This window comes from Sciurus carolinensis, chromosome 5 (assembly GCF_902686445.1).
Source record: "Sciurus carolinensis chromosome 5, mSciCar1.2, whole genome shotgun sequence".
In the NCBI taxonomy this organism is placed as follows: Eukaryota; Metazoa; Chordata; class Mammalia; order Rodentia; family Sciuridae; genus Sciurus; species Sciurus carolinensis.
In genome coordinates this window covers 90992557-91050249 of record NC_062217.1, presented here as the reverse complement: position 1 = coordinate 91050249, position 57693 = coordinate 90992557, and the positions used below count along the sequence as shown (strand labels likewise).

General features: G+C 39.4%; 1 protein-coding gene, 2 long non-coding RNA genes, 2 other non-coding genes and 1 pseudogene across 6 annotated transcripts in view; 4 read left to right on the top strand and 2 right to left on the bottom strand.

Annotated features, from left to right (window-relative positions):
* LOC124985418 (uncharacterized) overlaps nt 1–2606 on the bottom strand; it is a 2981-nt gene extending 375 nt beyond the window's left edge. The window contains exons 1-3 of one of the 2 annotated variants that reach the window (XR_007108857.1): nt 2555–2606; nt 804–919; nt 344–723 (exon numbers count right to left, since the gene is read on the bottom strand). This is a non-coding gene — a long non-coding RNA (uncharacterized LOC124985418). Of the gene's footprint in view, nt 1–343; nt 920–2554 lie in introns of both variants that reach the window. The other variant, XR_007108856.1, reaches the window with a different exon arrangement.
* Nucleotides 2607–11002: 8396 nt separating this feature from the next.
* On the top strand, nt 11003–12016 carry LOC124985649 (nuclear receptor subfamily 5 group A member 2-like; the record flags this gene model as incomplete). The annotated part of the gene is made up of 1 exon (XM_047554335.1): nt 11003–12016. A coding segment is annotated over one exon (1014 nt), but the record flags the coding sequence as incomplete, so codon positions are not given.
* Nucleotides 12017–15014: 2998 nt separating this feature from the next.
* Trnae-cuc (transfer RNA glutamic acid (anticodon CUC)) lies at nt 15015–15088 on the top strand. Its single transcript has one exon. It is a non-coding gene; the product is annotated as a tRNA-Glu (tRNA).
* A 17282-nt stretch (nt 15089–32370) lies between these two features.
* On the top strand, nt 32371–33662 carry LOC124985648 (serine/threonine-protein kinase 25-like; annotated as a pseudogene).
* Nucleotides 33663–35152: 1490 nt separating this feature from the next.
* LOC124985417 (uncharacterized) lies at nt 35153–46040 on the bottom strand. The gene is made up of 3 exons (XR_007108855.1): nt 45845–46040; nt 38146–38272; nt 35153–37678 (listed from the first exon to the last, which is right to left on the bottom strand). It is a non-coding gene; the product is annotated as an uncharacterized LOC124985417 (long non-coding RNA).
* On the top strand, nt 39876–39982 carry LOC124986069 (U6 spliceosomal RNA). The gene has a single exon (XR_007108970.1). It is a non-coding gene; the product is annotated as a U6 spliceosomal RNA (small nuclear RNA).
* Nucleotides 46041–57693: the final 11653 nt, after the last annotated feature.

The window sequence follows — 57693 nt, the reverse complement described above, 5'->3', positions numbered from 1 at the left end:
ACCAAAAGGGATAAGACCTACGGCACAGGGGTTAGCACTGAATTCTGTATTTCAACCTAAAAATCATTAATCTAGTTGGGTGTGGTGGCTCATGCCTGTAATCCCAGTGATGTGGGAGGCTGAGGCAGGAGGATTCCAAGTTCAAAGCCACCCTCAGCAACTAAGCAAGACCCTGACTCAAAATAAAAATAAAAAGGGCTGAGGATGTAACTCAGTGGTAAAGAACCCCTTGGCTTAAACCCTGGTACCCACCCCCCATCAATAATCGCTATAAAGGATGACATAGACCAGCAGCTTTAAGAAGAGAAATTTTATTTGAAATTACACAAAACACAATCCTTACCGACCAAGATGAGGTGGTTGTAGTTCTTCAGAATCATCTCCCTGTACAAGGTCCTCCGAGCAGGGTTCAGGTGCTGCCACTCTTCTTTGAAGAAGCCTATAGCCACAACCCTGAATAACACTGGTCCCTTAAAATTATATTTGTATTCATTCTACAACAAGCAGAACTGAACAGCATGCAATGCTTGAAACCTAAAACCTTGTTGTATTCACTATTAACACATGAAGAGAACATGTCACACACAGCACACGTTACTCAGAAATTTATTTGGCATTTTATGTTGTGGTAAAAATAACAGAAATACCCTATCCATATGCTAATCTTTGATTCATGAAAAAAAAAAATGAGGCTCCTCAATGTGCCTGGAATTGTCTCACTTTCTGAAATTGTAAAAATGAATTTTTAAAAATCCTGCTCACAAAGAGCTCATCATAAAATTGAGACAGTTAAAAACACATACCTGATGGACACAGTGGCATGCCTCTGCAGTTTCAGCCTCTCAAAAGCTGAAGTAGGAGGTCTGTGTGAGGCCAGGAATTCAAGACCAGCCCAGGCAACATAGCAAGATCCTGTCTCCTTGAAAAAAAGAAATAAGGGAAAATACACACACCTACAATAAGCTTTTACAACAGTAGAAATGCTGAAAGGATCTAAAATGTAATGGATGCACAGGGAGACAAGTGTTAAATTCTATTTTGTACTGTATGAGGCTACTTTAAGGAAATAAAGCTCTGAGTCCTTACATATCAACCACATGTTCTTATGGTTATTCTGGGTCAACAAAGGACAGTCTTGGAGGCACTGAAAACACAAGGCAACCTAAAGTAACAACAAATAGCACTGTTTTGGGGTTAAAGAATTAGCTATATTAAGATAAAGATTCATAAGCAAAATCAGGAGCAAGATTTTAAGTAATTTGAGACTGATTTCTATTGTGGGGGAGTATCTAAGATATTTTTTTCATGAAGCACATACATGTACTATGAAATTTATTTTAGGTGCAAATACACGTAAATAGATATGGAAGTATTTCCTTCCAAAATACCCAGAGACTTTAAGTACTAACATATATTGCCACTTCAAGATCACAGCTGTGAGTAATGAGGAGCACTGGAATTCAATATCCAGATTTGCATTTTAGAAGCGAGGATTTTACGACTAGTATAGAGGGTTGGGGATGTGGTTCAGAGATGAAGAACTTGCCCAACACGTGTAAAAGCCCTGGGTTCTATCCCCAGCACTGCAAAAAAAAAAAAAGACTTGTCGAGAATGGATTAAAGAGGAAAACTAGGGGCAAAGAACAAAGAGCAAGATGACCATCTATAGTAAAAAAAGATAGCAGTCAACACAGTATAAGCCAAGCATAGCTTAACCTTTTATAGCTGCAAACTAAGAATGGTTTTTACCTTTTAAAAAACATTATATGTGAAATTATAAAAGGTTCAAACCCAGTGTCCATAAATACTTTATTAGAACAGAAACATGCTTACTTGACTATATATTGTTTACAGCTGCCTTCACACCACAACAGTGGAGTTGAGTAACTGCCATAGAGATTGTATGTGGCAGCTTCATTGCTTTGCACTGCTGTTTGGCACACTACAAATCACAGACAGATATGTAGTTATAAACTGCATTTTGAGTGCCAGACTTACAGCCATATTGGAACATTTTATTTTGATTATTATTATTATTTATTTTTGGTACCAGGGAGTGAACCCAGGGGCTCTTAACCACTGAACCACATCCCTAGCCCTTTTTAAACATTTTATTTAGAGACAGGGTCTCCCTAAGTTGCTTAGGGCCTCCCTAAATTGCTGAGGCTGGGTTTGAACTCACAATCCTTCTGCCTCAGTCTCCAGAGCTGCTGGGGTTACAGGCATGCACCACTGCACTTAGCTGGCCACCATATTTTGAAGGCACAGTGGAGTATGAATAATTTTCTTATGTAATCAGGTGGCAAAGCATTTTGTTTATATTTTAATGACAACATAGCTATGCTAAAAAGAATACTATATAGACTGACATTACCAGGCTAAGCATTCAACACTGTATTTACAACTCACAGGAAAGTGCCAGTTAGAAAAATTAGAAAGTCTATAATCTCATTACAGCAGAATTTCTGAGTGGTTTATCTGTTAGCCAATGAAGAAAGCAATTTACCAATGGTGAATTAAATCAAAGTAGGTAAAAACAGCTGAAGAAACGTACCTTGCTTGGTGCAATGGCAGGAGGATTGCAAGTTCAAGGTCAGCCTCAGCAACTTAGCGAGGTCCTAGGCAACTTAGTGAGATCCTGTCTCAAAATAAAAAATTTAAAAACGGGACTGGGGATGTGGTTCAGTTGTTAAGTGCCCCTGGGTTCAATCCTCAGTACCAAAAAAGGAAAAAAAAAAAATGTACCCCACCTCCAAAAACAGACCTCTCTAGGACTATTAGCCTTTTGGTGAGAGGAGTTGCTCAGAGTTCAGAACACCTGAAACAATTAGTTAATTGAAAAAACAAGGTAAAATTATCAGGTGGTTTTCCTTGACCTTTGAGTCCGAAGAAGTTACATTACTCTTCAGTTGTTATTGTTTATTCAAAGTGTCAGTGTGAATTTGAAGCAATTAAAATTAGTTCCGATAAATAGCCTAAATGGAATTACAGGAAAGAATATTTTCAAACAGGTTGAGCAAATACTAATGAAGTAAAATCTGAAACAGAATCTGTTAACATGTCACAGCTAATGGTAATATAAATCTATGGGGAAGAAAAATCTTAAAGGGGATAAATTTACAAAGTCTATGAAAATATAAGGTGCCTGACTCCTATGGCTATTCAGTGTATTATTTATCAGTAGGCACTGTAAGCAAAAATAACCAACACGATTTCGGCACCATTATGAAAACACAAGTAACTGGGACAGAAGCAGAACTCAAACGGATCAGCAAGTTTTCCTTTATTCCACAGTGGAGTCAATCAATCAGGCATTGTAAGGGCTCATTTTCTGGGTAGAAAAATAGCCTTTGGTTACAGAAGGGCTTTGAGTTTTATAGTTTACAGTGAGGGTGGTTTAATCATTGGAGACTGCAGACCTGCTGATCAGACAGTCAGGGAACTAGTTTTGCAGGATAAAATTTTAACTCAGGAAGGCAGTTGTAAAAAGTTTGAAACTGGTTACTAGGAGGAGACAGGAGCTCAGATCCCAAGGGATGAAAACTCAAATCCCACCATTGGTTTTCTTCTTCTGGGATTCATTGTTTCCCAGAGTTCTGCTATCTACTCTGCCACCATTCAGTACTAATTGGCAATGGGGGAAGGTCAAAGTTTAGGGCCTAGCACTCAGAAACCACCTCTTTCCTTCAGGGCTCCTTATTTCTGGAAAAGAAGAAAGGTTTAATGCTTGGCTAATTTCCCTCCCTCCTCCCCAGTCACACTGTCTTTCAGTTTTTCTCAGGGGTTGTCTTATAGGAATATTATTTTCCATAATCCTTCAGACACTCTGTTGAACAAATTTTCCAACTATCATATGTAATTGAACCAGCAGTGGTAATCCTGAGTTTCTTTCATTTCCATAAATTACAGTCAGAAAAAGAATCTCAATATCTTTAATTTTTTAATTTTTTTGGTACCAGTGATTGAATCCAAGGGTGCTTAACTGAGCCACATCCCCAGCCCTTTTTATATTTTATTTAGAGACAGAGTCTCGCTGAGTTGCTTTAGGCCTCACTACGTTGCTGAGGCTGCTTGGTGATCCTCTTGACTCAGCCTCCTGAGCCGCTGGGATTAAAGAAGTGTGCCACCATGCCCAGCCAGAATTTGTATATCTTAACTTGACTTTCCATACAATAACCCAATGGCTTACCAGTAGTAAACATTTGTTGTTATATTCTTTTTAATTCAGTACTAAAATTGAAGTTTTCCTGAAGGAGAATGTCTCTTGACACCTATTAAACACTGAAGGCCCTATAAATTCACACTTTATAAAGGTTTGATAATGTCTCTTAATGAATTCAACCTAAAATTACAAAGCAAAAAGCACTTAAGCAAAATTTATACTTTCATTCAACAACTAATTAACTTAATCCTTACCATTTCAACAACTAACATTATCAGAGTCACAAGTAAGGGGACAGGGAGGACGAATGGTGGGGGGCAGGAAGAGTTGTTGTTTTGTTGTTGTTGTTGAAGACTAAAGTGCCATCTCATTTCCAAATGTGTAACAGACATATTTCCCAAGCTCAAACTATATAATTCTAGTGTTGCTGGAAAGCTCAGTCCTTGTCCTCGATGCCAATCCAATAATGAGGACATTGTTTTGAGAAAAAGAAAAAAGATGGTTTATTGCTTTGCTAACAAAGGAAAACACAGGGAACTCCTGTCTCAAAGGGTGTGATTCGGCCCATCATGGGGAACAGGGGACTTTTAAGAGGTGCTTCAGAGAAAATGAGATTAGGGAAAAGAAATCAGGAAGGAGAGGATCAGGGAAAAGACTATCCGGGAGAAGAAGTCTAGGGAAAAGAAGATCAGGGAGGTCAGGGAAAAGGTTGGAAAAAAAGAAAGAAAAAAAATTTAAGTTTCAAAGCGACAAGGGATATAGTCAAAACATCAAGTGAACCCCTGTTACACTAGCAGCATTTTCTGAACTTCAATGCAAGTCAAATCTCCATGTTTCAAAATCTAAGTATACAATTAAGAAGACTTCACCAAATCTTTGTTTGAATTACTTCCAAAGTCTTTGGAAGTAATTCAAACAGATTTGTTAGTAACGACACACTAAAAAGTAAGAATCAGACAGAACTCTATAAATGGCTTACAAAGGAAAAAACAAAATTAACTGAAATCATATGCCAGCCAGGCACAACAGCACATGCCTGTAATCCCAGCTATTTGGGAGATTGAGGCATGAAGATTACAAGTTTGAAGCCAGCCTGGACAATTCGGCAAGACCCTGTCTCAAAATAAAATTTATAAAAAGAGCTAGTGATGTAGCTCAGTGGTATGTGTGCAGTCCTGGATTCAATCCTCAATACCACCAATCAAATAAAAACATGCTTATGAACTGATAATAGTGCCTATCTATATGAAAGGCATTTTCAAGACAAAATATGTAAATGGTCATGATACTTTAGCTTAACAGATGACAATTTGTAATACAGTTTGGTGACAGAAAATACTAATAAAGAAACTCAACTAAGCAAAATATTATCCACCTCAAAAGAATTCTATTTTTCTTGTTAGTAAAACTGTGTTACAAAACACTGGCTGCATAGGGTGGTGCATGCCTATAATTCCAACAACTGAGGCAGGAGGATTGTGAATTCAAAGCCAACCCCAGCAAATCAGTGAGGCTCCAAGCAACTCAGCAAGACCCTGTCTCTAAATAAGGGCTAGGGATGTGGCTCAGTGCTTAAAGCATCCCTGGGTTCAATCCCTGGTACCAAAAAAAAAACAAACAAAAAAACACTACATGAAACCATTATTATATATTCTTAAATTTCTTTCTTTTCCAGGGGGGTGGCACTGGGGATTGAACTCAGGGAGGGTTGCTTTACCACTGAGCCACATCCCCAGTTCTTTTTATTTTTTGAGACAAGGTCTCACTAAGTTGCTTAGAGCCTTGTTAAGTTGCACAGGTTTGCCTTTAACTTATAATCCTCCTACCTTGGACTCCAGAATCAAATATTATAGGCGTGGGTCACCATGCCAGGCAATCTTGAATTTCATCAATAAAAAATTGGTGGATTTTGGGTTGGGGAGATAGCTCAGCTGGTAGAGTGCTTGCCTCGCAAGCACAAGGCCCTGAGTTCGATCCCCAGTACCGCAAAAAAAAAAAAAAAAAAAAAAAAAATTGGTGGATTTTTTCTGTCTCTTGCTTAGTATGCTTACATAACATCCTTGATTTTATTTATTCACAAATCCTAAAATATCTGGTGTCTGGATGGCTTTTTACAAAAAATGTTTGCTGGGCTGGGAATATAGCTCAATGGTAAGAGCATTTGCCTACAATATGTGAGGCCCTGGGTTTGATCCCCAACACTGTAAAAACAAAACAAACAAACAAAACGTACATGTTTGTCAACTCCTAAAAAGAAGAACTGATCCTACAAAATAAAAATTTATTTGTCCCATAAATGTGGGACAAATATCCAGGTTTATACAGGTACCAATTTGCAAAGACAGGAAGTAGAAAGAGTCTCCGAAGAAGGGAAGAATTAGAAAGGTCTTAACATGTTTTGCTTGGATGTCTCTGAAACAGGCAGAGATCTCCAAGAACTGCAGCTAGATATGTGGTTCTGGAGCTTGGGAAGGAAGCCCAGGATCTGAGGGACCCACAGGGTAGCCTGGAGAAGAACAGGTAATAAAGAATGAGAATAGAATTCTCTGAAAGATAAAAGCAATTTAGCAACCTATGCTAAACGGAGAGTTTTTCTCATAGAAAATGAATAAAAAATGAAGAAGCAAAGATATAATAGTAAAAACTAAGATAATCAAAGCAACTGAACATTGAAAAAATAAAATCACAAGAAATGGAAAAAAAATGCTTGTAATTCCAAATTGTACTTACATATTTGAGTGGAAATTTGCTTAAAGTGAGAACTGACTTCAATTACAAGGAGCCTGCAAAAATAGGAAAGAATTCTCAAGTATTAAAAACCTTGGGCTGGAGTTATAGCTCAGTAGTAGAGTGCTTGCTTGCCTAGCATGTTCAACACAATGGGTTCGAGTCTCAGCACTACATATACATAAGTAAAATAAAGGTCCATTGACAACTAAAAAATAAAAAAATAAAAACACAACAACAACAACAACAAAAAAAAACCCTGAGGACTGAATTTAAAAACCCAAAATGAAACATGAAACACTCAACTGTGGGAGTGAAAGAGACTGGATATGTGAAAAAGAGGTGCAAATCTCCTAAAAAAAAAGAATAACAGAGCACTAAGTGTACATGAGAGAGAGGTCCAAACCTTCTTTCCTAAGTATCTAAAATAACAAGTTTTCTAGCTTATTAGAAGAAGAAATTCATTTGCCCTCTACTATCTGCAAAGTCACACCTGCTCAAGAGATCTTTTAACAAGTATATGGCCACACTTTGAACAAAAAACTACAAGGCATGCCAACAGGTCAAAAAAGATAAAAACACCACCACTCTGAAGAAAAAGCAATCAGAACCAGACTCGAATACCACCCAGATGTTGGAATTGTAGAAAGAGAATTTAAAATAACTATGATTAATACGGTAAGGTATTTTGGTCAACTTTTCTTCACTGTGACCAAAAGATCTGACAACAACTTAGAGGAGGAAAAATTTATTTTGGCTTATGGTTTCAGAAGTTTCAGTCTATGGTCAGCTAACTTTACAGATGTAGGCCCAAGGTGAGGCAGAACATCATGGAGAAAGAGTGTGGTGAAGGAAAGTGGATCAGTTCATGATATCCAGGAACAGAGAGAAAGTTCTGCTCACCGGAGACAAAATATAAACCCAAAAGACATGCCCCAGTGACCTATATCCTCCAGTCATTACCACCCAGTTATTCTATTTAAATGAATTAATCCACTAGGTTATAGGTCTCATCATCTAATCATTCCACCTCTGAACATTTTTGCACTTTCCAACATGAGCTTTTGGGGGACACCACACATTCAAACCATAGCATAAGGGCTCTAACAGAAAAGTAGACAATATGCAAATAAACAAGTGGATAATGTAAGCAGAGAAATAGAAATTCTAAGGGATAAAAACAAAAGTTAATGTTAGAAATAAAAACACAGTAACAGAAATGAAAGAATATCCTTCAACAGGCTCATCAGTAGATTTTAAACTACTGAGGAAAGAATCAGAAAATCTGAAAACAGGTCAACAGAAACCTAACAAAATGAAATGCAAAGAGAAATAGCATGAAAAAACAAAATATCAAAGAAGCATAGAACATTAAAAGGCATAACACACATAACTGGAATTCCAAAAGGAGAGGAAATTTATATTAATAATGGACAAACCATTTCAAAATTAATAACAGATCCAGAAAACAAGCAAAATGAATCTCACATATACATACCTGTCACCCCCATTGGACATCATGTTCAAATTGCAGAAAGCCAAAAACAAAGAGAAAAATCTTAAACAATCCCATAGGATACACACCTATAATTGCAGTGACTTAAGGGGCTGAGGCAGAAGGATTGCAAGTTCAGTCCAGACTCAGTGACTTAGCAAGGCCACAGGCAACTTAGCGAGACCATGTCTCAAAATAAAAAATGAAAAGGGCTAGGGATGTAGATGGGTGGGTAAGTACTGCTGGGTTCAATCCCCAGTACCAAAAAAAAAAAAAAAAAAAAAAAGAAAGAACTACTGCAAATTTCTCAGAATCCAAGCAGGAGAAGGAGTGAAACAGAGTTAAAACAAAAGTGGGGGAAAAATAAACAAATTATCCTAGACCTAATGAATAAAGGACATGTAGCTTAGTAATAGAGCAATTCCCAGTATTTTTGATCCCCCACCCCGTACCATACCAAAAAAAAAAAAAGGCATACATTTATATAATTGTGAATGACAAGGATAAAATGAAAGAAGAGCTAACATACAAAGGAAAGAAATAGATCCTTGCTTCAGATTTCTCCTCTGCAGTGGAGGAAACAAAAAGACAATGATATTATTTGAGGAAAGAATTTCAGGAATCCTGTACATACACACACACACACAAAATTGTCTTTCATTTGATAGATTCAAAGCCAGATGTGTTCAAACAGGCAGGGTCTCAAGGTATAAAACACCCACAAATCTCTGCAGGGAAAATGCTGAGGAGGTGCTAACAAACTGCCAAACAAGTCTTAGGCCAAAGCAAGGTGAAGAGGGGAGGAATAGGAAACAAGGTCTTGCTAATTGATGTACAGTTACAAAAACATGAAGAATGCCCACATGATCTGCAATGTACCACGAAATGTCAAGAACTTTTGAAACAAAAGAGACTCACCAGAAAGGAAGGAGCCAGTAATATCCTGATAAATTAGCAAAATGAAAGCAACTGGGTATGGGTTGGGTTGAGGTCTGGGGTAGGGTGGGCAAATTAAAGTTTTCTAAAAAGTCATCCAGGACAAGCTAGAGAAATGGCCATCACTACACCATGGAATGTATGGCTGAATTTCTTCTCTGAGATATATTATCATAATGGTTTAAAAGAACAAAATCCAGCCATATGATGTTTAAGAAATAAATTCAAATCAAAAGATGAAAGAAAGCAAAGAAATGCAAAATACTTCAGGTAAAAGCAATTAAAAGGAAAGCAATAGTGGTCTTATTTATATTAAAGTGAAATTTACAGCTTAATCTTGCCCTTAACAGTATGAAAAAGTTATCACCCAATGATAAATAGAAAAAGTAGTCAAGGATAAGTCATGTTTTTGCATATCCAAAGACAAAGTCAACTGCTACCTTAGTTATGGAAAACAAACTCTTGAGAGATGAAAGATACTTCTTTCAATTTACAACAGATCAAGGAGATAAATTAGCAAATATAGCTATCCAGTATCATAAAGGGAGTATTTCACCTTTTTTTTCCCCTCAGTACCAGGGATTGAACCCAGGGGTGCTTTAACCACTGAGCCACATCCCCAGCTCTGTTTTCATATTTTATTAGAGACAGGGTCTTGCTGAGTTGCTAAATGCCTCACTAAATTGCTGAGACTGGCCTTGAAATGGCAATCCTCCTACCTCAGCCTCCCAAGCCACTGGGATTATAGGCATACACCACAGCATCTGGCCGCTAAGATAATTATTTTTTATGTTGTTTGTTTGTTTGTTTTGTGGTGCTGGGGATTGAACTCAGGGCCTTGTGCTTGCAAGGCAAACACCTTACCAACTGAACTATATTTCCAGCTCTGATAATTTTTAATATATTCTAGAGAGCAGAAATGTATTAAAAGTAGCATTTTGAGATACTACATTCTCAATTTTGAGCTTTAATACTGAAAGAAATAGATTATTTTACCTAGGATAGAAACTCATTAAAAAAAGAAATAGTTCCATAAGTAAAACTTTGGACCAAAGATAAATATCAAAATCTAAATTACTAATTATCTGAGATTAAATGTAAGGAGGATATTTTACATGACAATTTTAGGGCCACAAGTAAAGTTATTACAAAATACTTGCCTTTTAACTTTTTTTTAAAACTAAAATACTAAAAATAAATTAGAATTATGTAACTCTAAGAGAAATTGAAAAAAAAACAGGATAAGTTAAGGATAAAATCATAAATGATTATAATTAAAATAAAAAGAAATATGGAGCAAGGCTATATATAAAATTAAAAGCAATTTGTCAGAACTAGCACAAGAAAGAGATTAAATCTAAAACTGAAAGCTAGGAGTAGTGGCCCAAGCCTGTAATTCCAGCTACTCAGGAGGCTGAGGCAGAAAGGTCACAAGTTCAAGGCCTCAACAATTTTGCAAAACTCAGTCTCAAAATAAAAAGGGCTGTAGCTCAGTGGCAAAGCACATGTAAGGCACTGGGCTCAATCGTCAGCACCACATAAAAATAAATTTAAAAAAGTATAAAAAACAAGGGCTAGGGATGTGGCTCAGTGGTAGAACATGCCTGAGTTCAATCTCTAGAACTGAAAAAAAAAACAAAACGAAACAAAAAAAAACTAAAGTTCATGTTAAAAAACTTTAAAACAACATCCATTCTGCCTCCAAAGGCCTACCTCTGAACCATGCTGCCTTGCCTCCTACAGACTATGACAGAAGTCCCTTTGTAACATCCCCCATTAGCATGACAATGCCACCTCATGGCAGCCTGCAAGGTTACCAAGCATATGGCCACTTTCCTAGCCGGGCCATCAAGTCCGAGTACCCAGACCCCTACACCAGCTCACCCTACACCAGCTCACCCGAGTCCATCATGGGCTATTCCTACATGGACAGTTACCAGACAAGCTCCCCGTCGAGCATTCCACATCTGATACTGGAACTTTTGAAGTGTGAGCCTGATGTGCCTCAAGTTCAAGCCAAAATCATGACCTATTTGCAGCAAGAACAGGCTAACCGAAGCAAGCACGAAAAGCTGAGCACATGTGGGCTTATGTGCAAAATGGCGGATCAAACCCTCTTCTCCATTGTTGAGTGGGCCAGGAGTAGTATCTTCTTCAGAGAACTTAAGGTTGATGACCAAATGAAACTGCTTCAGAATTGCTGGAGTGAGCTCTTAATCCTCGACCACATTTACCGACAAGTGGTACATGGGAAGGAAGGATCCATCTTCCTGGTTACTGGGCAACAAGTGGACTATTCTACAATCGCATCTCAAGCCGGGGCAACCCTCAATAACCTCATGAGTCACGCACAGGAGCTAGTGGCAAAACTTCGCTCCCTACAGTTCGATCAACGAGAGTTTGTGTGTCTGAAATTCTTGGTGCTCTTTAGTTTGGATGTCAAAAACCTCGAGAATTTCCAGTTGGTAGAGGGTGTCCAGGAACAAGTCAACGCCGCCCTGCTGGACTATACCATGTGTAACTACCTGCAGCAAACAGAGAATTTGGGGCAGCTACTTCTGCGACTCCCCGAAATCCGGGCCATCAGCATGCAGGCTGAGGAATACCTCTACTACAAGCACCTGAATGGGGACGTGCCCTACAATAACCTTCTCATTGAAATGTTGCATGCAAAAAGAGCATGTTATAACCCCTAGGAGCTCTGCTTCCGGAACACAAAGAGATTTGGGGGAGGGGAAAGAACAGGAAGAGGAAAAAAAAAAAAAAATACTCTGAACTGCTCCGAGCAACACTAATTAAAAACTTGGTTAAAGATACTGAATTTAAAAAGGCATAATAATCAAATACTTAATAGCAAATAAATGATGTTTCAGGGTATTTGTTTTACAAACTGTGAATCAAAGGCTTCACATCCCCAGAGGATTCATGTGAAAGACATTGTAATGGAGTGGATTGAACTCACAGATGGATTCCAACACTATGTCAGAATAAAAATGGACAGAACAATTCTTGTATATTTAAACTGATCTCTGCTATGAAGAAATTTAGGAACTAATCTGTGTTATTAATTAAGCTTATACAGTGGGGGATTTGAGCTTACAGAATTCCTCCCTGGTGAAGCTGAACTGAAACAATTCTCAAGAATGCATCAGTTGGATCTGTGACAGGCCCTCTCTCTTCCTCAGAAGGCCCAGCATCTTCTGCCCTGAGATCACCAAGTCTGTACAAAGGACCTATGCTCAGCCACGCCCGGTAGTAGCTCCACTAAATCATGAATTCCAAATGTCTGTGTCTTAGACCTGCAAACAGCTAATAAGAACATAAGTCTATAAATATGTCAGCTTGCCATTTTAAATATGTTCTCAAGTTCGTTTTGTCACGTGTTCATGATTTTAAAAAGAGCAGGCAGTATCCCTCTTCTATCTTATATAGCATTAATGAATATTAAGGGAAATGACTACAAATTTTTTAAGCAAATGCTCCATAACTAAAGCAAGTTAGATCTTATTTCTGCTACTGTTGCTGAAATGTGGCTTTGGCATTGTTGGACTTCATAAGAATTTCTGGCTGAAGAACTCGTTAGGCTACATCCGTCCTTTTAATCATAAAGGTTTGTAGTTCCTTTTAAAAATACAGCATTAAAGATCTTTTGCTGGAATGTCAAATAGTCACAATCCTAAGTAGTTGAAAACAAAAATTGAAGCATGTAAAGCTATGCAAAATGAAAAGGAAGGAGAAGCTGCTAGATTGACACTAGTTGCCACTGAGCAAGCATCTCCCAAACTTGAGATGGGAATAGTCATTTTTACATACCACCTGGAAAGATCCTAAAGTCATTTAAATCTTCCCCAAAGGGGAAAGGAAGGGAGTGATACTGACCTTTCTAAGTCATAGACCAAAGTCTGCTGTAGAACAAATATGGAGGACAAAGAATTGCAAACAAACTCTCCAAACAATGCTGTCAGTATTATTCACACGCGATGCCACAGGTATGAAAGTCTTGCCTTATTTTGCAATTCTAAAAAGGTAGCTGTGCAAATGTGGATCAACATGTTTAAAATAAAGTATTAATACTTTAAAGTCAAAAAAAAAAAAAACTTTAAAACAGGGTAATAAAGCAAAAATATAAACAGCTTTGAGAAAGTACACTTAACAAATCTTATGAAATAAATATTTATACAAAAAGAAACCACAGAAAAAAGGTAATCACAGGAAAAAGGGTCATTTAAATATTTTATTTAACTAGGGAATGATTTTGACCAAATTATATTGTTACATCATGTGCATGTGTGGATATGTATTAATAAATCCCACTATTCTATAAAATTATATTTTTAATAAAAAAAAATTTTAAATTTTATTTAAATGTTCCAAAAAAAATAACAGCTGACTACATTGTTATTGTTTATATTAGAGGTCCAAATGCTCCTGGGTGAGACAATGCAAGAAAGTTTAGAAATAAAACGACTGGGTTATGAGAACCTTAACCTAATCAGTACATAAATCCTGCTAGAGGTTAACTGGTTTGTAACTTTAGAGAGGTGGGATAAGGCTGGAGGAGGTGCATTATGGGGGGTGTGCCTTTGTGATTTATATTTTATCCACACTAAGGGGAGATATCTCTCTCTCTCTCTCTCTCTCTCTCTCTCTCTCTCTCTCTCTCTGCTTCCTGGGTCCATGTCCTGATCCACTTTTGTCCACCACACTCTTCTGCCATGATGTTCTGCCTTACCTCAGTCCCTGAGGGATAGAACCAATAGTCTATGGACTGAGATCTCTAAAACTATAAGCCCCAAAGTAAACTTTTCCTTCTATAATTGTTCTTACCAGTCTTTTGATTGCAAGTGAAAAAGTGACTAAAACATACATCTAGAAGTATACTGAAAGAATAATACAGCATATTCCTTTAGAATATGCTACTTATGAAAGTGATTTATGGTTCATAGTAATCTTTCCAACACAATAAGAGTAAGTGTCCAATATATATTCACTGAATATGACCAAGTAGTGTTATCAAGAGTGTATAGCTTCTTTAACAATAAGGAACCCAGAGAGGCTGGAGTTGTGGCTCAGTGGTAGACCGTTTGCCTGGCATGTGTGAGGCCGGGTTTGATACTCAGCACCACATACAAATAAATAAATAAAAGATCCATTAACAACTAAAAAAAAATATTAAAAAAAAAAAAAAAAAGAAACTCAGAGATTGTGCCAAATATATTGATCTTGGGTACAAGATAAATGATGGAAATCAAGAGCTAAATGAGTGGACACAAATTTTAAACATGTTAGCCAATAACAAGTTGGAAATGGGAATAAAAAAAAAAAAGAGGGTAATATAAAAACAATAAATTAGTTAGGAATAAAATTAGCTTCATTAAGAAAATGACATTTGAGGGCTGGGGAGATAGCTCAGTCGGTAGAGTGCTTGCCTTGCAAGCACAAGACCCTGGGTTCAATCCCCAGCACCACAAAAAAAAAAAAAAAAATTGAGCAAAGTCCTAGAGAATCATAAAACATACTGAATTAATCCAACGGAAAGCAGAAAAAGAACAATGAACAGCTAAAACAATTAGATGACAGACCTAAAGACAATCATATCCATATTCATATTACATATAAGAATGTTTGACCCAAACATCCAGAGGTAGGGATTGTCATATTGGATTTAAAAAAAAAAAAAAAAAAATGTAGGGCTGGGGATGCAGCTCAGTTGGTAGAGTGCTTGCCTCTCATGCACGAGGCTCTGGGTTCAATCCCCAGCACCACAAAAAAAAAAAAAAAGGCCTCTTTATATACTATATACAACGAATTCACCTTAATATAAAAATAGAAACAAGTTAAAAGGATTGAAAAAAGATGTGTTATTGTCCATTTTATGCTGCTATAACAGAATACCTGAGACTGGGTAATTTATAAAGAACAGATATTCTTTCTTACAAGAATGAAGCTGGAAAGTCCAAGTTCAAGGGACCCTTAAGTGACAAGGACTTTTGTGCTGCATCACCCCTGGGGGAAGGCAGAAGAACAAGAAAGGTTGTGCACTTGATAGAAGGAAGAGGGTGGAGTTCATCCTTTTATCCAGAACCTACTCCCCCATGATAATACCATTATTCCATTCATGAGCTCACAGTCCTAATAAATTGATCACCTCTTAAAAGTCCTTCAAATCACAGCAATATACTATGCTAACGCTAATCAAATGAAAAAAAAAATTCCAATTGCTTTCTACACAAAAAATAAAAGGAGGAGGATATATAAAAAGCTAATAATGGGGCCTTTGGGGAAAAAGTGGAGGAAACCAATGAACTTCCTAGTATATCTGAATTTATGGTGCTTTTGATTTATACGATGTGAACAAATTATTTAAAACTAGGAAATTATTATTATTTAAAATTATAAAATTCGAAAAAATGTAACAAATAGGTGGTGTACATCTGTAATCCCAGGTACTTGGGAGGTTGAGGTAGGAGCATCTAAGTTCCAGTCCAGCATAGGAAACTTAGCAAGACCCTGACTCAAAATTAAAAATAGAAAGGACTGGGAATATAGCTCAGTAGTAGGTACCACAAAAAAGAAAGAAGAATGGACAACTGACCAGATGAACAGGAAAACTGAGACATGGAATGGTTTAAAATGAAACCTAGGGCTAGGGATATAGCTCAGTGGTACAGAGCTTGGCTTAAAATGAATCCTGCTATTAGTCATTTGGATGACTGCCAAGGAGTGTTACATCTGACAGGGAATAAAGAAATATGACTACTTTCATTTTAGATCTGCTAAACTGAGATGTCTTAGAACAAATTACACGCAAAGGACAAGCTGTAAGATGCACATCAGGATCCATGCGTAGAGCTGAGAGCCTGACTAAAAAGACAAATTCTAAGATGCTCCCAGCAGGTGCTTCCCAGCTATAACCACGGAAAGGATGGAACCCATTACAGGGAAGCCAAGACAGTCATTTAGGGTAATGTTCAAGAGAAGGGCGAAAAAAACACCCCGTAAGAGAAAAATCTAGACAAAGGCACTGACATGTTGGCATTGTATCACAGAAAACCACCAAAGAGACCAGTGGGCAATGTCAATGAGACAGCAGGCACTAGAGAACAGCCACCACTTGATTATAATTAGGTCATTATGACCTTTACCAAAAGAGGTTAAAGAAAATGGAAAGGCAGAAGGAAGAGAAGTCTGAAATGTGAATTAGGATTACAGACATGAATGTAGGGAGTGTAACTCTGATCTGGGCCTCCCCATAAATACAGCCTAAATCGAAAAAAAAAAAAAAAAATTTTTACTGAAAACACACTCAATTTCTTCCTCCAGATATTCTATGCTTTATCCCTGGATCAAGTGGTCACATCCGAAAATGCTCTAGAGCAGCACTGTCCAATTTGGTAACCTCTAGCCACACATGACAACTATGCACTTAAAATGTTGCCATGTGACTTAGCAAATACATTTTGATTATATTCAATTAAATGGTGATATTCACATACGGCTAGTATCAGATATATATTTGATTATCTGAAAACCTATATTTTCTGAGTTTTTCCTTAGAGTTCTCTGTTCTCATGGAAGAACTACTGAATGAAAGAAGCTGCATTTGTTTTATTGAAGTTATTGGAAAGTGATATGCTTCATCACTCACGCAAAGTGCAAAAAAAGAGGAATGCCAGAGTCATCATGCCCCATTAACAGTATTTTTTCCTCATGGAAAATGTAAATCACATAACAGATATCTGCATTTTGTCATGACTACCAGGAAGATCAGAGGAAAATTTGCAGTTAAATTTGGATAACTCTCTATGATCAGAAAACCTGTACATATCTACACAACAAATCACCCTGTTATTGATCTGCTACTGTATATTTTCCCATTGTTTTATATATACATATTTCTGTATTTCCATTCTAATCCAGTGACTTAAAAATTTCATACAAGACATTATAAACGAAGCTGGAATAACAACTCACCTGGGATCTTTTCATTTTTTATTGGTCTTGGGAAAGTGTGGAGAAATGTGAAGGTAATACTGGGAAGAAGGAAGGAAGAATGAAGTCAGGAAAAATCTGACCTGCTTTTGCACCTCCTGAATTCAACTTTCTAAAAAGTTCCATAGAAGAGATAGACTAAACAATGTGAAGACACATCTATGATCAGACTGTATTGAATTTAGACATTCAATTTTTCTCTTTTGGTACCTAGGATTGAATATAGGGGAGCTTAATCACTGAACCACATCCCAGCCCTCCCGCTTTTTCTTTCTTAATTTTTGGATCTTGCTAAGTTGCTTAGGCCCTCACTAAGTTGCTGAGGCTGGCTTTGAACCTGCGATCCTCCTGCCTCAACTTCTGAGTTGCTGGGATTACATACAGGTAAGCACCACCACACACAGCAAGAATGAATTCTTTAGCATCAGATTTTTTAAAATAGTAGTACTAACTTGGTTTCAACATCATAATCTTTTGGTTAAAAAAACAAACAAACAAAAACTTGTTTTAACTGTACAAAGGTATGCAGAAACCAAAAATCCCTTATCTTGATCAATTACAAAGAAATAACCTGTAACAATTCATTTACAACTCTCAGGGTACAAGTTTTATCTCTCTCTTTTTTTTTTTAATGGGGATTTAACAAACAGGCACTTTACCCACTGAGCAACATCCCCATTTCTTTTTATTTTTTCATTTTGAAACAGAGTCTAAGTTGCTCAGGGTCTTACTATTTGGTTGAGGCTGGTGTGGAATATGTGATCCTCCTGTCTTAGCCTACTGAGTCACTGGGATTACAGGAATGCCCCACTGCACCAGCCCAAGTTTTATCTTTAAAATTAGGCAAAATAGATAAACCTTGTATAGTCCACCTGCATTACCATTTTGTGACTCTAAGATCAAAATAAAAAAGGAATAAAAATATCCATATGCTAAATACATGGACAGATACATGTGCACTCAGTTACCTGAAATTTGTGAGTGGAGAACAAAGACAATTGTGAACTGAAGCAGTTTAATTAAACTTCCTCGTTCCATTGAAGGATTCTTTACCCCAGACCAAGCACCCACAGGTAAGGGACATTTCCTGTGCAATCTGTCCCTCACAAACTGCTCTAAGGCACACACCTCTCTACAGAAAGCAACTCAGTAATTCCACCTGTCGCAAAGTCATGATGGCATCAGATGGGTCTGAAGTCATGCTAATTATTCAGCACAGGGGGACTGAACATTGCTTTTGTCCTTGCAAATCTAGAATCTACTGGAGCAGGGGAGAGATCCCTTCCACTTCTGCTGTGAGTTTCTAGTCAGAGTTCTGAGGACTCATGTTTTCTTATAGTTGAGGTTCTGATGTGCGCAATTCTTTCCCTCTCCTCTTTCTAGAACTGCTTTGATTCCAAGGGTGATGGGATCTAGGCTCAGTGACTAAATAATTTTGTTGAAATTTCATATAGGATCCCCAATCTGACTCTCTGGAAGGCCACTGTCCTCTAAATACTGTTAGCCCTTCTGTGAGGAGCTGCTAAGGGTAGTCAGGAGGATACCTGTGCCAGGGAGCTGTGAGGGACAGGACTGTCTGGCTTTGTTGTCCTAACAACAGAAGCGTGAGATTTGGACTACAACAGATCTAGCCTTCAGTCCAACTCCTCCATCACTTGCAATGCAAATCATTCACCTTTCCCAATCTGTTCTTATTTGCTAAAACAGATTGCTGTGGAAAGCCACCAAGATGCCAAATGAAAACAGTTGCTGCTATCAGACACAAGGCCAAGTACTTCATATTAATGCTCCTTCAAAGCGCCAAGACAAGTGCTGGGGGCTGGGAGAGGTCAGTGCCTTTGGGGAGGTGGGTGCATGGGGTCAGGAACGCCTTCCAGGTTCTCCTGGTAGGGACTGGGAACCAACCCAGAGACCAGAAAGCAAACCCCGCTGCAGTTCCCTGCAGTTCCCAATGTGTGGCTCTGCTGGCTCCGAAGCACTGCTGAGCTGGGAGGGGCAGCTCTCGAGGTCCGAGTGCCCCTCCAGGTAGCACCCCACCACCACCCTAGCACCCTTAGGGCAGGAGCACGCCTCTGGGAGCAACTGGGCATGTAGGGAACCTGGCAGGACCCAGGACAAGACATCTGAGTTGCAGGGCTCCCCCCAGCACAACAAAATAATGAACATTTCATTATCACAATTTTCCAATCCAGTCTCCGAAAATCTGAAAATAAACATGAACACCACCACCAAAAACACAACACTAGACATGGCCTCATCTCTGACTCCCTGAAACTGAAATGCTTAACGCTGTAAGCATCACTTCTGATAACTTGCAGAACTATGAACATAAGTACATAATGCTTATCACGATCCTTTCAAAAAACATTTTCTTGGAAACTATTCCAGTTTTTTTTTTTTTGGGGGGTGCGGGGGATCGAACCCAGGGCCTTGTGCTTACAAAGCTCCAGTTGTTTTTATAAAACAATAAGTTAAGTTCTATTCACAGTTGTGTAACAGGGGTCCACTTTGTGCTTTGCAAACAGCCCTTGCTACTCTACCACTACAACTTATTTTTTAAAGATTTTTTAAAATTGTAGATGGACATGCTACATTTATTTTATGTTTCTTTTTATATGGTGCTAAGGATGGAACCCAGACCTCACACATACTAGGCAAGTGCTCTCTACTGCTGAGCTACATCCCCAGTCTGCAATTTATTTTTGAAATGGTCATATTTCTTTCTCTTCCTTCCTACTCCTCCCTAACTTCTTTCCCTCCCTAATCCCTACATTGATTTTACCAGTCCACTCTTGGGAAGAAAGATCTTGTCTTAATGGGTCACCTATAGGTATAAACCTAAGAAAAAGGTGTTTTACTATAAGATAATCTGGCCTTTGAATGGTTTTCTGGATTATTTACAATCATGCAGTTGAAGTTGGTCTGTTCAAAAATAAAGATATAAAAAAGATTCTGTATGTATGGGCATTTATGCAGTTGCATAAGGAGTCTAAACAGAAAGTTGAAGGTACAAAACGGCACTGCCTAGGCTGGGGCTGGGGCTCAGTGGGAAGAGTGCTTGCCTGGTATGTGTGAGGCACTGGGTTCGATTCTCAGCACCACATATAAATAAATGAGTAAAATAAAGGTCTATCGACATTTAAAAAAATACTTTAAAAAAATAATAATAATAAAACACTGCCTCCAGTGTGTAAGGAGAGTAAGAAGCCAGAAAGAAAGAGTTTTTTAAAAAAAGTTTTAAATTCCTTAAACCCTTTAAGCTGGCACTCCCAGCTTTGTTTCTCAGCCTGACCCCAGGTATTCACAGATCATCTGCTGTAGGTCAAGGACACCAACCAGGGCTAAGGAAAAGAAAAAAAAAAAAAAAAAAAAAAAATTCCAGGAAAGCTGCCTGTGCTGTAGAAAAAATGGGCAAAGAGAACCTGACCTCTGCACTGCCTTCCAGCCTCTTTAGTGTGCGGGTGTGTTTGGGGGAGGGGGGTCATGTGATGGTAACAAAGGACGAGGGGGTAGGTTCTAGCTCTGTTAGTCTATGACCTGGGGACAGGAATAGTCTCCCCTTTTAAAATCTGACTGGGTACACCATTTGGTCAGGGTATATCCATCACTGGGGCAGAACAATTCTTATTCTAACAGTATCCCATCAAACTAAAGGCAAAAGACTTGCAGAGTAAACGACTGCACCCAGAAAAGAAAATCACAGAAACTAAAGCCAACCCGTGTTTTGTGGGCAGCCTCTGCAAAGGGATCCTCAAGAAAGCCTAAAGAAAAGGATGGAAGAGGCCTCCTCCATTGCACATCAATATGCCTAGTATAAGAAAAAGGCCAAAAGGAGTCCCTGGGTACAATTGACAGTGGGGAACTCAAAGTTGATGGCATTGTGATAATGATAATGAAGAAAGGTCAGACTCAAAAATATCTTGTGCGCCAACCCCTTAAATGCCACCTGGAGAGAAAAGATTAGGACAGAGTGTTTGTATATATCAGATTATCTGATCCCTCTCCTGGGATGAAATTTATTGTGTAAATTAAATGCACAAATAACATCCATAAGGACTGTTTCAGAACATGAATTTAAGAAAGGGTCTGAAACTAGAAAAGAAATATAAGAAAGTTATAGGTATGGAAATATAGTTTAGTATAGAAATTAGAAGGTAAAGGAAATGTTTCTGGGTAAGAAAGTATTTTGCATGGTAAAGTAACATTCTTATGCTAAAGTTCAAGATGAAAGGACAAAATTAAAGATGTAAACAAGTTGTAGAAGGTCTAACTTGCAGAAAGTTTGTGGAAGGTAAATCTCAAAAAGATTCTGATTAAACTGGCTATAATTAGCAAGTTATACAAATTTTAAGGTAGTGATAATGAAGCAAAGTCTGAAACACTGATGTGCTCTTATCTATCGAGATAATTTTCTCCTATCTGTTAGGTGTTATTATTTAGGGAAACTAAGTCTTAAAAGAATTAGGGCTTTATACCTGCTTTAAAGACTTTTAAATGATTAGTTCATAACTAGTTAAATAAACAACCTTTATTTTAGGTTAATATATATAAAATATTATATATATATATATACATATACATGAAATATATATGTCTGTTCCTTGTCTGAGTGTTAAGTAAAAGTGTATAAAATTAATGTTTATCTAGATTTACTAGGAAGGTAACCAATAGGTGCTCTTTTTTACACATTATATCTCACACAGAAGGGTCATGCTACCATTTGAGACCTGTCTTATATGTGTTTGCTTTGACTAAGTCTATTTCTGATCATTAACACTGTTTCCTACTCTAAATGTATAAGAGATTTAAGGTTATCCTTTGATTTTTTTGCTAGTACTACTAAACCATGCAGACCTATGATTATTTTTACTGTACACTATGAATTCTAATTTTTATCTTAAAAGTTAAACTTAGTTAAATATAAAGTTTAGGACAGCACTTTACCAAGCCGGTGTTCTCCAAACTAAAATTGTCTGTAGCAATATCTACAAATAGCTATAAATGTAGCCATTTATACAGAAATAACAAAAACTGGTTGGTATTATGTCATTTAATGTTTGGTAAGTTATATATAAAATTTTGTGTTATTCTTTACACTGCAATGGGAATTTAAATATTTCTGAAAGGTATCAAGGAAAGTCTGAATTGTTCAAAGGCTGACAATGTGGAACATGAAAACATTATGTCACCTTTTCCACAAAAGGGAAGTTAAAAGTGCTCTTTGCCTTTCTGTTTAATTATGTTTTAGATGTACTGTTGTATTATATTAACTGATATTCAGAGACTCAGGAAATAATACATAAGAACTTTGTAAAATGATATTTTAAAAGAGGGCAAAGATCGAATTCACAAATAAGACACTTTTTAATATTTGTCAAGAAGCCAGCCTCACCTGAATTAAGGTTCTACCTCTCATCCTTCTCCATGTTAGGATGGCTCCAAAGTAGGCTAGAAGTAAGCTTATTTAAAGTTGTGTTCAGGGGCTAGGGTCGTGGTTCAGTGGTAGGGCGCTTGCCTGGCATACATGAGACCCTGGGTTCGATCCTCAACACCACATAAAAATAAAATAAAGGTATTGTGTCCACCTATAACTAAAATAAAATAAAATTAAATTAAATTAAAAAATAAAGTTGTGTTCAAAAGATAGATTTTTAAAAAATACTTTTTTAGTTGTAAATGGACACAATATCTTAATTTTTTTATGTGGTGCTGAGGATGGAACCCAGTGCCTCACATGTATGAGGCAAGTGTTCTACCACTGAGCTAGAGCCCCAGCCCTCAAAAGATAGATTTTTTTGTTGTTGTTGTAAAGATTACAGGGATCTCAAAGTAAACAGGATATAATTGAAAACTTAAGTAAATGTTTGGGTAAATTGTAAGAGGTATTCAAGTTTGTAAAAGTTTTAAAGGAGAGGTGGGAGGGGTGGGGGGGAAGGAAAAAATAACGGAATGAATAAAACATACTATGATTATGCAAATGGTATGGTGTTACTCCATTTACAAATAGAAACAACATGTATCCCATTTGTTTACAATAAAAATAAATTTAAAAAAAAAAGAAAAGAAAAAAAGCATATGGAGGAATGTTTGTTATATAAATGCAAAGCATGTTTGTAATAATGCAAAATAGTCAGATATAAGTTCTTTATGATGAGATAGTTCATAATGGCTAAGAATCCTATAGAAGAGATTTTCTGAGGTCATGATAAAAGTCTAGATGCATTCTATCTCTTTCTAAACTGTATTAAATAACTGATTTCTTATTCCATGGGATATATGAATAATGTATATGAGAACACTTCCATTAATAAAATATTACATTTATTTTGAACTACTTCAATTTCTATACCTATTTAGGTTGTTTACATATTGTATATTATCTTTTGTAGTAATTGAGATACCCTTATCAATAAAATCTTAACTTTATCAAAAAAAAAAGTTTTAAAGGAAAGTAAAACTTGTATGTAATTGAGTTGATAAATGCATGGGTCTCTCTGCAGAGGTTAAATAGACATCCAAGATACATTACCGTCCATTTTGTATTTTCTTTATATAACTTTATAACTCTTGCCTGTTAGTGTTTTGCAGAAGTACTAGTTCTAATCAAACCTGAATTAATTTGAGATAATAAGCCATCATCTATAGGTCAGACAGGATATAATGCTGATTTTCAGTACTAATACTAACCCCAATTAAATGAAATGGGTAACTGTAAAATTATCAATATTGAAGTTATAACCCGTTATTCTCACTTTTAGACTGCTGAAATTGCCCGACAGGATGTTTAAAACCAAAAACTTGGAGACCAAAGCAAGGAAGAAAAAGGGCCAAGGAAAAAGCATCCAACATTTTGGCCCTTGCCCTCTAAGGTCAGCCAGGACCCAGAGAACTACAGGATCCCTCTTTGGGCCTGGTAACTCCAGTGAGTCACCCGATCTGCCAATCAGGGAGATTGAGAGGAACCTAGAGAACAGAAAGCCCACCAGTGCATGTTCTGCAAAGAGGAGTGTCACTGGAAAGGGAAATGTCCTTGAAGCTTCAAAGAGAAGCCATGTATGGTCAACAAGACCCTGACCCATCCTGGCAGATGGCACAACTGGTAAAGCAAAGCAGAAGCTTTGCACACTTTCCCAAAAATGATCTCTGATGAATCTCAGCTGACTCTTAATTGTAGATAGGGAAAAGGTCAGTTTTGACAAACCTGATCATGAGCATCTGGCAGAAGAATATAGCCAAAGCACAGTCCAACATGGACACATAAAAGGAAAAACTATAGTTTTTTTAAAAATGTAACTTAAGATATATACTTGTGTCAGCCCTATCAAAAGTAACTAGATAGAGCTAGAGGCTATAAAGGAAGGATTCTTGGGGGGGGGGGAGGTTATAATAATGATCACAATGGAATCCAGAGTCACAAGTTTGTCCTGAGTCAATTTGAGGCTGATCTCACAGACCTATAAATCTTTCTAACCTCCTACATATATTAACCGAATCTATTTTTCACTGATAGGATTATGAGTTACTGTCTTCAAGTTTCTAGAGCACAGTATTTGCTGAAAGCATTTGCCTTTTTCATCTCAAAAAAAGAAAAATGACTGGAGATGTAGCTCAGTGGTAAAGCACCTCTGGATTCAATTCCCAGTACCAAAAAATAAATTAATAAAAAATTTTAAAAGAGGACACAAGGAAGGCCTTGGTGGTGTGGAAAATGTTCTTTATCTTCATCTGGGTAATAACTATCTAAGTGTGTAGCATTTGAAAATTCATCAAGCTACAGGTAGGACTTGTGCACTTATCTTTACTTAAAAAGAAAAAAGAAATATGAACTACGTATAGTAGCCACACCTGAAACTCCAGCTACTTAGGAGGCTAAGTCCAGAGAATTGCAAATTCAAGAAAAGACAATAAATTAGCAAGACCCTGTTCCAAAATAAAAAATACAAAGGCTGGGGATGCAAAGGACGGGTTCACTCCTGGGTTCAATTTCAAATACAAGAAAGAAAGGCAGGCAGGCAAACAACCTGAAAGTCACAAAACTTGATCACTGATTAGATGTATAGGTGGTAAAAAAATGTGTAGTAAAGGGTGTGTAGGTAAGGATGGGCAGGTAAAGGACATAGGTGAGGTTTAATGCTGGGTTTATTGTTGAGATGACAGGCTGTCTGGGGATAACATTCTATCAGAAATAAAGGAGAAGGTTGGAATCTGTAAATAACAACCTTCTCTTTAGATCTGTGGAGTTTAAGGGGGCCTCTGGATTATATAGAGATGCCCAGCAGAGAGTGAACTATTAGGGTCTAAAGTAGGGCAGAGTTCCAAACTAGGGAGGCAGAGTCAAATATTCCAGCAAATGGAGCATCTCCAGAGAGAAGAGATCAGTTATCAAGACCAGGAAGACTGAAGGTAAAAACAGAACAAGAATGGACACCAACTGGGTGAGGTGGTACACATCTGTAATCCCAGCAGCTCAGGAGACTAAGGCAGAAGAATCTAAAGTTCTAAGCCAACCTCATCAAAAGGGAGGCGCTAAGCAACTCAGTGAGACCCTGTCTCTAAATAAAATACAAAATAGGACTGGACATGTGGCTCAATGGTTGAGTGCTCCTGAGTTCAATCCCCAGTATTAAAAAAAAAAAAAAAAAAAAAAAAATGGACACTTTGATAGTAGTAAGAGGATGAACACTCCATGAAGAAGAAAGAAAACAACCACAGAGGGAAGAACAGACCAGAAATCAAACAAGAAGACATTCCAGGGGAGACTGCACATGAATGTCAACTAGCCAGGAGTGGTGGCACATATCTGTAATTCCAATAACTTAGGAGACTGAGACAGAAGAATCCCAAGTTTGAGGCCAGCCAGGGCAATTTAGTGAAACATTATCTCAAAATTTTTTTAAAAATCTAAAAAAGGGTTAAGTATGTGGCTCACTAGTAGAGTGCCCCTGGATTCAATCCTCAGTACCACAGTAAATTAATAAATCATAAGTGTCAACTGGACAGAATGCTCAATTAAGGTAAGCAATAAAGTATTCATTATATTTACTCTAAGGAATCCGGCCTCCCCACCACCTATCAATCTGCGCTCCACCTGCCTCTTCCTTTACAGGAATTTCTGGCCTCCCCCACCACCTGTCAATCTACGCTCTGCCTGCCTCTTACGTTACAGGAATTTCCGGCTTACGCTGCCGCCATCTTGTTGCCTCCCATGTTACGTCCTAACATGCTATTGGTTCCTCTGAGCCCGGGAGATTCCAATATCTGGGAGAAGCCACGCGCCATCTTTCTCTTTCGCCCTTTCTTTTCTCCCTGAGCGGACTGCATAAATAGTCCCTTGTGTGAGATCTCATGTCTGTGGAGCGTTTTTCTGGGAGCTATGGGCGAGCCACAACTGCCCCTAACAACTAAGTGATGCATTTTTGCATTTTTTAATTTTTCCTAACATTTACCATGATAAGGTCACTGGTGTCTCCCTTTAAGACAGATCCAATAAGTGAAATAGTTCAAAGCATGAAAAGAAATAGGGAGATATTTGCCAGAAAATTAACTTTGACCTATTTGCTACACAATCTATACATAATATTTAAGAACTTCATCTGATTTTCCTTCAAATATCCCAGGTTCTTTACCTGGATAGAACCAGACCATCACAGAGACCAAGTTGTTTCAGTTCTTAGAAACTTGCACTGACTTAGTTCTCCTTTGGCACAAAGTACTCTGCTTTCCCTGAGTAGCAATTATAGGCAGCACGCTGCACTGATTTCCAGTCATCACTGAATGCAAGTGATCTAGAGGAAGACCAGGAAAAGAACATTGTACTTCAATGCCAAGAACTCTTAAGGTCCCACGAGGAATTCCTGATGATTTCTTATAATGGTTAGTGCAAATCACATTACAAAGAATGTCTGCACTATTGCTGTGATCTTCAGAAAGATAGATCAATTTGCTTTAAGATCATGGAACCTATTTCTGTGCAGCATTTTGTCCTGCTATTAATTTTTTTTTTTTTTTTTTTTGATACTGGGGATTTAACCCAAGGATAATTTACCACTAAGCTACATTCCCAGCCTTTTTTATTTTTATTTTGGGACAGGGTTTCACTAAGTTGTTCAGGGTCTCCCTAAATGCTGAAGCTGGCCTTGAATTTGTAATCTGCTTCAGCCTCCAGAGCTGCTGGGATTAGAGTTGTGTGCCACCACACCCAGCTTGATGTTGATATTCCCTGAAGCTAATTTTCATCTATTTCTACGTTTGCATTCTAACCTTTGTAAACAAAGTAGGAAATTAGAAATAAACAACTCACCTCCAATCTGCTCATTTTCTGCTGTTCTAAGAAACACGCAGAGAACCAGAAGGTGGACCTGGAGGAGAAGAATGAATGGATCACATTCATTTGATCAAGGTTTGATCTGCATATAAAGCTCATTATGTATAAAATGTCCTCCTGTAGGAGAATGTCCTTCGGCCCTTAATTACCTTGACAATACTTTGTCTTTAAACTGAAACTGATTTTTTAATTTTTTTGTACGGGATTTGCATCCACGTATGCTTATCTACCGAGTCACATCCCCAGCCCTTTCCTGTGTTTTTATATAGAGACAGGGTCTCACTGAATTGGGTAGGGCCTCAATAAACTGCTGAGGCTGGCTTTGATCTCTCCATCCTCCTACCTCAGCCTCCTGAGCTGCTGGGATTCCAGCAGGTGCCACTACACACAGCTTGAAACTGATTTTGACTTAACTATGTCAGAAATTCCTACTAATGGCTTAGGCACTAATGGATGTGATAACCTGTATCTTTACCCTCTGAAGCTCAGTGGCTTTCATCTTTCATATTAGGCAGAAAGCGGTAATCCAGGAAGCACCTCCCTGTACTACTTTCCAGATCTATATGACAGAATGAAGGAAACATTCTTATGTCTTATGGCCACCAAGGGTAAGAGCCATGGTATGACAGACTCTTGAGGATCTGTAAAAGGCCGAGAACTTGAATCAAAGGTTGTTGGGTGGGGAGTGAGGACAGGGGGGTTAAGTTCTTCTTAATGGTAGGTGGTATTTTTTCCCCCAGATTCCTGGACAGAGCTGTCTCTGGCCTGAACCCTTCTTTCTTCTGAAACTTGGCACAAACCTCCCGTTGTCTCAAGTTTGAGTGGCCTGTTTCTAGACACGCAAACCTAAAGTCTGCTCTTTCCCAGCAGCGTCCTCTCCTCCACTCTGATGGTCCATTCCGCAGGTAGCTTCCTCCTCACTTAACAAGAGCTGCTTTGTTCCTCGGAACCAGGATCTGGGCATAGGGGACAAAATCATTTTAGTTGGAACCTACACCCCGGGCACCTAATCCTGTAACTCCCTGTGCCCCATAATCTTGAGCTGACTGAGCAGTTCAGACCAGGCCAGGTGCCCTCCCTTAGGAAACATGACCCAAGAGCCCTGAAGAGGCACCACGAGAGACCGTACAAGTGCCCAAAAGGACAGACAGTCCACACTGCATTTGAAACGATATCCTAAGGCTGAGTTGTGAACCTTGCCAAATTTACTTTCAGCCAGTAGGCACAAGTGCAGCGCCTAGCGGGTGGTACCCAACCCGTCGCCTGAGAGCGAGGGTTCCCGGCAGTGTCCACTAGGGAGCGCACGTCCTCAGCACAGGGAAGCAAAAGCTGCAGCGACCGTTCACTGGACAGTCACCCTCCCGCCTGCCAACCATCTCCTACAGACCAAAAGGCCGAGTCAGAGCCACCCGCCACGACCGTCCAAGAGCTTGGATCCAAGATTCCGTACCTCCTTCGCAGGGGTTCGGCTAGTCTTTAATGCAGACTGCACCCTGCCCAGGATCCATGCGCGTGCCCCGGGGCCTGAGCCGCGCGTGCGCAGGAGTGCCTTTCTCTAGCTCTCGCTTGGCGCGCGCCATCGGAAGAGCAGTTTCCCGTCAGGCTCCGCGGCAGGGTCCGCGGACCAGAAACGTAGCACTCCGCGTTTTCTGCGAGTTCATCCAGAGTAGAAATGATACCGGTGACTCAAGCCTGGGTAGGAGAACAGTTCAGGACAGAGGAACTTCTTTCAGGAAAGCAGAGCAGCCTGGTGTCAGTGGTCTTTTGCTAGTAGCAACGAGGACAGTGAAATGTATCTCAAAATTGCTTCTAATACACAAAACTTGTAGGACAAAAACGCACGCAAAGTAAAAAAAACGGCTGAGTGTGTAGCTTAATGATAGAGCGCTTGCCTAGCATGAGGCCCTTAGTGAGCTCTTGAGCACCGCCAAAGTAAGTAAAGTGACTGTCACACACAACTTCAGCTCACCTAGTAACTTTTACAAAAAACGCTATTTAGAGAGCATAACTATGGCCGAGCGCAGCGACCCACGCCTAATCCCAGCAATTTAGGAGGGCTTAGGCAAGAGGATCGTAATTCAAGGCCAGACTGGGAAATTTTGAAGGATCCTGTCTCAAAAAAATAGAAATAAATAAACAAAAGGCCTGGGAATGTAGCTCAGTGGTAGTGAGTCCCACGGTTCAATCTCCAGTACCGCTAAGGAGGGGGGGGGGGGGGGGGGGGGAGATAATTATATGGCGTGTTTTCAAACCAATATATTTTCTTGATTAATAAAATCCAGGACTGCTCAGTGGCAAAGCACGTGCCTAGCTATGTAAAAGGCCCAGTGTTTAATTCCCCAGCATAACACACACAAAAGATTTTCATTAATATAAAGTTTACTTTTTAATTTTTTTTTTTTTTTTTTTTGGCAGCACTTAACAGATTGAATGGAGGAAGGGGGTCTCTACCACTGAGCTACAACCACAACCTTTTTTTTTTTAATTTATTTTTATTGTAAACAAATGGGATACATGTTTCTGTTTGTACATGGAGTAACAGCATACCATTTGCGTCATCATACATTTACATAGGGTAATGATGTTTGATTCATTATTTTTTTCCTTCCCCCCAACCCTCTTTTCCCTCTATACAGTCCCTCCTTCCTCAATTCTTGCCCCCCTCCCACCTCCCATTATGTGTCATCATCCGCTTATCAGTGAGATCATTCGCCTTTTGGATTTTTGAGATTGGCTTATCTCACTTAGCATGATATTCTCCAATTTCATCCATTTGCCTGCAAATGCCATAATTTTATTATTCTTTATAGCTGAGTAATATTCCATTGTATATATATATATATACACCACAGTTTCTTTATCCATTCATCAATTGAAGGACATCTAGGTTGGTTCCACAGTCTGGCTATTGTGAATTGAACAGCTATGAATAGTGATGTGGCTATATCTCTGTAGTATGCTGATTTTAAGTCCTTTGGGTATAGGCCGAGGAGTGGGCTAGCTGGGTCAAATGGTGGTTCCATTCCAAGTTTTCTAAGGAATCTCCACACTGCTTTCCAGAGTGGCTGCGCTAATTTGCAGCCCCATCAGCAATGTATGAGTGTACCTTTTTCCCCACATCCTCTTCAACACCTGTTGTTGCTTGTATTCTTGATAATCGCCATTCTAATTGGGGTGAGATGGAATCTTAGTGTAGTTTTGATTTGCATTTCTCTTATTACTAAAGATGGTGAACATTTTTTCATATGTTTGTTGATTGCTTGTAGATCTTCTGTGAAGCATCTGTTCAAATCCTTAGCCCATTTGTTGATTGGCACAACCCTTTTTATTTTAAGACAGGGTCTCCCTAAATTGCCCAGGTTGACCTTGAGTTTTAGATCCTCCTGCCTCAGCCTGAAGAGAAAGTAGCTGGAATTACAGGTGTTGGCCACCTTGCCCAGCTTAAAATAACTGAATACTAAAATAGCACAGGTCAGCAAACTTCTCACAAAAGTTTCAAAGCACACAGCATTTTATAGGATATGGAGTTAGATTTTGTGTGCTAGTGAAAGTAGACAATGTATAGTAATAATTTCCTATTCAAGAGTTTTGACCTGGCATGGTGGCACAAATCTGTAATCCCAGCCACTTGGGAGCCTGAGGAAGAATAATCCCAAATTCCAGGCCAGCTTCAGCAACTTAATGAGGTCCTAAGCAATTTAGTGAGCCCCTGCCTCAAGATAAAAAGTAAAAAGAGCTGGGGATGTAATTCAGTGGCAAAAGTGTCCCTGGGGTTCAATCTCCAGTACCCCTCCCCACAAAAAAGTTTCAAAATTCTAATTTCCCACAATTTTTTTCTCATTCTTTCTTTAAAATGCTCAATCACTTCTACACAAATCAAAATGGAGCTTAGCTCTTTCCCCTGCTGTCACTGTATGAAATGTTTTCACCACTTGAACTGATGTGTGGCTATTAACCTCTGACATTACACTGAACACATAAGATGGATCCTGTGTTAGTAAGCTTTCCAACCTCAGACAAAATACCTGAGATAAACTTAAAAGGAGGAAAAATATATTTTGGTTCATGGTTTTAGTCTGCAGTTGGTTCCCATCCCTTCTCCCTTTGAGTTGTGACAAGGCAGAAAATCATGGTAGTAGGGAGTGCATGGTGGAGGAAAGCTGCTTGCCTTAGGGGTACTCAAGAAGCAGAAAGGGACCAGCGTCCCAAGAGACCCTTTGAAGACTGTCCCCAGTAAACCTCACTTCCCTCAACTTTCCCACTTCCTAATGTTACCACCACCTCCCAAGAGTGCCATCAGCTGGGGAACATCTTTCAATTCATGAGATTTGGGGAGACATTTAAAATCCAAACCATAATAGATACTCAAAACTTGGTTTGAAGAACAGCGCATATCCCAGCTCCTCAGGAGACAGGATTGAGTCTGAGGCCAGCCTGGGAGACACAATGAGAACCTATCTCATAAGAAAAATAAGGGGGCTAGGAGTGTAACTCAGTGGTAGCGCACATGCTCAAGGCCTTGAGTTTAATCCCTACATTGAAAAAACAAGTTTGGTTTCATTATCAACACTGATGAGCTAGTCAGGAGACTGAGGCCAGAGGATTCCAAGTTTCCCTCCTGGTCCACTGGGCTGATAAGTAGCCTGTGTCCCGCTGGGGGCCTGAGCGAGAGCCGGTCCAGCGGGCCTCCTCCAGGCCTCCTCTGGGTCACTGAGCTACAACCAGGGCGCAGACATGGCTCAGCTCTGCGGCTTCACGCACCAGCACTTTTGCGTGGAATCTTAGCAGTTGTTCACCGAGTTTGACCATATTGACAAGAGCACATTTAGGGAGGTATACAAGGGCACCGACAACTACCCTAAGGAGGTGTTGACCATCAAGATCATCAACCTGGAAGGGGCTGAGGATGAAACTGAGGACATCCATCAAGAGATCACCATGCTCTGCCAGTGTGACAGTCTCTATATCACTCCATACTTTGGCTACTACATGAAGGGCACCAAGCTGTGGATCATCATGGAGTACCTGGGTGGGGTCTCTGCATCCGATCTGCTGGAACCAGGCCCGTAGAAGAGACCTACATTGCCACCATCCTGCCAGAGAGATTCGAAAGGCCTGGATTATCTGCACTCAGAGCCCAGTATCCATCTAGACATCAAAGCTGCTACTGTGCGGCCATCCAAGCAAGGTGACATGAAGCTGAGGGACTTTGGGGTGGCAGGGGCAGTTCATAGACAGGAAGATTAAGAAGAACACGTTCATGGGCACTCCTTTCCGGATGGTACCAGACATCATCAGGCAGTCAGTCTATGACTTCAAGGTTGACATCTGGTCCCTCCATCGAGCTTGCCCAGGGGGAGCCACCTAACTCTGACCTCCACCCCAGGCATATCCTGTTCCTGATACCTAAGAACAGCCTGCCCATGCTGGAAGGCCACCACAGCAAGCCCTTCAAGGAGTTTATGAAGGACTGCCTCAACAAGGACACACTGATTTCAGCCCACCACCAAAGAGCAGCTGAAGCACAAGTTCCATCACTCACTATACCAAGACGACCTCCTTCCTCACCAGGTTCAGTAACCACTACAAGCACTAGAAGTCTGAGGGGTATGGCAAGGAGTCCAGCTCTGAAGACTCCCACATCAATGGCAAGGCTGAAGATGGGGAGCAGGGCCCCATTTGGACGTTTCCCCACAACCATCAAGCTGCACAAGGCGACTGCCCTGCATGGCTCACAGGGGACAGCCAAGGTCCCAGTGCCTATCCACACTGGTCCGACCTGTCTTTGGAGAGCTAAAAGAGAAGCATAAGCTGAGTGAAGGAGTGTGGGTGCACTAGAGGAGCTGGAGAATGCCTTCAGCCTGGCTGAGGAGTCCTTGTCCTGGCATCTCGCACAGCCAGTGGTGCACCTGGTGGAGGAGCAAGTTCAGTAGTTCTCACATAGCAAGAACCACCTGATTCAACCAGCTGAGTGCAGTGCTGCTCTTCATGGAGAGCAGGTGCTTCATTTCTGTTCTAAGCTGTGAAAGAACTGTTCTGTGCTGAGCTGGAACCTCTTCCTGCTGTGCTGTGACTATAAGGGCAGCCAGCCTGCAGGCCTCACCAGCTCGGTCCCCCTCTGGCCTGGCTGAAGCTAGGCCCAGCAGCAGAGAACCAGTGGAGATGGAGCCAGCGGTCATCTCAGGCTTCCTTTGTAGCTGGCCCAGGTCTCCACAATCAGCCCTGGGTGGCCAAACCAAAAAGTAGAGCAACCAACAGCTCTGCCTTCCAGTGGGGAAGAGGTGACAGGGCACCCAGTCTGGGACACTGTCCTTGAGGTTATGGTGACCACGTGGCCCTAGATCTGCCTGTGGTGTCAGGCAGGTACTGTCTGCTCATCAGATGTGTTGTTTTTTAAGAAAACTGAATTTCTTGTTCACTTAAGTTTGTGAATGCCCTGCCACTCTAAAGACTGGTCTGGAGCTGTGCTGTGTGTGCTGGCCAGGTCATGGTCCTCAGCCTATCACCCAGGGCCCACCTGGTTTTAAAAAAAAAAAAAAAAAAACAGGATCCCAAAGCAGCCTCAACATTTAGCAAGACCCTGCTCAAAAATAAAAATTAAAAAAAGGGCTGGGGATGTAGCTCAGTGGTTAAGTGCCCCTAGGTTCAATCCCTGATACCAAAAAAACTGATGACAGTCCCAGTCAGACATGGTGGTGCTTGCCTATAACCTCGGCAGCTTAGGCTATCTCAAAATTAAAAATCTAAAAAAACCTATCTCAAAATAAAAAATAAAAAGAGTAGGGGATGTGGCTCAGTGGTAAAGTAGTTCAATCTCCAGTATCCTCACACGTCTAAATCGTCAAGGCTAGCCTTGAACTTGATGATTGAGATTTTCTTGGGAGAACAGGATGGCTCCCATATAGGTCCCAGAACAAAGTGAGGACAGGAAAAATGACTCACTTCAAGGTGTTATTGTGGTTAAAGGGGTATGGCAGAAATGAAGGCCCCAATGTACATGCTGGTTTGTATGACTCTAATTTCCTTTCAGATCCAACCCAGGGAGTATCTGGACTTCCCCATCAGTTGTCAATGTGGGAGGCAAAGGAGAGGGGAAGAGGTGGGGTTTCAAAGCTGTCAAATGTCAAGTACGAAGTTATACTCTAGTACATGAAAACCTATTAGACAAAAAAAAAAAAAAAAAAGAGATAATTAAAAGAACTGACCAAAAAAGATGATACTGCAGCAAGTAAAGAAAAGGGATACCATAGCACGTGAATTTCAAAATGAATTTAAGTGGGCCAAGTGTGGTAATGCATGCCTGTAATTCCAGCCACTCCAGAGGTTTGAGGCAGGAAGATTGCAAATTCAAGGCCAGCCTCAGCAACTTAGCAAAGCCCCCCTCATCATCTTAGTGAGACCCTGTCTCAAAATAAAAAACAGAAATAAAACTGGGGATGTATCTCAGTGGCAAAGCATCCCTGGGTTAAATCCCCAGTACTTAAAAAAAAAAAAAAAAAAGAATGTAAGTGGAGTAATAGAAGAAATAGCTGACAAGGGACATGCTAACACTGCCACCTGTAGCCAGAGGAACTAAGTGAAAGGAAACTGATAAAAAAAAAAAAATGAGAAAAATGGTTGCTACAAAAAGGATGATATATCTCAGAGTAAGTGGTGCTGTTTTCCTGGTTTGGGTTTTTTTTGTTGTTGTTGTTTTTTTCAGTACTAGGGACAAAACCCAGGTCCTCATGCATGCTAGGCAAATGTTTAACACTGAGTTATAACACTGAGTTACATCCCACACACACACCCATGTTATCCTGTTTTTTGCTAAGTTAACTGTATTAGTTCTTTATTTGATGTTCTACTAATATGGTGATGTCAAAAATTTCAGAAGTGTACAGCAAACTACTTTGGTACAAAAAACAAAAGTGGAACCAACTGTGCATTTTAACTCAATTCTTTTTTAAAGTCACAAGTTCTGCAGTTGGTTTATTAGTTATTAGAGTATAATAAATCACCCATAATTTAGTGCCTTAAAACATAATCTCATACCATTTCAAGCAGTTTCAGCTGGTGGTTGTGGCTAGAAGTCTCTCATGAATTTGCAGTCTGACTTTCAGCTAGGATGGAACGCAGTCATCTAAAAGCTTGATCAAGGCTGGAGGACTTGTGTCCCAGATAGCTTGCTAAAATGGCTATTGGCAGAGACATCAATTCCTTGCCATGCGGGCCTCTTAACATGGCAGCTAGCTTCCCTCATATAACATTTGACCTAAGGATGTAACACTAAAAGAACTCCATCAAATAAAGTTTGGTACCAAAGGACTTACTAACGATTGTCCCACCCAAATTCTTTTATTCAGTATTAGGGATTGAATTCAGGGCCTCACACCTGCTAGGCAAGCACTCTACCTCTGAGCTACACCTGCAATCATTTTCACTGTTGTTTACTTTTACTTACTTTTTTCTGTACCCAGGATTCAACTCAGAGTCTGCAGCATACCAGGCAAACCCTCTATCACTGAGTTATATCCCCATCTTTTTAAGTTTGGAGGCAGGACCTCAGGCTAGCTTCGAACTCTCAATCTTGCTCTCAGACACCTGAATAGCTGGGATTTCAGGAGCATGTCACCACACCAGGCTCATCTCAAATTTCTTTTTTTGCAGTACTGGCGATAGAACCCAGGGGCACTTTACCACTGAGCTACATCCCCAGCCCTTTTTATTTTTTTGAGACAAGGTCTTGCTAAGTTACCGAGGGTCTAAGTAAGTTGGTAAGGTTCTCCCCTAAATTGCCAAGGCTAGCCTTGAACTTGCTTATCTCCCATCTCATCCTCCCTAAATTTCTATGATTACAGACACACAACAATACAACCACTTTCTTTTTATTTTTTGAGACAGGGTCTCACTAAGTTGCTGAGATTGGCCTTGAACTTGGGATCCTCCTGCCTAAGCCTCTTGAATCTCTGGAAGTACAGGCATGTAACATCATGCCTAGTTGTCCCAAAATTCCTAATGCAATAATTCAAGAAAAAGTGGTGGTACCAGGTGTGTAACTCAGTGGTAGAGCACATGCTTAGCATGTTCAAGGTACTAGGTTGAATCCCCAGATATTTTCCCCAAAAAAGAGGTTATGTTTATAAAACCTAAATGAAGGGTAGGAGCTATAGCCAAGTGGTTGAATACTTGCCTAGCATGCGTGAGGCCTGAGTTCATCCTCAGTATCATGCACACACACACAAAAAAACTAACCGAAGACCAAGAAAATGGGGGAAAAAACATAAAATATTGGTGAGATACTTGAAATATCTAAATGAATCACAAGAAACATATGACAAATCAATTACTTTTACATTCAACAATAATAATTTGATAAAATTCTATTCACATGGCATTATGTATCAAGGCGTAATTTTTTTTGGGGGGGGAGAGGATACAGTGGATTAAACCCAGGGGCACTGTACCACTAAGCTACATTCCCAGCACTTTTTATTTTTTATTTTAAGACAGGGTTTCACTAAATTGCTTAGAGCCTAAGTTGCTGAGGTTGGCCTCAAACTTACAACCTTCCTGTCCCAGCCTCCAGAGTTGCTGGGAGTACAGGCGTACACCACCATGACCAATTCAAGGTGTAATTTTGGTGGGGGGAGGTGAAGACATTTCTAAGAACAAATAAAAATTGGTTGTATAAAGGGCTGGTGACATAGCTTAGTGGTAAAGTACTTGCTTCCCGTGCACAAGGCCCTGGGTTCAATCCCACTCAATATCACTAAAATAAAATAAAATAGAGTGGTTGTAGAAATATAAAATGAACTTGTTAAATGTAGTATCCTGTGGACAACTCACTGTTTGACACCTCACCCAGGGGCAGGTAAGGGCAGAGTGGGACATCTGAGCTTGGGCAACCAATCTGAGTCCAATCCCAGGATAGGTAACACAAGGTCCCTGTGAGGGCAGCCTTCTTCAAGTTCCCAGTCCAGGATATTGGTGTTTCCTTCCAGGCAATGATACCACAGGATAGAACAGAATATACCACACAGATGAGTCATTGTGTAATTTTCTAAAAGAATCAACAGAAACAAAATTATGGATTGAATCTTTAACTGAATTTTTTCAGAATTCAATTCAAAAACAGTTTGCAAATGTGTTCAGTGTAATAAGGTATATTTCACATAATAAAATTGCTTCAATATACACATATAACTGCTGAGGTATATTACTGTAGTATAAATGGAATATTTTAGGGCATACATACTACTGAAAAAAAATTTTTTTAAAGTATAAATTTCACAAGCTCCCAGTTCTACTTGTACAGTATCAGTTCTTCATTGTTCTGTGGTTTGACTGAAGTAAGTGGAGTTTTCCTATAAAAGTAGCTTCAAAACATGGGTTGTTTTGACTAATGCTACATGCATCTCTGTACTTCAACATCCAATCTATTTCAGTTCTCTGTGACTCGAATGTCAATATATCTATGTCCCATTTCTTTCTTGTTTTTTTGTTTTTTTTTTTGTTTTTTTTTCTCACCAGGGTCATATTTCATTTACTCTTCTATTAAGAGTTCAACAAAAGATGAAACAAACGCCTCATTTCTTCAGTTTTCCACTTCTGGCCAAAAGGGATTGAGGATCAGGAACCAGATTAATCTTACCACCTGAAATTATTTAAAAAAAAAAAATTGATAAAATACAAGGAAAAAATGGTTTCCAAGACCCCAAACACCAGGCAACAAAAGAGAGTAACTAACCCCTTTGTGATAGGAAACAAATGAGATGAGCCCTATTAAGTGCCCCTGCTTACTGCCTTAAGAAGTTTTTAGATCGCACTAAGGCACAGACTGAAGAATTCCTTGAGTTGAAGAAACAGATTTGAGGGTCCAGGAAGATCAAGGAAGCTATAGTCACAGACGCAAAGAGAGGAGAGAGCAGCACACAGAGAAGACCCAAGATATCTGTAGTGTTTTCCTTGAACATTCTTGAATCCAAGGCCTGGCACATGCTAGCCATGAGCTCTACCAGCTCCCAGCAGACTATTTATTAATCAGCACATGAGTTAAGAAGATTAACTATGTATGGGAAAAGAATCACCCAAAAGGATCAGAAGAACAGGGCCAGTGATCACACAGGGTCTACCACGCCAAGGCAGCCAAAATAGCAGTTAGGAGAGCATTAGACTGAAGAATCTACCAGGCCAACTAGAAAATACCTAGGTCATGGGCCATTGGGTACAGTACTCAGGAAGACCTTACCTCAGCAGTGGGGAATAATTAGTACTTAAATCGAGCAATGTTCTCTACCTGCCTAACAAATCCTAAATAGAAGATGAAGAATAAAAAGGATCATAGTATTTTCAAATAACTTAACTATATACCCAACTAAAGCTCAAGAAGATGTATAAGAATACAAAAATATCCAGCATCCAACAAGTAAAATTAACAATGCATAATATTCAATAAAAGATTATCAAGCAAACAAAGAGGCAAGAAAACATGACCTATAATAAGTATAATTAGCAAAACCAACCTAGCACTGACACCAATGTTAGAAGTACACAGAAGCAGCTATGCACAGTGGCACAGGCTTCTAATCCCAACAGCTTGGGAAGCTGATGCAGGAGGATTACAAGTTCAAGATCAGCCTCAGCAACTTAGCCAGACCCTGTCTCAAAATAAGAAATAAAAAGGGCTGGAGATGTAGCTTAGTGGTTAAACACTCTTGGGTTCAATGCCCAATACCAAAAAAAAAAAAAAATTTTTAAGTACAAAGAGAAGTTAAATGTAGCCATAAAAATTGAAAAAGGCCCAATCAAAATTCTGGAAATGAAAATGATAATGCCCGAGATGAAAAATACATTGATTGGGGCAGGTGGGCTTTCGCATGCCTATAATCCCAGCAGCTTGGGAGGCTGAGGCAGGAGGATCATGAGTTGGAAGAGAACATCAGCAACTCAGCAAGACCCTGTCTCTAAAACATAAAAAAGGGTAGGGGATTGGCTCAGTGGTTAAGTGCCCCTGGGTTCAATCTCTGGTACCAAAAACAAACAAACAAAAAGATTGGATGTGATGAAAAGCAGATTAGACATTATGGAAGAAAAGATTACTAACTTGAAAGCAGTCAAGTTCATTTAAAAAAAAAATCCAGAAAACTGAGAACATTATTGACCTTTCCAATGACTTCAAATACCCTAAATTATACATGACTAGAGGGAGCTGGTGGGGAGGGAAGAGAAAAAAATTTTTTTTTTAAGAAATGAGGTCCGTGCTCGCTTCGGCAGCACATATACTAAAATTGGAACGATACAGAGAAGATTAGCATGGCCCCTGTGCAAGGATGACACGCAAATTCGTGAAGCGTTCCATATTTTTAAGAATGATAAAATTATGGCATTTGCAGGCAAATGGATGAAATTGGAGAATATCATGCTAAGTGAGATAAGCCAATCTCAAAAAAGCAAAGGACAAATGATCTCGCTGATAAGCAGATGATGACACATAATGGGGGGGTGGGAGGGGTTAGTGTTAGGGTTAGGGTTAGGTTTAGGGTTAGGGTTAAGGAGGGGGGCAAGAATGGAGGAAGGAAGGACTGTATAGAGGGAAAAGAGGGGTGGGAGGGGTGGGGGGAAGGGAAAAAATAACAGAATGAATCAAAAAACATTACCCTATGTATTTATGATTACACAAATGGTATGCCTTTACTCCATGTACAAACAGAGAAACAACATGTATCCCATTTGTTTACAATTAAAAAAAAAAAAAAAAGAAATGAGGTCCTACAACTTTCCACATCGAAACAAACACAACAACCAAAGCTCAAATGAAACCTGAACAAAAGAAAAATTAAGTAACGATACCAACACCATAATCAAATTGCTCAAAACAAGTTATAAAAAAAAACTTAAATGCAGAGCTGGATGTGGTGGCACACACCTGTAATCCTGGCAATTGAGGAGGCTGAGACAGGAGGATCACAAGTTCAAAGCCAGCCTCAGCAAGACTCTGTCTCTAAATAAAATGCAAAACAGGGTTGGGGATGTGGCTCAGTGCTCAAGTGCCCTAAGTTCAATCCCCAGTACCACTTTCCCTCACAAAAAAAAAAAAAAAAAAAAAAAAAAACTTAAATGCAGCTGGAGGTATAGCTCAGCAGAACAAATACCATGGAGACCTCCAGTTCAATCCCCAGTAACAAAACAAAAACAAAAATAAAAACAAAAACAAAAACTATCCAGCCAGAGAAAACATGTTTCATAAAACATAGATATGGATGACAAATTTGTTGGCAACAATGCATGCAAAAAAAATAGTGGATGTTTTAGTCAGCTTTTTTGTTGCTACAACCAAAAAATCTAACAATAATAATTTTAAGGAGGAAAAGTTTATTTGGGGGCTCACAGTTTCAGAGGTTATCAGTACACAGATGTCCAACTCCATTCCTCAGGGTTGGAGTTTCAAAACTAAGGTAAAACTTCCCATTCAGGAAAAGACACCGCAGACACTACTTTATACTCCTCCCACCCAGAGCAGTTAAATACTCTGAACATTACATACAAATAAACTTATCACAGACTGGGGCTGGGGATACAGCTCAGTGATAGAGTATGTGGGATTTTTGTTGTTGATGTTGTTCGCTTTTTGTTTTTGTTTTGTTTGGTTTGGTACTAGGGACTGAACCCAAGGGTGCTTAATCACTGCCACAAGGTGTGCCACAAGGTGTGCATCAAGGGTGCCACATCCCTAACCCCTTTTATTTTTTATTGTGAGACAGGGTTCACAGGGTCCAGCTAAGTTGCTGAGGGTCTCGATAAATTGCTAAGACTGGTCTCGAACTTGCAGTGCTACTGCCTTAGCCTCCCGAGTTGCTGGGATTACAGGTATACAACACCATGCCTGGCAGAGCATGTGTTTTATGTGTTTAATGTGTTTAGCAAACAAGGCTGGGTTTGATCATCAGTACACTGCACACACATATCAAACAAATGGGAAAAAACCTCACCAACTGAAAGGTTGAAAGAAAATGCAGACAAGCAAAGAATTGTAGGACCAATGAATGGCATGGTACTAGGTCCTAAGTTTTCTTTTTGTCTCAAATATTCCAGTCCAGGCACTAGATAAGTCAGCAATCTGAAAATATGAATGGCTGCAAATTTATGCTTATTTTTTTGTGGTGCTGTTGATGGAACCCAGGGCCTTGAACATACCAGGCAAACACAACACTGCTGAGCTATACTGCCAGCCCAGGTTACAGATTTTGGGAGCCTAAGAAAAACCTTCTCTTTCTAGCCAAAGGTCAAGGAGAGAGCAGCCTTACAAGACAGAAAATTCTTAGAAAATAAAAAACCCTGCTTCAGTCAAACTCCATGGGGAACCCCACTCATGTCAGCAAAAGCCTAATAAGGTCTAAGGTGAACCCAGACTTCGACTCTCATTAGGCGTGCAAAACAAAATATACCTCATCCTCCCAGTCAAGATGCTGCTATTGAAGGTCCAGTAGAAGCCTGAAGTGGGAGCTTCCCTTCCCATTAATAACAAGGCATCCCTCTCACTCCCCATCTTAGATTACCAAAAGAGAAAAAATGGAGAACTTAAGACTTCCAAATCTATATGACCGTAATGAGATGTAAGCTCCCTGCTCCATGCAATGCTTTATCAGAGAAAATCCACTAAAAACAGGAGATACAAATTAACAGCCAAAGTCTCATAATGTTCAAACTATGTAGGATCTATTTTTTTAAAAAGCATCATTACCAAGAAACAGGAAAATAACCACTTGAATGAAAAATAAAATCAATATTCAACATCAAGATTTTGGCCTAAAAATAAAAAAAAAAAAAAAAGATCTTGGCCTATCTGACGAGAATTTTTAAGCATCCATCCAAAAATGCTTCAATAAGCAAACAAAGTTTGTGCTTGAAAAAACAAAAAAAACCAGGATGACTCAGCAAAGAAACAGATGACACCGAAAGATCCAAGAAGAAATGCTAGAAGGGAAAAATAAAATTAACTGCTCAAAAGCAGAATGGAGTCAACATAGGTGGGAAAAATCAGTGAACATGAATTTTTTTTTTGATGGGGGAATATAATAGGAATTGAATCCAGAGCCTGACATACACTAGCTAAGTGTTCAACCACTGAACTACATACCCAGCCCCCAGTGAAAATGAACACAGAATAGAAACTACTCAGTCTGAACAGAGAGAAAAAAATGAACTGAAACTCAGGAACTCAGGAACCTGCAGGACTATCACAAAAGATCTAACATTCATGTTATCAGAATCCCAAAGGGAAGGAACCATTTGAGCTATTCGAAAAACAGTTGAAAGTGTCTCAATTTGACAAAGCAGCATAATGATCATTCGAGTTGATGTAGAAAAGGCATTTGACAAAACCTAACACCATCCATTTACAATAAAAGCTCTCAGCAAGTTGGAAATAAGGAGAATCATTTCAACTTTACAAAGACTATTCATAAAAACTATAGCTGACATCACACTGAATGGTAAAAATTGCATATTTTTCCCCAAGACTGGGAACAAGGCAAGGATGTCTTTTTTTTTTTTTTTTTTTTTTTTTTTTTTTTTTTTTGGTATCAGGGTACCAGGAATTGAACGCAGGGGCACTTAACCACTAAGCCACATCCCCAGTCCTTTTTATATTTTATTTAGAGAGACAGGGTCTTGCTGAATTGTTTAGGGCCTTGCTAAGTTGCTGAGGCTGGTTTTGAACTTGCAATCCTCCTGCCTGAGCCTCTCAAGCCTCTGGGATTACAATCACCACTCATTTTTTAATATTTATTTATTTATTGTGGTGGCTCTACCACTGTGCTATATCCCCAGCCCTTGCAATTCTCCTGAATCAATGGAATTACAGGTGTGCATCACCATAGCTGGCTCATCACTCTTATTCAACATAGTATGGTAAGGCCATGTCAATAAAATAGGCAAGAAGCCAGGTGCAAAACCATAATCCCAGCAACTGGGGAGGCTGAGAATCACAAGTTCAAGGCCATTCTCAGCAATTTAGTAAGGTCCTAAGCAACTTAAAGAGACCATGTCTGAAACAAAAAATAAAAACTGGGGGTGTAGCTCCATGGTTAAGCCACCCAGGCATCAATCCCCAGTCCAGGAGAAAAAAAAAGAAGAGAAAGAAAAAAAAAAAAAAAAAAAGAAAAAGAAAAAGGACTGGGGATGTAACTCAACGGTGAAATTCCCTTGAGCACTGTTTAAAAAGAAAAAAAAAAAGGAAATAAAGGCAGAGTAGAAGAAAAGTAAAATGTATCCTATTTAGAGATGGCATGATGTCCTCAAAAAAAAAATCCCAAGAAATATGAAAAATAAGTCTTCCTCGAACTAATGTTTAACTAGGACATAGAATATATAAGCAACTAAAAAATTTCATTATATTTCCATGTATTACTAATAAAACCTATGGAAAACTAAGTTTAAAATGCAAAAACATTACAATAGCTAAAAAAATTAAAACTGAAGTATAAATCAACAAACATATACAAGACTTACATGCTAAACACTACAAAATGCTTAAGAAAAAAATCAAGAAAATCTAATGAAATGAAGAGTATACTATGTAATAGAGTGTGAAAAACTCAACATTGTAAAGACTGTCATTTCTCTCCAAAATGACCCAGATTTAAAAATATTTTCTATATTCCAACAAGAGGCTGGGTATGTTGCTTAGCAGTAGAGTGTTTGCCTAGCTTGCCTGAGGTCTTGGGTTCCATTCCTCCCCAGGACCACCAAAAAAAATTATCTTGTTCAGTAACAAGATGATTTGTTCATTTCAATGTCCTCAAAATTCATCCACGTTGTAGCATGTGATAGGACTGCCTTCCTTTTCTAGGTTTACATCATATGTGTATGCCACATTTTGTTTATCCATTCATCTACGAATGAGCACTTGGATTACTTCCACTCCCCACCCACCATTTATTTTTGCCATGCTGGGGACCAAACCCAGGGGCTCTTACGCACTAAGCAAGTACTTTTCCCACTCAGCTACACTCCCAGCCCTACTTCCATTTTTTGACAATTGTGAATAATACTACTCTGAATATGGGTGTACAAATCTGAGTCCGTACTTTCAACTCTTTTGATTATATGCCCAAAAGTCGAATTGCTAGATCATAGGTAATTAAATTTTTAATTTTTTGAGTAAGAGCCATACAGCTTTCCATAGTAGCTGTACCATTTTATATTTCTACCAACAGTCCACAAGAGCATACTTCTTAGTTTTAGGATCAGAAAAAAACAAACACGTAAATCTGGATCATAAAGAAAATATACGGAGCCTAAGACAAAGCCCTGAACTTACCCACAAATTGCTCAATTCGAGTTCTTTCCAAGGTGAATTTTCAAAAGAAATCAGTGCAAAATTCAAAATGCATTTAAATGACTAGGGGAAAAAAAACCACAGGAGGGCAGTAGTGGAGGGGGAGGTGGCAAATAGCTGACAGCACTACACACACCCAGCTTCCAGACGAGAAGGCAAAGGAAATCCATGAGGAAAAGTTTCAGATCAAAATACTATATACTAATTTAGTGAAGCTGATGAAGGAAAAGTACAGGGGAAAGATGATATAAGAGGAAGAAATAAAATTTTTGGAGAAAAAAGTATTTCCTAAGGGAGCAGGAAATGGGAAGTTTTGAGAAATAATGTCTTGTGCAAGTTCTGACTCTTCAAAAATTTTAAAAATCCCTGCAGCTCGGGAGGCTGAGGCAGGAGAATGGCAGAGTTCAAATCCAGCCTCAGCAAAAGCGAGGCACTAAACAATGGAGCAAGACCCTGTCTCTAATAAAATACAAAAAAAGGGCTGGGGATGTGCTCCCAATCCCCAGTACCAAAAATAAATAAATAGATAATTAAAAAAAAAAAAAAAACCTTGCCATCAAAACTCAATACCCGTGAAGGGCACCCTAACACGAGAGCAGCTCTCTTGTGCCTCCTGAACCTTCCAAGTTCACCAGTCAGTCAGTCCCTGAAAACAATATCCCGACCCTGAGAAAAGCTTCTTCAGAATCGGTCCTTTCTGGCTGCCCTGTCTCGTCTCTGCAGGATTAAGCTGGAGGTTCTCTCACTAACGCCAAAGATCCTCTGGGATCCTACTGCCACGACCTGCCCTAAAATCGCAGTCCCAGCCCAACTGGGTCCAACCCCTGGAGGCCCCAGGTATTCGGCCCTCGACTTCCAACCCCCCTCACCCGGCCGGACGTCCTTCACCTCGAGCACCGAGTCTCCACGCGCCGGCTCTCACACCTGGACCCTAGGTAATACTCCCAGCACTTAGAAGGTGGAACCCCAAGGGCTTGGCAGTCAGAGTCCATGCAGACTCGAGATTGTTTACCATCACCGTGGAAACCTCCCGCAGCCCAAAGGGCAGGACTTCCGAGGGGCGGAGTCAGGCGCGCGAAGTTTCTAGAAACCTTACCACTTCCGGCGTTGCCGGCCCTGACTGGGTCCCACATCCCACACACCTGGAACAGCGGCCGGGGGCGTCCAACTGCCGACTGCTGGCTTGACCGCGGGCTGACACCTCACGGTCTTTTCACGAGGATGCGGCCACGTCTTGCCCCCAGGCCACAAGGACTACGGCGGGGTGGGGCCTCAGCAGCCAACGCCCGGAGGAGGGACTGCGGTGGCGCCATTGTTACGTGGCTGGAACGCAGCCGAAGCGGGCGGGCCAGAACTGAAGGAGTGGTGCGCAGGCGCCAGCCGGTCTCTAGGAGGAAGGCGCGGAGGGGACCCAGGTTCTAACGAGCGCTCCTGAGGCCCTAACTACCGGGTGAGTCCATCTGAAGGACGCCAGGTTTGAAGACCCTCCTGAGAGAAGAAAATGAGCGTCCTTTTCCAGGAAGTAAAGGAGACGGAGAACTCCAGAGACTTGAGGATAGGCATGAATTGAGGAGTGAGAAAGATATTACCCCCAGGTCTTGGGGAGACAGACATTTGAGGGACCATCAGGTCACCTCACATGACGCCCGGTTCCCATGGGAGGCAAGACTGGCCTCTGGCCTGGTTCTCAGGGACAAATGCAGGGGCAGTAGATGTACCTTTGTTGCTGGAGAAACGCGTCCTTTTGTATGTGTTTAAAGTCTCAGCTACCTCCAGACCTGGTGTTTGCTCTCAACAAGGCAAACAGTTTCCCAGCCTTTGCTGAGGAGTTGTTGAGTGAATGCACAGTTGGTATTAGCATCATCAGAGACCATGAGTTGTCTAATTTGAGCTAAGTGGTAGTGTTGCCTAGCATGTGTAAGACCCTCAGTATGATCCCCAGCAACACACACACACAAACATAAGTTCTGTAGCAAAACTGCTAAGCAATTATCCTTTCCATCTAAATGTAATCAGGTGCAACACTATTTAAAAAAAAAACAAAAACCTGAGAACCAACAATCGGTTGCTGGTCTGGATACTCTGATGATCATAAGCAATTTCACAAAATGCTTCAGATGAGGTCTCTATGAGGTGATGGAAGAGGAAAATAATACTGCCCCATAATCATACCTGAACAGATGAAAATAGGCACTGTGCAATATAAAATAAACATTCATCTGCTCTTTAGGTAAATATTAATAAGATAAACACTGACTTGCCCCTGCTTTCTGACAGCAATCCCTCTGCAAAATCACCAACCACAAGCCCAAATATTATAAGGAGCCCTTTTTAAGTTCACCACTGTGTAAGATCTCCCTCACTGTATCAAGGAATAAAACTAAATGGGTCAGACACAGAATGGAGAACACATACATTCACTGAATTGACCATAATAAGTATGAACTTGGTAGTCCAGTGGACATCACCAATATGAGTAAAATTTTGCTATTTGTATATGAAATACACATACTTCATACAAAAATAAAACCTCAGAGCCTATATACTTGTAATTCCAGCTACTGGAGAGATTGAAGTTGGAGAATCTTTCATTTCTTAATTTTTATTTTTGTGGTGATAAGAATTGAATCCAGAGGCACTGTACCACTGAACTACATCCAGGAGAGAATCTCTACAACCCAAGAATTTGAGGCCAGCCTGAGCAACATAGTGAGATACCCCCACTCAAATGAAAAAAAAAAAAAAAAAAAAAAGACTTGGGGATATACTTCAGTGATAGAGCACTTGCCTAATATACAGGATACCCTGGGCTGGATTCCTTGGCACAGCAAAATATAAATACATACTTTTCTTAGTTTTAACAAATGTGCCATCGTTACCTAAGATGTTATTTATGGGAGAAACTGGGTGAAGATTACACAGGAACCCCATGTACCATCTTTGCAAATTTTCTTATCTAAAATTATTCCAAAATAAAAATTTAATTAAAATGAATTCTGGCTGGGGGTGTGTAGAGCACATGCCTAGCTTGTGCAGGCTCTGGGTTTGATCTCCAGCACTGAAAAAGAAAAAACTCTTTTGCAAAAGTAGTACTGTCCATGGAGTTGGGGCTATAGCCCAGTGGCAGAGCACTTGCCTAGCATGTGGGAGGCACCAAGTTCGATCCTTAGCACCACATAAAAATAAACAAAGGCATGCTGTCCATCTGCAACTACAAAAAAAAAAAAATTTGTTTTAAAATTACTCTCTAGGTAGGAGCCTTATTTTTACTTTTGACTAGGGTGGTTGTGATGGTTATTTCATCATGAATGACCCTGGTATGAACCACAGAAATAAAGTTAGTCACAATAGCTCTCCTGTCCCAGTCTCCAGGTTCTCTCTTCTCTGACATTTCAGGAATCCCTCCTGAGTCTCCACACATCCCCTCAAATAGACATGTAGCCATTGGTTACTGAAAGTTACCACATCCAGTCTAGGTCCTCCCCCACTATTGCACTGTTACATAGTCCTAAGCACAGGTCTTCAGAACAGAAATCACTCAAGCTGTTGAGTGGATAAAAACCACCAATGGACAGGAGAAGTTGCAGCAAGGCAACATTACCAAATCAAAGAAGGAAGGTCAATCTTTTTTTTTTTCTTTTTTGTACTGGGGATTGAACCCAGGGACATTTTGTCACCTAGCTACATCCCAAGCCCTTTTTAATTTTTCATTTTTTAAATTTTTTTAGTTGTCAATGGATCTTTAATTTTATTTATTTATATGTGGTGCTGAGTATTGAACCCAGGGCCTCACACGTGCCAGGCAAGCCCTCTACCACTAAGCCACAACTCCAGCCCCCCTTTTTTATTTATTTTGAGACGGACTCACTGAGTTGCCCAGACTGGGCCTTGAATTTGTGATTCTCCCACCTCAGCCTCCTTAATTGCTGGGGTTACAGACTTGCACCTAGCTTGTACCTAGCTAGAAAGATGTCTCTTTCAACCATGTAAGTACACCTCTAACAGGAACAGGAATTAATCAGCACTGTAAGGTAAGGCACTGGACTCTGATGTACCAACAAAATATAGAAAATAAGATACACAAGTGTTAAAATCAGTTGCTGTGGGATAGTTCAGCCTTTTTCAGTAACAGTGGACAGAAATTTATTCCTATAATAAAAGATGGACATGCCATATGTGGTCACATAAGCCTGTAATCCCAGGTCTCAAAAGGTTGAGTCAAGAGGATTCCAAGTTCAAGGCCAGCCTCAGCAATTTAGCAAGACCCTAAGCAATTTAGCAAGACCCTGTCTCAAAATAAATAAAAAGGACTGGAGACCGGGCTCAGTGGTGCATGCTTTAATCCCAGCAGCTTGGGAGGCTGAGGCAAGAGGATTGCAAATTTCAAGACAGCCTCAGCAATTTATCGAGAACCTAAACAATTTAGCAAGACCCTGTCTCAAAATCAAAAAATAGGTCTGGGGATATAGCTCAGTTGGTAGATTGCTTGCCTTGCAAGCACAAGGCCCTGGGTTCAATCCCCAGCACCACAAAAGAAAAATTTTTTTAAAAAAAGCTAGGGATGTAGCTCAATGGTTAAGCATCCCTGTTCAATCACAGGTACCAAAAAAAAAAAAAAAAATGGATGTACTTGTTAAGGGTAGAAAAGAAAAGCATATATTTAACATGCAGCAAGTATGACTTGGAAGAAGAGTTTTTGTCTTCTGGAATTTGGTAGCTTTCATTACATGGTGGGGGTAGAGGATATCTCTGTAACACTGCTGTTCAAAAAAGATGTGAGCCACATAAACATAATTTAAAATTTCTCTTTTGCCACATTTATAAAATAAACAGGTGAAATTAATTTCAATATTTTAATGTGTACTATAAAATGCAGCCACTATGGAAAACAATCATGGTAGATCCTCAAAAAATAAAAAGTAGAATTGTGGGTGTAGTTCTGTGGTACAACAATGTCTAGTATGCATGAGGCCCTAGGTTTGATCCCCAGCACCACAAAAATAAATAAATTTTTAAAGTAAGCCGGGCATGGCCGTACACATCTGTACTCCCAGCTACTCCTGAAGGAAGAAGATAACCTGTGCAACTCAGTACACTGTCACAAGATGAAATTTAGAATTTTGGGAATGTAGCTCAATGGTAGAGTGCCTGCCTAGCATGGGTAAGGTCCTGGGTTCAATCCCATACCACTGCAAAAACTAAATTTAGGGGCTGGGGATGTAGCTCAGTTGGTAGAGTGCTTGCCTCACAAGCACAAGGACTTGGGTTCAATCCCCAGCACTGCAAAATAAATAAATAAATAAAAATAACTAAATTTAAAAATTAAAAATATAATTATATATAACCCAGCAATAGTAGTACTGAGTATTCATCCAGTAGGGAACTCAAACAGATATTTGCAAATCTACATTTATAATAGCAGTATTAATAATAGTCAAAGGGCTGGGGATATAGCTCAGTTGGTAGAGTGCCTGCCTTGTGAGCACAAGGCCCTGGATTCAATCCCCAGCACCACAAAATAATAATAATAATAGTCAAAAAATGAAAGCAACCCAACGTCCATTGACTGATTAATGGATAAACAAAAGTGGTATATATACAAAATGGAATATTATGCAGCCTTAAAAAAGGAAGGAAATTCTGACAGATTACACCATGCATGATTCTATGCATGATGCTAAATGAACCAAGGCAATCACAAAAGGAATAATGCTATATGATTCCACTTCTATGAGGTACCTAGAATAATCAAATTCATAGGGACAAAATAAAATGGTTGCCAGAAGTTGGGGAATGAGGAAATGCAGAATTGTTAAATGTGTGAAGGGTTTCAGTTTTATAAGATGAAAAGCATTCTGTTGATTGGTTATACAATGACAGAAAGTTCAAGACAGTGCATAGTTTATACCACTGCAATGTACACTCTTTTTTACTTAACCACTGAGCCACATCCCCAACCGTTTTTTCTTTTATTTAGAGACAGGGTCTAAGTTGCTTTAGGGTCTCACTAAGTTGTTGAGGCTAGCTTTGAACTTGCCATCCTCCTGCTTCAGCCTCCAAAGCCACTGGATTTACAAATGTGCATCACCACACCTGGCCTAAACTGTACACTTACAAAAATTCAAAGAGCTGGGGATATAGCTCAGTGACAAAGTAACTCTGGGTTCAATCCCTAGTACCAAAACAAGTATGTATGTATATGTATACCTCAGACACACATATATGTGTGTGTGTGTATATATATATATATATATATATATATGTACTATATATAGGTATATATCTGTGTACATATATGTATGTGTATATATACACTCCTCTGTGTGTGGGGGGGTGTAATTCAATGGTAGAGCACATGCTTAGTATGCACAAGGCCTAGGTTCAATCCCCAGCACCAGTAATTTTAGAAAAAAAATTAAGTCAGTTGCTCAGTGGCACTAGACATGTTTCAAGTGTTCAACAGGCCTGTATGACTAAAAGTCCCCTGTATCACACAGAGCAACTTCAGACTTAAAGAAAAAATAGTTTGGAAATCCCTCTATTCTCAATCTGCCACTGTGCAAAGGATACCAAGACTCCCTCTCTGCTCTAAGCCATTGACTTTCTTGACTTATTCTGGAGGATTAAAATTCCTTTCTCTGATAAGTCTCGCTTATTATTCTAATTGTTTCATAATGAGCTTCCTATTGCTTTAAAGAGTTCTACTTGTGTATATATATAGAAGAAAATGTAGCCTTCTAATATATTATCTATCCAATTTCAAGGGCTTACTCTTAATTTCATTTGTCAACCATGAAATTTTACCCAAAAATGATGATTTCACATTGAGGTCGTTGATCTAACATCTAAAGAATTGAAAGCAGCTTGTTATAAGGGTATCTCATTTGTGAACAGGTCTCGAGGACAGAAGGGTGAAAGAGCTACCAGGCATCAGGAAGGTCTGCTCTGACTTTTCTTCCCTTGAGGGCTTAAGTGTGGTTGGTTTTTATTTACAACTCTTGGTATAGTATAGGGTTCTTAACAGGTGCTTAGTATACATTTATTTTAGAAAAAGATTGGAATTATATTATTTTTCTTTTAATTCATATATTTCATTACCCTGTCATGTAATCAAACTTTTTAAAAAACATTTCTAGTTATATGTGGCTCCTGAAAATTTTTTTTCTTTCCTTAAAAGGCATAATATCTGACTTACCTCTCAGCTTGGTGGGAAGTCCTCTCAGTGTAAGCACAGAATAATTTAATTTTCTATATCTTCCAAAGCATTAAGTGCTCAATAAGTTCTATTTGCCCACTCATACAAGATGTTTTTCCTAGCCCGGCACAGTGCTGCACTCCTGCAATTCCAGCAACTCAGAGGCTGAGGAAAGAGGAGGACAAGTTCAAGGCCAACCGCAGCAACTTAGTGAAACTCTGCTTACTTAGCAAGACCCTGACTCAAAAAATAAAAAGGGTAGAGCCAGGCAGAGTGGCCCATGCCCATAATCCCAGCCATTCAGGAGGCTGAAGCAGGAGGATCACAAGTTCAAAGCCAGCCTCAGCAACTTAACGAGGCCCTAAACAACTTAGCAAGCTGTCTCAAAATAAAACATAAAAAGGGCTGGGGCTCAGTTGTAAAAGCACCACTGGGTTCAATCCCTAGTACCAAAAAAAGAAAGAAGTTCCTAGGGGTGTGGGGATGGTAGCTCAGTGCTAAGGGCACTTACACAAGGCCCCAAGTTCATTCTCAGTACCAGGGGGAAAAATGCTTCCTTCTGTAGGGGTTTACTTTAAATGAAATTTTCCAGTTTTATTTAACAGGTAAATTTGTTGCTCACCAGTAACCAAGGGAAAGAACCAAGTTTAATTCAGTTACTGCTGCATCCAGAGAGGCTGGCTTGGTCCCCTACCTAACAAGTAATGTTGAGTCAGGTAATGTTGAATGAATGAATAAATTAATTTTAAAAACACTCTTTCTTTCTTTTTTTTTTTTTTTTTTTTTAGTGAGACAGGGTCTCACTAACTTGCTGAGGGTTTCACTACTTGTAATCTTCCTGTCTCAGCCTCCCAAATTGCTGAGATTATATGTATGCACCATTGCACCCAGCATAAACCACTTTTTAAAGTAAAGTGCTTTGTAATGATTTCATTTATTAGTCCTTGGTAAAACTTTCACAGCTTATAAATATTTTAAACTTAAAACACAGAGCAAAAATGAACCTTTTGGGGTTGGGGTTGTAGCTCCGTGGTAGAGCACTTGCCAGGCATGTATGAGGCATTGGGTTCAATCCTCAGCACTGCATAAAAATAAATAAGTAAATAAAGATATCTACAACTAAAAAGAATTTTTAAAAATGAACCTTTCTACATTGCTCAGTTTTTTCTTTTTATTATTTTTTTAGTTGAACCACTAGTATTTTATTTGACAGCCAAATACAAAGACAATGGATAAATAATCTACAAGATCATTACAATCTACAGGATCATTAATGAGGTATCTTGTAGTCATCAGAATTCAAGCAAGTTTGTATTTAACCTATGAAGACAAATGAAATTGAATCTGTTTCAGAGCATGTCCATGGTGGATGTATACCTTGAAAAAAGTGTTGAGATCACTATGCTCAGAGAATATTTTATGCTCTTGAATTGTATGTCTAATCTTCCCAAGGTGAAATCTGTTCACATCTTTTCTGTTATGGTCCTGTGCATATTTTTTTTCCTATTTTTTTAATATATTTTTTCTTTTTCTTTTTTTTTTTTTTTTTTTTTTTTGTGGTGCTGAGGATTGAACCCAGGGCCTTGTGCAGGCGAAGCAAGCACTCTACCAACTGAGCTATATCCCCAGCCCACTTAATATATTTTTACTTATTTATTTTTTTTACTTAAAAAACTTTTTTCTTACATGTATATAGGGTAATAATGTCTGTCTCATTCTACCATCTTTCCCATCCCCACCACCTCCCCTCACTCCTTTCTGCATTATCCAAAGTTCCTTCATTTTTCCCTACCTACCTCCCCACCATGGATCAGCATTTGCATATCTGAGAAAACATTCATTGCTCAGTTTTTATAATCATAAAGACACCTGTAAGGGGCACAGTTGCCCAGAGTGCATTTTAGCACCACAAAGAGCCATAGTGACAGAGGCTAGGTCAGGGAAATGGGGCTGCTGGCAGGTGTGGTCAAGAGGAACTAAAACCAACTTTGTAACTCTTAAGTCAGCTAACATTCCCATAGGAAATGATGAGTTTAGAAATCACATTTTAAGGGGCTGGGGAATATAGCTCAGTTGGTAGAGTGCCTGCCTCGCAAGCACTAAGGCCCTGGGTTCAATCCCCAGCACCGCAAAAAAAAAAAAAAAAAAAAAATCACATTTTAAGGAAATACCAAATTGTTTTTCATTGCTTTTGCAGATTTTGGTAGACTTATGTATACATTTAATATTCACAATTTCATTGTAGATTAAGTCAGGTGATTTTGTCCCTTTAGAGGACAAAGGCAGAAGTCAGACTGGCCAGGACAGAAGAGAAAGACCCCTTATTTTACTGTCAAGGAAACTCAGCCCATGGAAGTTAAAATGACTAAGTAATCCAAATAGTAAGTGATTGCACAGAAACCAGAATGGAAGTAGATACACATGCCTATAATTCCAGTTACTCAGAGGCTGAAGCAGGAGCATAAAAAGTTCAAGACTAGCCTCATCAACTTGGGGAGACCCTGTCTCAAAATTTTAAAAAAAACCCAGGGATATAGCTCAGCTGTAGAGAGCTCCTGGATTCAATTCCTGGTATCACGAAAAAAAAAAGAGAGAACAAAACCAGGATGCTTGGGTCCAATTCTAATGGTTCTCCTCTGCAGCCAAACTGATTCTTTGTCCTGTGTATGTATGTTTATGTCATTGCTTTTGCACATTAGTAAAAGACTTTAAAAATAAACTTGTAAACTGAAATTGTACAAAGCAATCTTGTTGATTAATAGGAAAATTTATGATTGTTCTGTGACCTTCAGCGATTTTTGCCAAGAGCCCCAGGATGTAGCTCTGTGGCAGAGCACTTGCCTAGCATTTGTGAGGCCCTGGGTTCCATACCCAGAACATAGCCAAGCACAGTGGCACACACCTGTAATCCCAGCAACTTGGGAGGCTGAGGCAGGAAGATCACAAGTTCACTCAGCCTCAGCAAACTTAGGCCCTAAGTAACTTAGCAAGAACCTGTCTCAAAAAAAAAAAAAAAAAAAAAAAAAAAAAAAAAAAAAAGGGTGGCGGCCAAGGATGGGGATGTAGCTTAGTGGTTGGTAGAAGTGCCCATGGGTTAAATCTCCAATACCAAAAAAAAAAAAAAAAATATCAACAGGACAGCACAAGCACACACACAAAAAAATCTTTTGCTGAAATATTAAAACCTCCAGGTCAGTTATAAATGTATAAGGAAATGAAAAAATAGTAAAACTATATAGTATTGTGTGTATCTTAATATATTAATAATATAATAATATAAAATACATATGTATACATATAAAACCAAAGTTTAAACTTGCCCTATCTTTTTATTGTATAATTTACAATACATAGTGAACATCTTATCTATGCTTATTAAGTTTTCATACTTCTTTATGAATTTGGATCAGATTCCAACATTTTAATCCTTTGCCTTTTTTCAGTGGGGGGTACTGGGGATTGTACCCAGGGGCACTTTACCACTGAGCCGCATTCCCAACCCTTTTTTATTTTTTTATTTTGAGACAGGATCTCACTAAATTACTGAGGCTGGTGGGGTGGGCTGGTGGCACACACCTGCAATCCCAGCAGCTCAGGAAGCTGAGATAAGAAGAACAAGAGTTCAAAGCCAGGGCTGGGGAGATAGCTCAGTCGGTAGAGGCCCTGGGTTCGATCCCCAGCACCACAAAAAAAAAAAAAAAATTTAAAGCCAGCCTCAGCAACTTAGTGAGGCCCTGAGCAACTTAGTAAGACCCTGCTTCAAAATAAAATATAAAAAAGTACTGAAGGTGTGGTTCAGTAGTTAAGTGCCCCTGGGTTCAATCCCCAGGAGAAAAAAAAAAAAGTTACTGAGGCTGGCCTCAAATTTATAATCCTTTTGCCTCAGCCTCCCAAGTCACTGGAATTACAGGCATGAGCCCTTTGCATTTTCAATGTCATGAAATATCTCCAAGAATCCTTTAATGTAAATTTTTTGCCAGCACCATTTCCCAGAGCAACCATTATCCTTTCTGTCCCAAATATTTTTCTCATTTGTGTTGATAAGCTTCCTTCAGCAGATCCTTCTGCCTGCAGATATAGGGGGGTTCTTGAATAGTGGCAGCACCAAGTCCCCATCAGGTATTTTTTCTAATACTCTTTTATACTTTACTTCAACTGTTACCATTTTTCATTTCTTTCCTGTACTTTCATCTTTGTTGGCAAATATTAAGTGTCTTAGGGGTTAATTACCAGGAGAATGAAAAGCAGAGACTGCACATGCTTTTCTGTTTTGTGAACTGAGTCACAGATGCACAGTGACCAATCACAGATTTGCAAAGAAATTCAGAGACTGGACAATAATCATTGTGTGCTTTTGTTATGATGACCACCCTGTGGTCTTGGTATGTTTTTGTTATGTATGCAGTGATTTGTGGACTTAACAAAGTTTATATTTTATGCAGTTACTTAGTTAATATATTTTAGTATCTAAAATTTAAACTATATTTTTGGGGAACTAGTGTTACTTAAAAAAACCATGATAAGTAAAATCTGTGCATATTTGGGGTCTTATAAAGCTAGGCCTGTTGGTGTCCAGGTGCAGTCTAGTAATACTTAAAAGGAATACATAGATTGTAGCTATGTGTGGAAGAGTTCTTGCCTAACATGGGCAAAGCCTTAGATTTAATCCCCAGCACATGAAAAATAAATAAGAGGAACACAGAGTTGAGGGTTTGACAGTCTTACCTAAATTTCAGATCTGCCATTTCCTATCTGGATGACATTAGACAAGTCCCTCACCTGTAAAACTGAGATTAAACTACCTATCTCTCAGGGTTACTATAAGAACTAGAGATCACATAAATACCTTGTCCCAGCCAAGTACAGTGGCATAGGCCTGTAATCCCAGTGGCTCAGGAAGCTGAGGCAGGAAGGTCACAAGTTGAAGGCCAGCCTTAGCAACCCAGTAAGACCTGCAAGAACTTCATGAGGCTGTCCCAAAACAAAAAATAAAAAATAAGGATTGGGGGTATAGCTCAGTGATAAAGCACCCCCTGGGTTCAATCCCCGGTACAAAAAAAAAATCTTGTCTCACACAGCACTGGGAAAATGGCTGCCGGTCATGTGAGTAGTAATAGTAGTGTTCTGGCAGCAGAAATGGAAATCTACATTTTCCATACACAATTCCCAAACTGCTTTTAGATTCTAACAGATATAATTAAATAACATGAAATACTTTATGTGCAGATATCTATTCGCCTTCTTGCAGCCTGAAACGTCTTAAGACAAGGTACTGTGCCTAGTTCTGAGGGACAGGGGAAGGAAATTAGATTGCCGAATGTTAGATATTGTGTAACCACCTAAAAGGACCTTTGCCTCCTTTCCAGGGAAAGAAGAGGTGGAGCAGGGGTGTAAAGTGAGTTTCATTATTTGGTTTGCAATAATGCCTAGAACATTAATCAGTCCATTCCCAAGTGTAAAAATAAACATATTCCAGAACAAGAAACAGATATTTATTTATTTTTCAGGTGATGAAATACAGGGCCTTGCACAAGTGGTCTAC